Here is a 72,089-nt window from a genome sequence, read left to right as displayed (position 1 = left end):
TATGTCTTGTTCACTTTCTTCTCCCTCTGTTACACCTATGATGCGGATGTTGTTACATTTTCTGTTGTCCCAATGTTCCCTTATACTATCCTCTTGCTTTTTAATTACGTTTTTTTAATTTTTTTCTTTGATTGATTTTTTCTACCTTATCTTCTAATTCATTGATTTTATCTTCCCCTTTCTCTAACCTACTGTTTATTTTTTCCATTATATTCTTTTTTTTCCTCCAGCTATGTTATTCTGTTTATTGGATAGGACTGCTATGACTTCCAGTCTGGGTAGGGGGGCCTTCTGTAGTGGGTGTCTTGTGGGGCCCAGTGGTGTAGTCTCCTTAATCTTTTGATCTGGGTACTCTAGAAATGTTTCTTGTGTGGGTTGCGGGGGCCCTCCTGTTGTATTTGGGTCTTGATTGTTGTTGACCTATTCATGGATTGGATCAGCCTTCAAGCTGGCTGAGTGTGGGTCTCAACCCACACTACATGATTCCAACTGTTATACAGGTGCTGACAGAACAAAACAAGACAAAAATTCATACCAACAAATACACAAAAAACAAACCAACCACAAGAACAACAATAACAAAAACTATGAAAACCACAAAGAAGAATTTAAAAAAAAAGAATACTAAAAGACAAGAGACCAAAAGAATTAGAGATGCTAAAAATAAAATAAAAGATATACTATAAAAGAAGAAAGAATAAAAAAGCAAACAAAATCATAAATGAAATAATAATAATAATTTAATAATAATGAATAAAACAAAATATAGAATAAGAAAAGAAAAATGAAAAGAAAAAATATAAAAACATAAAATAAAGCGAAAGAGAAGAATAGAATAGAAGAAAGAGAAATAATATATAGGATAGAAAAAAGAGAAGAAAAAAACATTAAAAAACGAAATTCAAAAGAAAAAATAGAAAAAAATTAATAAAAATAAGTGGAGTTCACCTCCACAGTTGTTGATACCGGCTGTGGTTCACATTTTGAGTTGCTATTTATGGAGCTTACTGGGTTTTACTCCAATACTGTCCAACTCTTGCCTGTTGGTGTGCTGGTTCCAGGATCCCCATGAGCTTCTCTGGTGCAAGCCAATGTCATTTGCTGTCCCTGACTGACCATCAGCAACCCGACAGAAACAGAGCAAGGCAAAGGCCAAAGTAGTACAATGGTCAGGGCCTCTGTAGACCAGAGGCTTGGTCTGCCTTGGGTCTCCCACATTGAATGTCTCAGCTCATAGCTGCTCTCCCTATTCCCTTGGAACTGGACTGTGAGGGGTTATCTAGGACCTGGCCAGGGTGCTTTAAACAGACTCATGTTGGAGGTAGTGCCTGTAGCTTGTAAGAAGAGAAGGTGTGTGCACTTTCTCTCCTTCCTAAGGCTGTGATGGTTGAACTCACAGGGAAGCTGGGCTCTGGTTCCCTGTAATGAAGCCAAAAAGCTCAGGACATGCCTTATGTCCCCTGATCTGAAGCCCACCCTGGAGACACAGTTGCAGTGCCTCAGCTCATCCTGGCTCCCTGGTACCCACTCGTCACCACAGCAAGAAAGACAAGATAAAGTATATAAAATAAAAACAGCCCTGCTTAGTATTCCAATCTTTCAGTACATCCAGTCCCTGTTGGGCAGGGCCTCCACCCAGGTTGTGCCTAGGCCATATGTCCCAGTCCTCTGTCCCATCAGACTTAGATGCATGTGTGCAGATTTCCTACCCCTTTGCCTCAGGTTGCAGAAGGACAGGAAAGACCAAGCTGTTCTGCAAGGGAGAGAGTCACTGCCCATGTGCTTGAGTTGGGCAGAACTGATCCTTTTTCACAAGTCACACTGTCCAGTCCCCTTCTAGCTCTCTGTACAATATCATGTCATCTTAGAATAATGACATTTGCAAATTAAAATGGCAATGAGGTATCACCTCACACCTGTCAGAATGGCTACCATCAACAAATGGCAAGTGCTGGTGAGGATGTGGAGAAAAGTAAACCTTAGTGTACTGCTGGTGGGAATGCAGACTGCTGCAGCCACTGTGGAAAACAGTGTGGAATTTCCACAAAAAATGAAATATGGAACTGCCATTTGACCCAGTGATCCTACTTCTAGGAATATATCCTAAGAAACTGAAATCAATCAGAAAGAATCTATGCTCCCCTGTAATCATAGCAGAACATTTTACAATAGCTAAGATCTGGAAACAGCCCAAGTGATCATCAGTAAATGAGTGGATAAAATAGTTGTGGTACATTTACAGAATGGAATAGTATGCAGCTGTAAAAAATAAGACCTCTTACCCTTTGAGGCAGCATGGAGGACCTGGAGAGTATTCTAAGCAAAATAAGCCAGTCAGAGAAAGAAAAGTATCACATGATCTCACTCATATGTGGAATCTAATGAACAAAATAAACTGATGAACAAAATAGATCCACAGATATAGAAGCATGGGACAGACTAAAGAATATCAGAGGGAAGGGGGGTAGAGAGGTTAACTAAAGAATTTATATGCATATATGCATAACTCATAGGCAGAGACAATAGTGTAGTGAAGGCCTGAGGGAGGGGGCAGTGGGAGTGATATGGAGAAGATAAATGCAGAAAAAGAAAGGGACTTGTGTAAGACTTTTAAAAATAAAGATGAAGGTAAAAAAAAATCATACAAAATGACCAAGTAGAATTTATTCTGGGGATGCTAGAATAGTATAATATTCACAAATCAATTAATATTATACATCACATTAACAAATTGAATGAGCCCGGCCGGGCATGGCTCAGCGGTTGAGCATTGACCTGGGATCCAGGCAATCAGGGTTCTATTCCCGGTCAGGGCACATGCCCAGGTTGTGGGCTCGATCAATGACTCTCTCATCATTGATGTTTCTATCTTTCTCTCCTTCTTCTTTCCTCTCTCTGAAATCAATAAAGATATAAAAAAAAAAAAACAAAAAAAAACACACAAATTGAATGATAAAAATCACTTGATCATATCAATAAAGCTACAAAAACATTTGACAAAATCCAGCACCCATTTTTGATAAAAACTCTCAGCAAAGTTGGAATGGAAGGACCATATATCAAAATAATAAAAGCCATATAGGACAAACTAAAGCCAACATCATATTCAATGTGAAAAAGCTAAAAGCCATTCCCTTGAGTACAGGAAAAAGACAGGAACATCTGCTTTCACCACTCTTATTCAAAATCATAATGGATTTCCTAGCCACAGTGATCAGACCAGAAAGAAGGCATCTTATTTGTAAAGGAGGAAGTAACACTATCATTATTCACAGGTAACATGTTATTGTACATAGAAGACCCTAAAGACTCCACCAAAAATCTACTAGATTTAATAAATGAATTTGGCAGTGTAGCTGGATACAAAACTAACACCCAGAAAATGATGGAATTTTTATACACCAATAATGATCTCTCTGAAAGAAACTAAAAAACCAATCTCTTTTACTATTGCAACAAAAAAATTAAGAAACTTAGGAATAAACTTAACCAAAGAGGTAAAAGACCTGTACTTGGAAAACTACAGGACATTGCAAAAAAAGATAGAGGAAGATATAAACAACTGGAAGAATATAATGTGTTCATGGATTGGTAGAATTAACATCATTAAAATGTCCATATTACCCAAAGAAATTTATAGATTCAATGTATAATATTTTAAATATATTGTTGGATCCTATTTGCTAATATTTTCTTGAAAATTTTAGCATCTATGTTCAACAGGAATACTGGCCCATGATTTTCTTTCTTTGTAATGTCATTATCTGGTTTTGGAATCAGGATAATGCTGGCCTTGTATAAAGAGCTTGGGATTCTTCTTCCTCTTGACATTTTTGGAATAGTTTGAGGAAGATAGGTGTTAGTTCTTCTTTGAATATTTGGTAGAACTCCCATGTAAGGCCATGTGGTCCAAGCATTTTCTGTGCTGATTTTTTTTTTTTTTTAATTACTGCTTCAATTTCATTTGTTGTTATTGCTCCATTCAGGTTTTCTTATTCTTCCTGAATGAGTTTTGGAAGATTTTATGTTTCCAGGAATTTGTCCATTCCTCCCAGTTGTCCATTTTTTTGGCATATAGCTGTTTATAATATGTATTTTTTACATTCTTTGTATTGTGTGGTGTCAGTTGTTACTTCATCTCTTTTCTTTCTGATTTTACTTATTTAGGTCCTCTTTTTTTGTTTCTTGATGAGTCTGGCTAAAGGTTCATCAATCTTGTTTATCTTTTCAAAGAACCAACTCTTAGTGTCATTGATATTTTGTTTTATTTCTTTATTCTCTGTCATTTATTTCTGCACTGAATTTTATTATTTCATTCCTTCTAATTACTCTAGGCTTTTCTTGTTCTTCTTTTTCTAATTATTTTAGTTGTAAGGTTACATAGTTTATTAATGATTTTTCTTGTTTTTTGAGGTAGACCTGGAATGCTCTGAACTTCCCTCTCAGGACTGCTTTTGCTGTGTCCCATAGATTTTGGGTTGTTGTGTGTTCATTTTCATTTGTTTCCAGGAAGTTTTTTATTTTTTTCTTGACTTCACTGGTAATCCAATATTTGTTAAATAACATGTTATTTATCCTACATGTGTTTGAATGTTGTTGAGTGTTTTTATTGTATTTGATTTCTAGTTTCATGCCATTATGATCAGGAAGATGCTTAATATGATTTCCATCTTCTTGAAAATACAGAGACTTATTTTTTGTCCTAATACGTGATCTATGTTTAAGAATGTCCTATGTGCACTTGAGAAGAATGTATATTCTGCTGCTTTGGGGTGAAATGTTCTGTAAATGTCAATTAAGTCCATCTGATCTAGTGTGTAATTTAAGGTTCCTGTTTCCTTGTTGATTTTTTTGTCTGGAAGAGCTATTCAGTGCTAATAGTTGGGTGCTAAAGTCCCCTAGTATGTTTGTATTGCTATTGATCTCTTCCTTAAAGTCTTCCAATAACTTTTTTATGTATTTAGGTGTTCCAATACTGTGTGCATATATGTTTACCAAGGTTATACACTCTTGTTTGATCAATCCCTTTAGTATTATGTAGTGGCCCTCTCGCTCTAGTTATGGCCTTTTAAAAAAATATATGTTTTTATTGATTTTAGAGAGAGAGGAAGGGAGAAGGATAAGAAAAATAGAAACATCGATGAGATAGAAACATTGATCAGCTGCCTCCTGCTTGCCCCTAATGGAGATCAAGCCCACAGGCTGGGCATGTACCCTGACTGGGAATCTAACCCAGGACCTCATGGTTCATGGGTCAGTGCTCAACCACTGAGCCATGTGGGCAAGGCTCTTGTTATAGCCTTTGCTTTGAAGCCTGTTTTGGCATGTATAAGTATTGCTACACCTGTGGGGGTTTTTTATTTGTATTTACACGGGGAAAAATTTTTCATTCCTTCACTTTCATCCTATGTGAGTCTTTTGTTCTGAGGTGGGTCTCCCTTACACAGCATATATATGGGTCATGTTTTCTTATCCAATCAGCTACCATATATCTTTAATTGGAGCACTTAATTGATTTACATTTAAGGTTATTTTTGATAAGTACTTATTTTTTGCCATTTCAATTCTTTAGGGTTATGTTCCTATCTCTATTTCTTCTTCTTACAACAGTCCTTTCACATTTCTTGCATTGCAGTTTTTGTGGTCATAAAGTCCTTCAGATTTGTGTGTTTGTGTGTGTCAGGGAAACTCTTTATTTCATCTTCCATTTTGAATCATAATGATGCTGGATAGAGTGGTCTTGGTTTTAGATGCTTGCTTTTCATTAATTTAAAAATTTCATGCCATTTCCTTCTGGCCTGTAGTATATCTGTTGAGAAATCTGCTGATGGAAACTCCTTTGTAGGTAACTGAGTGTCTCTCTTTTGCTGCCCTTAAGATTCTCTCTTTGTCTTTAATGTTTGCCATTTTAATTATGACTTTCTTGGTACCTGTCTTTTTGGGTTTATCTTGATTGGTACCCTCTGAACTTGTGTGGTTTTTGCTTCACCAGCTTAGGACAGTTTTCTGTCAATATTGATTCAAACAGGTTGTCTACCCTTGTATACTTTCTTCTCCATCTGGGTTCCCTATGATGTGGATGTTGTTATGTTTCCTGTTGTCCCAAAGTTCCCTTAAACTGTCCTCACGATTTAAAAAAAAAGTTATAATTATTTTAAAATAAGTAATCATTACTGTTGAAAGTATTACAAATGTTCCCCCTTTTCCTCATTGATGCCCTCCACCCTGCAACACCCCCTTCCAGGTCTTTACCACACTATTGTCTGTGTCCATGTGTTATGCATATAGTCATATAAGTTCTTAAGTTAATCTCTCCCCATCCACACACCTACAAGGATTTTTTTCTTTTGTTGCTCCGATTAAGTTGCTTTTTCTACCTTGTCTTCTACTTTACTAATTTTGTCCTCTGCTTCATCAAGCCCGCTTTTAATAGCTTCCCGTGTATTCTTGGCATAAAATATATTATTCTACATTTCTGCCTGGTTCTTATTCATAATTTCTATGTATTTTTTTCATGCAAGTGTAGTTCCCACTAAGTTTTCTGTAAGTCCCATTAAGTTCCTTGTAGTTCTCATTATGTTCCTTGAGCATCTTTATAATCATTACTGTGAACTCTATGCCTGATAACTTGCTTACCTCCATTCTTTTAAGGCCTTTTTCTGGCAATTCTTCCTTTTTTTATATTTTGGTGTTGTTTCTTTGTGTTCCTATTTTAGTTGTCTTTTTGTGTTTGTATCTATGTATTAGATATACTTGCTGTGAGTCCCAGTCTTCAAGGGGTGGGCTTTTGTAACAAATTTCCTGTGGAACCTAGTGGTGTGGTTTCTGTGTACTACTAAGCTGTATGGTCTAGAAGTGACCTTTTGTGGGTTATTTGAGCTCTCCTGTTATAATTGAATCTTGACTGTTGTTCTCCCTCTCATGGGTAGATTCTCCTCTCAGTTTGGCTAACTGTAATGTCAATCCATAGCCACATACTGTGAGCTGTTGTAGTAGTATTGACAGGGCAAAACAAAACAAAAGAAAACAAATAGTAAAGAAACAGGAATATGCAAAAGTTCCTTACAACAGCAAAAACAACCACAAAAGAAAAGAGAATTAGGAAAGAGAAAAGAGAACAAGAATAATAAACAAAAGAGAAAAAGATAATATTACTAGTAGTTAAATAAAAGTATAGAGCATACTAGAAGAGAATAGGGGGTTAAAAATATTCTATAAGAAAAGAAGGGAGAGCAAAAAGTAAAAGTAGAGGGTAAGAAATGGAAGATGGTAAAAAAATAGACAGGGAGACAGGAAAAGAAGAAAAAAGGTACGCAAAGGTGAAAAGAATAGAGAGAAAGGTAAAGTAGAAGAAAGAATGGAAAGGAAAAAAAAGAGAAAAGCAGGAAAGAGTGCAATAAGGGATATGAAAGAAACAAAGGAGAAAAGAACAAAAATATTAACATACTAATAATAATACCATAGTAATATAGAATTAAATATTGAAAATGTCAAGGACAAAGAGAAAATATTAAGGGCTGCAAGAGAGAGACAAGCAGTGACTTACAAGGGAACCCCCATAAGGCTAACAGCTGATTTCTCAACAGAAACTCTTCAGGCCAGAAGGGAGTGGCATGAAGTTCTCAAAGTAATGAAAAGCAGGAACATGCAACCAAGATTGCTTTATCCAGCAAAGCTATCATTTAAAATTGAAGGTGAAATAAAGAGCTTTCCAGACAAAAACAAAGGCTAAAGAAGTTCAGTACCACAAAACCAGCATTGCAAAAAATGCTAAAAGGACTGCTCTAAGAAAAGAAGGAATAATGAGAGAAAGGTACATCACCATAAAGGGGGGAAATGGCATTAAATAAGTTTATATCAATAATAACTTAAATGTAAATGTAATAAATGGTGCAATCAAGAGATATAGAGTAGCTGAATAGACAAGAAAACAGGACCCAAACATATGCTGCCTACAAGAGACCCACCTCAGAGCAAAACATTCACACAAGCTAAAAGAGAAGGGATGGAAAAAAATATTCCATGCAAATGGAAAGGAAAAGAAAGCTGGAGTAGCAATTCTTCTTTCTGACAAAATAGACTTCAAAATAAGGACCATAACAAGAGACAAAGATGGTCACTACATAATACTAAAGGGATCAATCCAACAGGAGGAAATAACCCTTATGAACAATTATGCACCGAATTTAGGAGCACTTAAATATATAAAAAAATTCTTGGTGTACTTTAAGGGGGAGATTGACAGCAACACAATCATAGTGGAAGACCAACACCTCACTCTCAGCATTGGAAAGATCAAGACAAAAAATCAACAGAGAAACACAGACCTTAAATGACTAACTAAACCTAATAGATTTAATTGACATTTACAGAATATTTCATCCCAAAGCAGAAGAATACACATTCTTCTCAGGTGCACGTGGAACATTTTTCAAAAATAGATCACATGTTAGGACACAAGGCAAGTCTCTACAAATACAAAAAGACTGAAATCAAGCATCTTCTCAAATCACAATGACATGAAACTAGAAATAAACCACTACAAAACACCTCAAAAATATTCAAACACATGGAAGCTAAATAGCATGCTATTAAACAATGAATGGGTTACCAATGAGATCAAGGAAAAAATCAAATACTTCATGGAAAAAAATGAAAATGAACAGACAAGAAACCAAAATCTATGGGAAACGGCAAAAGCAATCCTGAGAGGAAAATTCATAACATTAACGGCCTATCTCAAGAAACAAGAAAAAGCTCAAATGAACCATCTAACAAAACAACTGAAAGAACTAGAAGCAGAACAGCAAGAGAAGCCCCAAAGAAGTAGAAGGAAGGAAATAATAAACATCAGAGCAGAAACTAATGTCATAGAGACTAAGAAACAATACAAAAAATCAATGAAATGAAGATCTGGTTCTTTGAAAAGATAAGTAAGATTGATGCACCTTTAGCCAGACTCACCAAGAAACAAAGAGAGAGGACCCAAATAAATAAAATCAGAAATGAAAGAGGTGATATAACAACTGACCTAACACAAATACAAAGGATTGTAAGAAAATACTATAAGCAAGTATATGCCAACAAGTTGGACAACATGGGTGAAATGGACAAATTCCTAGAAGCATACAACATTCCAAAGCTGAATCAGGAAGAGGGAGAAAACCTGAATAGGCCAATAACAACTAATGAAGTTGAAGCAGTAATCTAAAAACTCCCAGCAAACAAAAGTCCTGGACCAGATGGATTTACAGGCGAGTTTCACCAAACATTCAAAAAAGAATTGTCACCGACTCTATTTAAACTAGTCCAGAAAACTCAAGAGGAGGAAAAACTCTCAAACTCTTTTTATGAGGCCAGCATCATCTTAATCCCAAAACCAGATAAAGACACCACAAAGAAAGAAAATTACAGGCCAATATCACTGAAGAACATAGATGCTAAAATCTTCACTAACATACTGGCAAGCTGGATCTAGAAATACATTAAAAAGATCATATACCACGACCAAGTGAGATTTATTCTGGGGTGTAAGGCTGGAATAACATCAGCAAATCAATAAATGTGATACATCACATAAACAAAATGAAGAAAAAATTATATGATCATATCAATAAATGCAGAAAAAGCATTTGACAAAATCCAGCACCCATTTCTGATAAGAACTCTCAGCAAAGTGAGAATAGAGGGGTCATACCTCAACATAATAAAGACCATATATGACAAACCTATAGCTAACATCATACTCAATGGTCAAAAACCAAAACTATTTCTCTTAAAAACAGGAACAAGACAGGGATGTCCACTTTCACCTCTCTTATTCAACATAGCACTGGAAGTCCTTGCCACAGCCATCAGACAGGTAGAAAACATAAAAGGTATCCAAAAGGGAAAGGAAGAAGTAAAACTGTCATTATTTACAGATGACATGATATTGTACATAGAAATCCCTAAAGACTCCATCAAAGTACTACTAGATTTGATAAACGATTTGGGAAGGTAGCTGGATACAAAATCAAAATCTGGAAATCAATGGAACTCTTATACACCAACAATGAACTTTCAGAGAGAGCAACTAAGAAAACAATAACATTTACCATTGGGACTAAAAACAAAATACCTAGGAATAAACTTAACAAAGCATGTTAAAGACCTGTACTCGGAAAACTACATGACACTGAAAAAAGAAATAGAGAAAGATTTAAACAAGTGGAAGAATATACCATGCTCATGGATTGGAAGAATTAATATCATTAAAATGCCCATACTACCCAAAGCAATATATAAATTCAATGCAATTTCTATTAAAATACCAACAACATTTCACATATCCAGAAAAAAACATTTCAAAAGTTTCTATGGAACCAAAAAAGACCTTGAATAGCTTCAGCCATTTTGAGAAAAAGAACAGAGTGGGAAGGATCACATTACCAGACATCAAACTGTAGTACAAAGCCATTGTAATCAAAACTGCCTGATATTGGTACAACAACAGACATATAGATCAATGGAACAGAACAGAGACCCCAGAAATAGACCCACGCCATTATGGTTAGTTAATATTTGACAAAGGAGGCAAGAGTATCCAGTGGAGTAAGGACAATCTCTTCAATAAGTGGTGCTGGGAAAATTGGACAGATACATGCAAAAGAATGAAACTAGACCACCAGCTTCCACCATACACAAAAATAAACTCAAAATGGATAAACTTAAATGTAAGTCACAAAACAATAAAAATCTTGGAAGAAAACATAGGAGTAAAGTCACAGACATCCCACGCAGTGGAATTTTCACTGATACATCTCCTAGGGCAAGAGAAACAAAAGAAAAATAAACATATTGGACTATATCAAACTAAAAAGCTGCTGCACAGCTGTTGCTGAACATAATAAATTGATGAACAGAATAGATTCAATGACGTGGAAGCACAGCAAAAGAAAACAGCCTCAAAATACAAAGGAACCCTACGGTCTGGGAAAACATATTTGCCAAGGATGTATCTGAGAAGTGGCTAATTTCCAAAGTGTACAAAGAACTCATACAACTCAGCAAGAGGAAGACAACCCAATTAAGAAATGGGCAAAGGAACTGAACAGACACGTCTCCAAAGAGGACATACAGATGGCCAAGAGACATATGAAAAGATGTTCAACATTGCTAATCATCAGAGGGATGCAAGTTAAAACCACAATGAGGCATCACTTCACACCTGTAAGAATGGCTACCATCAACAAATCAATAAGTGACATGTGCTGGCAAGGGTGTGAAGAAAGGGGAATCCTAGTATACTACTGGTGGGAATGCGGACTGATGCACCCACTATGGAAAATAGTATGGAGTTTCCTTAAAAAATTAAAAATGGAGCTGCCTTTTGACCCAGTGATCCCATTTCTTTGAATATATCCTAAGCGTCCTGAAACAGTAACCAAAAAGAATATATGCACTCCTATATATAGCATATATATAGCAGCGCAATTTACAATAGCTAAGATCTGGAAATTTCCCAAGTGGCCATCAGCAGATGAGTGGATAAAAAAGCTGTGGGACATATACAATATGGAATACTACACAGCTGTAAAGAAGAAAGATCTCGTACCCTTTGGGACAGTATGGATCGAACTGCAGAATATTATGTTAATTGAAATAAATCAGGTAGAGAAAGACAAACATCACATGATCTCACTTATATGTGGAATCTAAAAAACATAATAAATTGATGAACAGAATAGATTCAATGACGTGGAAGCATATATCAGACTGACAAATGTCAGAGGGATGGAGAAGGGGGAGGGGGATGGCTTGGTGGAGGGGGAGAGTTTAACCAAAAAATTTATATGCATATATGCACAACCCAAGGACATGGACAATGGTGGGAAGAGGGACTGGAGAGGGGGATGGGATGGGGTGGAACGGGTCATTGGGGAGAAAAAGGGACATCTGTACTATTTTCAATAAAAATAAACAAAACAAAACAAAAAACCAACCAAACAAAATATTGCAAAAAAACCCAAAAAGAACCACCAAAAAAAACACCAGCTGAAAGAAGTTCATTTAGGAAGATTATGTTGTCTGAGGCTCACTGATTTGTATGCTGATTTCAGGCCTCCTGGAGTGACCTTTGTGTCAACCAATGTAAGGAGCTCCAAGTTTGGTTTTCAGTGTCCTGTTGTAACTGTGGTTGGTCTGAGTCTCTCTGAGTACTGCCTCAACCTGTCAGCTACTCTGCCTCCCCACTGAGATTGCCTGGTCTTCCTCCAGTGCTTTCCATAGAGAGTCTCTACGGTTGAGCCAGGCTAGCATAACTAGGGATAGTGCCACCCCATGCTTAGAGAATATGCCATCATGCACTCAATAAGGGGAAATTAATATCTGCTTCAAAGCCAAACTCCACGGTCTCTACCACATCCTCCAACTCTAATTCCTTTTAAGGTGATTTTTGTGGAGGTTCAGGTTGGATACAGCCTGCTGCCTTTTCTGTATGGGCAGTTTCACCTGCTTTGGGCTCAGTGGGATTGACCAAAAGAGTCTCTGGTTGAGAAGGTTGCCTGCCCAGCCCACAAGGTGGGGCTAAACATTTTCTCCTGGTCTCAGACAATAGTCTCTGAAGGTCTTACTCTTGGAATATCCTGCTCTGAGCTGTTCTCCTAATCCCAACAAACTGTGCCCAGCGTAGGTGTCTGGGACGTCAGAGAGCTGATCCAAACCCTTTCTTGTTGGGGGTAGTGTTCCCAGCCTGCAGGAGGGGAAGATGTGTTCCACCCTTCCTTCTTTGGACTGGCTGGCTTATCTCACAGGGACCTCAGATCAACCTTCCCACAATGCAGACATGAAGCCCAGCTCTTGCTCATCTGTCTTCCTAATATAAGCCTTCCCAAGAGATGCCATTAGATGTTGTCCAAAAAAATCCCTGCTCTGCAAGGACCCCAGACCCTACCACAGATTCAAACAGAAGGTGTTACAAAATCAGACCACGTAGGACTCTGATCTCTACACACAGTTGGTCTCAGTTAATCTAGGGCCAACTATCCCAGTTCCACTCACACTCCAACTCTCCTAAGTGCTAGTCAAAACTCCCTAGTCTTCCTTGTCATCAACTCTGAAGTCTGTGCTGCTTCATATGTGGTGGGAAGGGTTCCAACCCCACACTCAAGGTGGGAAAATCCTCTCCCCCTTCCCATGCCACACAGTTTAATCATTATCTGGGACTCTGCATGATGCCTTTCAGGAAAGCAAAAAGTCACTCAAAGTCACTGCTGGGTGCAGCCCTCAGGTACCATTTTTGTTTTGGAGCTGAACACCGCAGTGCAGCCTTTCCAGCAGTCAGGGCCCAAGTGAACATCTCCTGCTGGAGCTTCCAAAAATAGGTGTGCTGTTTCACTGGGAAGGTGCAGTCCCAGCTATCCAGGCATACAGAGTTCCCCTGGATCCCTCTACCCAATGCTACGTGGGCTCTCCTTTCAGTCTCTGCTGTTCCAGGTTTGGGATCCTGCTTGGGGATGTGATCCCACACTCCCAAGAGTGGGGAGCTTTGCAACAGTTGTCACTTGGGCCTCTCAGCTGATCACCAGCTCCAGGGGGCTCCGCCTTTTCTTGACTCCCCCTCTTACCAGTCTCTACATTGTATTTACACTGCTCCATAGACAAAATATGTCCAATCAGCTACACTTATCTTGTTTTTTTGAAGCTGATGACACAGTATTTTAGCTGTAAATACATTCCATGGCTGGGGGCAAGGATATGCAGCCTCCTATTACTTAAATCAGTGATTTAGAAGATAAGTGTTCCATTGTGTCTATGTGCTACATCTTTATCCAATCCTATATTGCAGGACAAAATAAGAAAGGATGAAATATTACCATTTGCAACAACATGGATGGACCTTGAGAATATTATGCTAAGTGAAATTAGGCAGAAAAAGCTAAGAACCATATGATTTCACTCATATGTGGGATACCAAACTGAAACTTGTGAACACAAACAGCAGTGTGGTGGTTGCCAGAGGGAAGGGAGTGGCTGTGTGGAGAGTGAAGGAGGACTAATATATGGTGATGGGAGATGATTTGACTTTGGGTGGTGAGCACACAGTGCAATATACAAATTTTGTAACATAGAACCCACACCTGAAACCTATATGATCGTACTAGCTAATGTCACCCCAATAAATTTAAGAAAAAGGGAAAAGAAAAAGCAAGGTTCTGTGATATATGCAGAAATACACAGCTGTGTTCACAACTGAATGAGATTAGTGGTGACAGTTTAGTGAACCTGATAACTCAAGATTATTTTTTCAACTTTTATCTGTGAGACAGATAGGTTAATTGGTGATTCGTAGTGAAATAATAAATAAAAAACTTGCTTTGTCTTCTTGCAAGATTTTATTTTAAAAACTTAATTCTGCAATTAAATAGGAAGAATATGTTTTATTTTAGCATAATAGAGTATATAACTCTTAAAAATAAAGTTGTATCTAATTTTAAAAAATAGATGAGGTAGCAGAAATCACCCGCTCAGAAAAACTAAAAAGAAATTTTAAAAATAGGACTAGTTTGAGGGACCTCTGAAACAAAATCAAGTGTAACAACATTCACATAATAGGTGTACCAGAGGAGAAGAGAGAGATCAAAGGCTTGAGAACCTATTTCAAGAAATAATGACTGAAAATTTCCCTAATCTAGCCAAGGAAATATATATACAAGTCCAGGAAGTGCAGAAGAGTCCCAAACAAGATGAACCTAAAGAAACCCACAGCAAGACACATCACAATAAAAATGGCAAAGGTTAAAGACAAAGAGAACATTTAAAAAGCAGCAATAGAAAGACAGTTAGTTACGTATGAGGGAGCTCCCATAAGACTATCAGTTGATTTCTCAACAGAAACTTTGAAGGCCAGAGTGATTAAGCATGATATATTTAAAAAGATCAAAAGCAAGGGTCTAAAACAAAGACTCCTCTACCTAGTAAGACTATAATTTAAAATTGAAGAAGAATTCATGTTTGGGGTTTTTTTTTAAAATATCTACCCATAATAGGAATCACAGGGTCATAAGGAACTGCCAATTTTTTTTTTATTTTTTGAGGACCCTCCCTACTGTTTTCCATAGTGGCTGCAACAATCTGCATTTGCACCAACAGTGCATGACACTTCCACTTTCTACACATCCTGGTCAGCACTTGTTGTTTGAGAATTTATTGATGATTGCCATCTGACAGGTGTGAGATGATTATCACTGTGGTTTTAATTTGCATTTCTCTGATGAATAGCGACATTGAGCATTTTTTATATGTCTGTTGGCCATCTGTATGACCTCTTTTGAGAAGTGTCTACTCTGGATCTTTGCACATTTTTTAAATGGACTGTGTTTTTTGGTGTTGAGAAGTATGAATTTTTTAATAAACTTTGGATATTAGCCTTTTATTGAATGTATGATTGGTGACTATATTCTCCCATTCAGTAGGTTGTCTTCATTTTGATGATGGTCTCCTTTGCTGTGCAAAAACTTTTTAGTGTGATATAGCCTTATTTGTTTATTTTTTTGTTTCCCTTGACACAGGGCAAAAAAATAAGAAAAAATATTGTTAAGAAAAATGTCCAAGATTTTACTGCCTGTTTTCTTTTAGGAGCTATATGGTTTTGAGTTTTACACATGATTATGTTCATTGTAGCATTATTTACAATAGCCAAGACATGGAAGCAAACCTAGTGCCTAACAGCAGACATGGGAATAAAATGTTGTGAGATATATAAAATGGAATATTACTTGACCAAAAAAAAGAATGAAATATTGTAGTCTTTGTGACTGCATGGATAAACCTAGAGCTTTATTGTGCTAAGTGAAATAAATCTGTCAAGCAAGACAAATATATGATTTCACTTATATGTGAAAACTAAAGAACAAAATAATCAAACAAGTAAAACTGAAACAGACTCATAGGCAGAGAGAGTAAACTGATGGTCACTAGAGGAGAGGGGTATTGGGGGACTGAGTTAAAGAAGTGAAGGGATTAAGAAGTACAAATTGATTGTTATAAAATAGTCGCAGGGATGTAAAGTACAACATAAGGAATATAGTCAATAATATTGTGGTAACTATGTATGGTGCCAGGTGGGTACTGAAATATCTAGAGGAACACTTTATAAAGTATATGATTGTCTAACCACTATGCTGTACTCAGAAACCAATACAAAATAATATTGAAAGTAAACTGTAATTAAAAGTTATAAAATAATAAAAGATATAATACTTGAATAAACATTTTTCCAAATAAGGCATACAAATGGCCAATAGGCATATAAATAGATGTTAAACATCACTATGTATTACAGAAATGGCAAATCAAACCCAAAATGAAATATCAACTCACGATTTTTAAGATGGCCATTAGAAAAAAGATAATATGAGAAAATCTGAATAAATTGGAATTCTTGTACACTAACTTCAATGACTCCTTAGAGTTCAAACTTTACATTAAGAATATATATCTTTCTATTAATAAATAAAGCACAAAAAATAAAAATATATAACTGAAGGAGAGATAAAGAGCTTCCAAAACAAGAAAATCTAAAGGAGTTCATCAGCATTATCCAGTAAAGACACTTCTTTAAGAAGAAGAGGGGGTGGCTGCCCTAGCTGGTTTTGCTCCATTATTAGAGCACCAACCCACAGACTGAAGGATCCTGGGTTCAGTTCCAGCCAAGGGCACCTACCTCAGTTGCAGGCTTGACCTCATTTGGGGTGCATGCAGGAGGCAATCAATTGGTGTATCTCACACAGATGTCTCTCTCTCCCTTCCACTCTGTAAAGCAATGAAAAATACATTCTTGGGTGAAGATTTAAAAAGAAGAAAAGAAGAAGAAGAAGAAGAAGAAGAAGAAGAAGAAGAAGAAGAAGAAGAAGAAGAAGGAGGAGGAGGAGGAGGAGGAGGAGGAGGAGGAGGAGGAGGAGGAGGAGGAGGAGGAGGAGGGGGAGGAGGAGGAGGAGGGGGAGGAGAGGGGGAGGGGGGGAGGAGGAGGAGGGGAGGAGGAGGAGGAGGAGAAGGGGAGGAGAAGGAGGAGGAGGAAGAGGGGACATAAATATCAATAATAAAACAGCAATAACTACATACCTACCAATAATTATACTAAATGTATATGGATTAAATACTACAATCCAAAGATATATGGTAGCTAAGTAGATAAGAAAACAAACCAATACATATGCTGCATACAAGAGATTCAGTTCAGATAGAAAGACACACACAGACTGAAAGTGAAGTCTTAAATTTAAGACTCAAAAATATAAAACTTTTAGAAGAAAACATGGGCACTAAACTCTCTGACATTACTCTTAGTAATATTTTTTCTGGTGTCTCATTGGGCAAGAAAAACAAAAGAAAAAAATAAACAAATGCAACTACATCAATCTAAAAAGCTTCTCATAGCAAAGGAAACCATCAACAAAATAAAGATACCAGTTTGGTAACCAAGTCAGGCTCAGTCCAACTCTGGCTAGGTTTCTGAAAACAGTGTGAAAAAGAAATGCTCAAAGTCTAAAAGCTCATAATGGATAAGCCTTGGAGCTGTGATCCAAGAGTAACATACCCACAACCTCCAGAGGCCTCAAGAAAGCAGAAAGCACAAGGAGCTCAACATGAAAGTCATTTGGGTGTACCATGGAGTATTCAGGTGTACTGGGGCAGAGTGAGTCAAGCTTCAAGGCTTGAACAGCTACTGCTTGCAATCCCTGTGTAATATGATGACAGTCTGCCAAAGTGAAGAGAAGTGGATGGATTTGAGAGGATTCGTGAATAAGAGTTGTTTTAAAAAGGTAAAGAAATGCCTGGCTGGTATAGCTCAGTGGTTGGGCATTGACCTAGAAACTTGGAGGTCCCAGTTCAATTCTCAGTCAGGGCACATGCCTGGGTTATGGGCTCCATCTCTAGTAGAGGCTGTGCAGGAGGCAGCTGACCATGCTGGCAACCTGATCTCAGACTTCCAACCTTCAGAACTGTGAGAAATAAATTTTTGTTGTGAGATTTTCCACTTTTCTAAATAAGAAAATCAGCAGTTACTTAGGAGATCCTGGAATCAACCTCAGTTTTCTCACTCTGAGGGGATTTCAAAATAATGGCAAAGAAGGTGGAATCTACATTCACCTCTTCCCAGGACCAAACTGGAAATACAACTAAATTAAAGAACAATCATCCTGAATAACCAACTGAAGACTAGTTGTAGAAGAGTCTTATAATTAAGATTTACAGAAAGTCACATCAAGATTGATAGGAAGGGCAGAGCCATGAAAAGGGCTGGCCCTGCTCCCACAAGCAACTGCTGAGGTTCCAGAAGAAACCTCAACTACAGGGGGTTGTCCCTGAGTACAGTGTGATCTACACCCCAAGCCAGGCTCCTTAGCCCAGAGCACTAGAGCTGGGAATAGGTCCCCACATAACACTGGGCTTTGAAAATCAGCAGAGTTTCTGTCTGCCAGGAAGAGATGAAGTCTGATGGAGATACAGGCACCCTTTTTAAGGGTCGATGCACTTTTTAAAAAATCCTTACCCAAGGGCATTCTTAGAGAGATGAAGGAAGAGAGAGAGAGAGAGAGAGAGAGAGAGAAACATTGATGTAAGAGGAAAACATCTATTTGTTCCCTTCTGTTGTACCAAGGGTTGAATCCACAATTCAGATGTGTCACCTGACTGGGAATTGAACCAACAATCTTTTGGTGCACAGGATGATACTCAACCAATTAAGTCATTCTGGTCAGGCATCACACAAAATTTTTTTGGCAGCTATGTTCCCTGGGCTCTAGCAGAGGGAAGGCAATGCAAACTACAATTGCCTGGGGAGACTCTGGTATTTGTGGCTCTGGGGAGGGACCTGGGGGAAGAGCCACCAGTACACCTGTGCTGAGTCATTCTTCCATACTGCAGATGCCATCTTTCTTAGGTATAGCACTTCCCACTATGTGACATCAGCCTGGGGGAAAGCAATAACCCCACCCTCTGGATTTCCACTCATCCCACCATGTGGAGCATAGGCACCTCTGAGAAGTCAACTGCCTTGGCCAGGGCATAGTGGTCTGGGAAGACTCAAGGCATGTCAATGACTAAATTGCCTGGCTTCTGGGCACAGACCATTTTCCCACTTTCCTGTTACCCTGACTGGTGCTTCTTCTTCATGAGAGATCCAATAAAACCACAATCCCAGCTTCCAGCAGCTCCAGGCCCACCTGCTTGACTACTAGTGGCTCCATACTGCTGAGATTGAGAAAATAATCCAAGACAGATTGAGTCATGTGGATCTGGGGAAAGGGCCACACCCAACACCATCCCTGAAGTCTGACCATCACCTCACCCTCAAGAGAGAGTCACTAGCCCCATCCTCCAGACAGTGCCAGAACCTCTTTCAGTGACAGAGTGTAACAGGCAGCCAGCATGTAAGGGCAAAGAAGAGCAAATCTTGGGTGGCCTTGAGACTTTTGCTGACCTGCCCCTGGGCCCAGTGCTGGAAAAAGCTGGGTTTGGTGCACAGAGTGATACTTCCTCCACAAACTCAAGCCAGCAGTGGAAAACTCAAGCTGTAGATATCTTGTAGGTTCAAACAGGTTGCTGAGGACAAAGCATAGACAACATATAATATTGGCTTGCACTAAAGTCCCTCCCAAAAGGCCTAGAACCAACACACCAAATGGCCAGCATCAGAAAACAGCAGAGCAGAATCCAATAATCTTCACAAGCAGCATATCCAAAGGAAGATCTTAGCAGACACCAAAACCTTCTGAGGCAAATTTCACTTCAGGTGGCAACCACCTGCACAGCAGCTCACACAGTGGTCAGGGTAGAACATCACAGTAAGTCAGCCTGAGGGTCAATTTATGCACAAATGGGAAAATAGCAATGAAGACTCAATTACAACAGGAAGGTCCACATAACACACACAAAGCACATTCCTAGAGCAGCAAGCTCAAGTGATCAAGGAGACTGCATAACTAGGTCTTACAGAACAACTACTACATAAGGCTACCCCGCAAAGACTGGGAGTCATAGCAGATTTGTCTAATAAATAAAAACAAACACAAAGAGGCAGCCAAAATGGGCATACAAAGAAACAGGACCCAAGTGATAGAATAGAACTCTCCAGACAAAGAGCTAAATAAAATGGAGGCAAGCAATTTATCAGATATAGTTCAAAGTAATGGTTATAAGAATGCTGAAGGAACTTAGTGAGCACAACAACAGCATGAAAAAAGACATAGAAAACATAAAAAAGTACCAGTCAGAAATGAAAAGTATAATATCTGACATCAAGAATACACTGGAGCCCTAGCTGGTTTGGCTCAGTGGTTAGAGCATTGGACTGTGGATCCAAGGGTCTTGGGTTTCTGGCCAAGGGCATGTACCTCAGTTGCAGCCTCGATCCTCAGGCCTGGTCTGGGCTCATGTAGGAGACATCCAATAGATGTGTGTCTCTCACATCTGTTTCTCTCTCTTTCTCTCTCTCCTTTCTACTCTCTGTCTGAAAAGCAATGGAAAAAGTATCCTCTGGTGAGGATTAAAAAAAAAAGAATACACTGGAGGTGTGGTTAAAGATGATGGTGGAATAGGTGAAAGCAATATAAACCTGCTCCCAGCACCAAACCAGAGATACTACAGCTAAAACTTAGAGCAATTAACCTGAATTAACAACAGAAAGACACCTAAAAAGGAGTATTATATCCAAGGATTAAAAACCAGAAGCTACACAGAGACTGGTAAGAGGGGAGGAGGTGCAAAAAGGGCTGGTCCCTGCACCCAGGGGCAGAAGCTTGAGCCAGAGAAATATTGTGGCTGCAAAAGTCCCCCAGAGGAAAGAGAGGTCTCAATTCCATGCCAGGATCCCCAACCCAGAGCACCAAGGCCTGAAAGAAGAGTCTGCATAACATTTGAAAGTAAAAAGCCAGTGGGGAATAGGCCCACTGGAAAGGGGAGGGAGTCTGCCTGAATCCAGGGCATTCTCCCTAAAGATCACCACAGAAGGACTTGCTCTAAGGCACTCACCTGGGGCTCTGGTGGAGGGAAGGAGACTCAGGGAATACAGACAACAAAAGGAGAAAACCAGGCTAGCATAGCACTGGAGATCAGGAAGGAAGGCTTCTGTGGTCCCAGTCTAAAACCAACATCCTTCACTGTTCCCAGACACCATCTCCCAGAGTCCAGCAGTTCTACTCTTACAGCATCAGATGAAGAAAGTGCACTAACCCTGTCCTCCAAATATTGGTGACACCACACTGCCAAGCTTGAGTCTGGCATAAAGAACTGTAGGCTGTACCCAAAAGAGGCCTGAACAGTGCTTTCTCCTCCAGAGAAACTATAGACAGCCTTAGATGAACATTAAACTCAGTGGCTGAGGAATAAGAACCAATCTTCCTCCAGTCCTACAGGGTAGGCAAGTACAGTCCCCAAAGTAAAGCACCCTGGGCAGCGCCTCAGGCTACAGGCAGCTGTGGAATAAGAGGGAGGTGTGCCCTTGCAAACCTCATTTCAGCATCTTTGGCCAGGCCCTGCCGAGCTAGAAAGCTAGCAGCTAACTAACCTGCTAAGGTCCTGTACCACCCCCAACAGGGGGAGATCTGAATTTGCATTCTAAAGCCTGGATTTGCATTCCAAAACCTACCTGCACCACAAGCCAAGTGCAGATCAATAGCTGGAGCAAAGTGCAAACCAGAATGGGGACTTTGGAGCCTTCCTCCTCAGAGGCCTTCACCAGGTCCTCTGGCAGTGAGCTGCAGGGACAGAGGTCAGTGACAAGCTCTCTACCTCTTCACACACACAGGAGCTGGTGCAACACCAAGCAGAAGGGGTATATTTGTGCTGTGACTCCAAATCTCACCTGCACAGTTCTGTAGGGACACACTCGCTGGAAAAGGGGGCCACAAATCAGAACTGTGAAACCTGGTGTGTCCCCTAGGAGCTTCACTTCAAGAGCTCTGGTGGGGTGCCCTTGAGCTGTAGAGCAATTCCCTAGCTCTCTTCTTGAGGGCCAAGCACCTGCATCACCTCCAACAAGAGGCCACTTGAATTTGCATTCCCAAAGCCTGATTTGCATTCCAAAACCTGCCTGCACCACAAGCCAAGGGCAGATCCACAGCCCTTGTGCCAACCAGAACTGGGACTTTGCCCCCCCCCCCCCCCCCCCCCCCCCCCCCCGTATACCTTCACCAGGGCCCCTGACAGTGAACTGCAGGGTGAGAAGCGCTCTACTACCCCTACAAGAATCGGTGCAACCCCAAGCAGAGGGGGAAGCCTTGTGCTATCACTCCGAACCCCACCTGCACCATCCTGCAGGAGCACACTCACTGGGAATAAAGGCCACAAATCAGAACTGTGAAACCTGGTGCGTTCCTTAGGAGGCTGCCTTCAAGAGCTCTGGTGGGGTGCCCCTGAGCTGTAGGGCAAGTGTCTAGCTCCTTTCTTGAGGGCCAAGCACCTGCACCACCCCCAAGAGGCCACCTGAATTTGCATTACAAAACCTGCCTGCACCACAAGGCAAGAGGGGGATCCATAGCCCTTGTGCAAATCAGAACTAGATCTTTGGAACACCCCTCAGAGGCCTTCACTAAGGCATTCTCCTCCATTGGGCCTGACTTTATTCTCCTGGACAAATAGCTCCTCTGCATGAAGGCCTCCTGGTAGCCCTGACATGATGGACCTGGACACACAGATGTGCCTCTGCAACCAGGTCCTGACCCAGTGCACCTAGAAAACTGGACCCACTGCAACCCTATGAACCCTTCCTGACACATGAACCTGCCACAGTGACCCCCAGCACCTAGCCTGGTGCAACCACATTGGACTCACTGTGGAGACCAGATGTGACCAGTAACCTCTGGATGATCAGACCTGCCCACATGATCATGCCCACCTCACTCTGCACCCTGGACTACTGAAATGCTAAAATTGGGAGTCAAGCTGGCAAGGCTCAGCAGTTGAGCATAAACCTAGGATCCAGGAGATCATGGTTCAATTCCTGGTCAGGGCACATGCTCAGGTTTTGGGCTTGATCCCCAGTGGGGGGCATACAGGAGACAACCTGATGTTTATATCTTTCCATTCCTCTCATCTCTCTGAAATCAATAAAAATATATTTTAAAAAAGATTGTCTTTAAAATGGGGAAACAAAGAAACAAACCCCAAATGAAAGTAAAGGAGAAATAACCAGAAAAGGAACTAAATGAAGTCAAAGCAAACAATTCATCAAGGAATTCAAAGTAATGGTTATAGGAATGCTCAAACAACTTAGTGAAAACTACAAGTAAATTAATGAGAATTGTAAGGTCCTGAATGAGAACTACACCAGCATGAAAAATGAGGTAAAAACATTGAATAAGAATCAATCAGAAATGAATGACAAAGCTGAAATAAAACATACACAGAAAGGATTCAACAGTAGACTAGAAGAATTTGAACACCGAATCAGCAAATTAGAAGACAAGGTAGGAAAAAACACCCATTCAGAGCAGCAAATGGAAAAAAATTAAAAAGCAGCAGTTGAGTTTCAGAGAGCTTTGGGACATGATACGTAACAACATCTGCATCATAGGGGGGGTTCAGAAGAAGAATCTGAGCAAGGAATAGAGAACCTGTTTGAAGAAATAATGACAGAAAACTTTCCAGATCTGGTGAAGAAAAAGTCACACAAGTCCAGGAAATAAGATGAACCCTTATAAGATGAACCCAAAAAGACCCACAATAAGACACATCATAATTAAAATTGCAAACACTAAAGACTAAGAAATAATCTTAAAGGCTGCAAGAGGGAGACAGAAAGAGACCTACAAGGGAGCTCCCACTAGACTGCCACCTGATTTCTCAATAGAAATCTTCAGGCCACAAAGGAATAGCATGAAGTATACAAAGTAATGAAAAGCAAGGGGTTGAATCCAAGATTATCTGATCCTGTAAGACTATTGTTCATAATTGAAAGTGAAATTGGGAGCTTCACAGACAATAAAGGCTAAAGGAGTTTATTACCACCAAACAAGCACTGCAGAAATGCTAAAGTGACTCTTGTAAGGAAGAGATATACAGAGAAAGAGAGGAACACAGATGTAAAGAATAAAAATAGCAATAAGTAAGTATTTATCAATAATAACCTTAAATGTAAATGGCTTAAATGCTTGAATCAAAAGACATAGTGTAGCTGAATGGATAAAAAAATATGATCCACATATATGCTGTCTCCAATAGACCCGCCTCTGAACAGAAGGCTCACACAGGATTAAAGTGAAGGGATGAAAAATATTTTTCCATGCAAATGGAAATGAAAAAAACTCATACCTGACAAAATAGACTTCAAGATGAAGGCTATAACAAGAGACAAGAAACATCACTACATACTACTAAAGGGATCAATACAACAAGAGGATATAAGCCTTGTAAACATTATATGCAACCAATATAGGAGCACCCAATTATATAATAAACAACTTCTGGAGGACTTAAATGGGGAGAAAGATAACAATACAATCATAGTAGGGAACTTTAACTCCCCACTGACATCATTGGATAGGTCTAGACAAAAAAATCAAAAAGGAAAGAGCTAGCCTAAAAGACACACTAGGTCAAATGGATTTAATTGATATTTACAGAACATTTCACCCCAAAGTTGCATAATACACATTCTTTTCAAGTGCACATGGGACATTCTCAAAGATAGACCACATGTTAGGATGCAAAACAAATCTCTAAAATTCAAGAGGATTGAAATCACATTAAGGATATTCGTGGACCAAAATAGCATAAAACTAGAGATAAACTACAAGAAAAACACCAAAAAACATTCAAACACATGGAAGCTAAATAATATGTTATTAAACAATGAAGAGGTTATCAATGAAATCAAGGAAGAAATCAAAAACTTCCTAGGAACAAATGAAAATGAAAATACAACAACCCCAAATCTATGGGACACAGCAAAAGGAGTCCTGAGAAGAAAGTTCATAGCACTACAGGTCTACCTCAAGAAACAAGAAAAACTTCTAATTATCTAACCCTATAACTTAAAGACTTAAAAGAGAACAGCAAGAAAAGCCCAGAGTAAGTAGAAGGAAGGAAATAATAAAGATCAGAGCAGAAATAAAAGACATAGAAACTAAAAAAAAAAGCGAAAGACTAATGAAACCAAGAGCTTGTTCTTTGAAAAGATAAAAAGATTTATGAACCTTTAACCAGACTCATCAAGAAAGAAAGAGAGAGGAACCAAATAAATAAATCAGAAACAAAAGAAGTGAAGTAACAACTGACACCACAGAAATACAAAGGATTGTAAGAAAATACTATGAAAAACCATATGCCAACAAGCTGGACAACATGGATGAAAGAGACAAATTCCTAGAAAAATAAGACTTTCCAGAAAGAGTAGGAAGATTCAGATGTGAATCCGCTGATAACAACTGATAAAATTGAATCAGTAATCAAAGAACACCCAGCAAACAAAAAACCCTGGCCCACACAGCTTCACTAGGGAGTTTTGTCAAATATTCAAAGACGAACTAACACTTATCCTCCTCAAACTATTCCAGAAAATCCAAGAGGAAGGAACACTTCCAGGCTCTTTTCATGAGGCCAGCATTATCCTAATTCCAAAACCAGAAAAAGACACTACAAAAAAGGAAATTAGAGATTCTAAGATGACTTTGGATTAAGTGGAAACTACACTGACACTGACACTCTTCCAGGACCAAACTGGAATTACAGCTAAAATACAGAAAAACCATCCTGAATAATCAACCGAAGGCAAACTGGAGAGCACCCTCATAATAACCAAGGATGAAAATTGGAGACCATATATAGACTGAAAGGAAGTGTGGATGCATGAGGGCTGGCTGGGCTCCCACAGACAGCAGCTAAAGGTCCAGAGGAATATCTCAGCGGGGGGGTGCTTCCCACTGAGAACTCTTGGGTCTGAACCCCAAGTTGAGCTCCCCAGAGAAGAGCATCAGAACTGGGAAAGGTTACCATATAACATCTAGTTGTGAAAGGCAGTGGAGTTTTCTCTCTGCCAGAAAGAGATGCTGGAAATGTAGGCACTCTCTTAAAGGGCCAACACACAAAATCTCATGTGCAGCCACTCACCCTGGGCTCCAGCAGAAGGAGGGAAGAGTGAACTAGTGCTGTGTGGGGAGAATCCAGGGTTGGAGGCTCTTGGGATAAAGCTCTGATTCCTGTGTTGAGTCATTAACACAGACTCAAGAGTACATCTTTCTCAGGCTGACCTTTCCAATCCAGGCAGCTCTTGCATGAGGAGGGAGAATTTCCCCACCCTGTTGGAAAATCTCTCACCCTACCCTGTGGAGTTTGCACCTTGTTGTGGCCTACAGCCTGAGGCTCATTAAGAGACTGAGAATATCAATCAAACTACAGGCAAAGGCATTTCTCTGGATGCCTTGAGTCTTTGCCTGATATGCTTCTGGATCTAGGGCTCTGAAAAGCAGACTTTGGTGCACAATTTGGTCCTTCCCAAATGCACCCAGCCTCAGCAGTGGGAGCCAAAAGCAGTGGATCACTGAAAGCCCCAAAGAGAGTATGCAAAACTAGTCACAAACAGCATCTGACATTGACCTGCACCAGAGACCATTCAAAAAGAGTGGGAGTCCTAGCAGATCTACCTAATACATAGAAACAGACCCAAAAAGGCAGCTAAAATAGGGACACAAAGCCCAAAATGAAAGAACAAGAGAAGTCTCCAGAAGAAGAGAGAAGCAAAATAGAGATAAACAATCTATCAGATATAGATTTCAGAATAATGACTGTAAGGATGCTCAACAGCATGAAAATGATATGGAAACTGAGAATGACATAGCAGAAATAAAGAATACATTGGAAGGAATAAACAGCAGGTTACAAGAAGCTGAGGACTGGAACAGCGAATCAGAAGACAGGGTAGAAAAAAATCACTCAATCAGAGAACCAAAAAGAAAAAAAAAAAACAATTAAAAAACAGGATGACAACCTAAGGGAGCTGTGGGACAACATGAAACAGAAAGATATTCACATCATAGCAGTAAGAGAAGGTGAAGGAAGTGAGCAAGGGATAGAGAAACTGTTTGAATAAATAATGGCAAAAAATTTCTCTAACCTTGTCAAGGAAAAAGTCACACATTTACAGAGGCACAGAGAGTCCCAAACACAAAGAATTTAAAGCAGCTAATGCCCAGACACATCATAATTAAAATGTCATATATTCAAGAAAAAGAGAATCTTAAAGGCAGCAAGAGAAAAGCAATCTGTTACCTACAAAGGAGCTCCCATAATGCTGTCACTTGATTTCTCATCAGAAACTATTCAGGCTAGAAGGAAGTGACATGAAGTATCAAAGAAATGAAAAGCAAGGATCTGAAACCAAGGTTACTCTATCCAGCTACTCTATCTATCATTCAAAATAGATGGTGAAATAAAGAGCTTCCCAGAGGGGAAAAAAAATGGTAGAGTTTATCACCATCAAACCAGCATTGTAAGAAATGTCAAAGGGACTGCTGCAATAATGAGAAGAATTCTATAGAGAAAAACATAAGCATAAAGAATTAAAATGGCTATAAATAAGTACTTATCAATAATAACCTTAAATGAAATTGAATTAAATGCTACAATTAAAAGACAAAGGGTGACTGAATAGATAAGAAAATATGACCCAAATATATGCTGTGTACAAGAGACCCACCTCAGAACAAAAGACTCACACAGGATGCGAGTGAAGGCATGTAAAAATTTTTTCCATGAAAGGAAAAGAAAAAAATGCTGGGGTAGCCCAGCTGAGCGTGGCTCAGAGGTTGAGCGTTTACCTAGGATCCAGGCGATCGGGGTTCAATTCCCAGTCAGGGCACATGCCTGGGTTGCAAGCTTGATCAATGACTCTCTCATCATTGATGTTTCTATCTCTCTCTCTCCCTCTCCTTTCCTCTCTCTGAAATCAATAAAGATATATTTAAAAAAAAAATGCTGGGGTAGCAATACTCATATCAGACAAAATAGACTTCAAAATAAAGAGACAAGAAAGGTAACTACACAAAAATAAAGGGATCAATCTAACAAAAGGATGTAACCCTAGTAAACATATATGCACCCAATATAGGAGCATCTGAATATAGAAAAATACTTCTGGAGGACTTTAAAGGAGAGATAGAGAGGAATTCAGTCATATTAGTGGACTTTAACACCACATTGACTTTACTGGATAGATTTTCCAGACAAAAAATTAATAAAACAGTGACTCTAAATGACACACTAGATCAGATGGATTTAATTGACATTTGCAGAACATTTTACCCCTAAGTTGCAGAATATACATTCTCAAGTTCACATTGGTCATTCTCAAAAACAGATGACATGTTAGGACACAAAACAAGTCTACAATTTCAAGAAGATTGAAATCATATCAAGTATCTTCTCAAATCATAATGGCATGAAATTAGAACATTAAAAACTCTAGAGGGGATGGTATGAAGTATTCAAAGAAATGAAAAGCAAGGATCTGAAACCGAGACTACTCTATCCAGCAAGACTATCATTCAAAGTAGATGGTGAAATAAAGAGTCTCCCAGGGAAAGAAATGATAAGGGAGTTTATCACCACTAAACCAGCATTGTAAGACATGTTAAAGGGACTGCTCTAATAAGAAGTAGAATACTTGGTAAAGTTTTCCTGTAAGGCTGTCTGGACTGGGGCTTTTGAGTGTTGGGTGTTTTTTTATTGCTGCTTCAATGTCATCAGTTGTTGTTTTCCTATTCAGGTTTTCTGATTCTTCCTGAATGAGATGGGTTTTTAAAATTTGTACATTAACTCATTTATCTATTTGTTGTTTTTTAATCCTCACACTAAGAGTGAGAATATTTTTCCCATTGATTTTCGAGAGAGTGGAAGGCATGGGAGAGGGGAGAGGGATAGTGGGGAGAGACAAAGAGAAACAGCAATGTGACAGAGACATTAATTGATTGCCTCCCACATGTACCTCAACCAGGGGCAGGAATCAGACATGCAAACCAGGTATGTACACTTGATAGGGAATTGAACATGTGACACACTGGTTTGCAGGCCAACGTTCTAACTACTGAGACACACTGGCCATGGCCTGAATGAGTTTTAGAGAATGTCACTCATAGGTGGGATCTAATGAACAAAATAAACTGATAAAGAAAATAGATCCAGAGAAATAGAAGCATGGAACATACTGACAAATCTCAGAATGAATGCAGGACTTGGGGAATGGAAGAAAGAGATTAATCAAAGAACTTATATGAATATATACAGAACCCATGGACACAGACAATAGTGCGGAGAAAGCCTGGAAGCTATTGATATCGGGGGTAGGGAATCAATGGAAAGAAATAGGGGATTCTATAATACTTTCAACAATAAAGATAAATCTAAATTGTTCAACAAAAGCCTCTTTAGCCTAGCCAGGCATAGCTCAGTGGTTGAGCATCTACCTAAGATCTAGAAGATCACAGTTTGATTCAGGTCAGGGCACATGCCTGGGTTGGGGGCTCAACCCCAGTTGGGGGCTTGCAAGAGTAGCCAACAAATGATGACTCTCTCATCATTGATGTTTTTATCTCTCTCTTTCCCTTCTTCTCTCTGAAATCAATAAAGATATATTTAAAAAGGAACAAAAAAAAACACCCTCTTTAAATAAAAAAAGTAAGAAAGTGAATTACAAGTCAATTTCCGTGATGAACATAGATGCTAAAATTCTAAACAAAAGATTAGCAAGTCAGATCCAGTGATATATAGAAAGTTTATATATTATACCCAAGAGGGATATTTTTCAGACATGCAAGGCTGGTACAATATTCCAAATCAATAAATGTTATATATCACATAAACAAACTAAAAGACAAAAATCATATGATCATATCAATAAATGCAAAAAAAAAAATCAAGAAAATCCAACACTCATGTTTTAAAAATGTCTCTTTATTGCTAATGTCCCCCTTTTCTCCCCCCATTGACCCTTTCTACCCTGCACCCATGCCTGCCCCAGACCTTCACCACACTATTTTTTATGTCCATGGGTTATGCATATATGCATATAAGTTTTTGGTTAATCTCTCCCCACCCACACATCCCCACCTTCCCTCTGAGATTCATCAGTCAGTTCCATGCTTCTGTGTTAGTGGAATGATTTTGATGAAAACTCTCTGCAAAGAAGGAATAGAGGGATTATACCTCAAAATAATGAAGGCCATATATGACAAACCTACAGCCAACATCATAATCAATAGAGAAAAATTAAAAGCATTTCCCCTAAGAACAGGAACAAGACAGTGATGTCCGCTTTCACCACCCTTATTCAACATAGTACTGGAAGGCCTAGCCACAGCAATCAGACAAGAAGAAAACATAAAAGGCATCCAAATTGGAAAAGAAGTAAAGCTTTCATTTTTCACAGATTACATGATATTGTACAGAGAAAACCCTAAAGATTCCACCAAAAATCCACTAGATTTAATAAATGAATTCTACAATGTAGAAGAATACAAAATTAACACCCAGAAATCAATTGCATTTTTATGCACCAACAATGAACTCTCAGAAAGAGAAACTAAGAAAACAGTCCCATTTACCATTGCAAAAAAAATTAAGATACTTAGGAATAAACTTAACCAAGGAGGTAAAAGACCTGTACTTGGAAAACTACAAGATTATGAAAAAAGTGATAGAGGAAAATATAAGTGGAAGAATATAGCGTGTTCATGGATTGGTAGAATTAACATCATTATAATGTCCATACTACACTAAGCAATCTATAGATGCAATACAATGCCTTTAAATTACCAATGGTGTATTTCACAGATCTAGAGAAAATAGTCCAAAAATTTATATGGAACCAAAAATGACCCTGAACAACCACAGTAATCTTGGGAAAGAAAAATAAAATCAAAGGGATCACAGTACTAGACATTAAGTTATACTACAAAGCCACTGTAATCAAAACAGGCTGGTAGTGGCACAAGAATAGGAATATAGACCAATGGAACAGAATGGAAAACCCAGAAATTGATCCAAGTCATTACACTCAATTAATATTTGACAGAGGAGACAAGAGCATACAATGGAGTAAAGACAGTCTCTTCAATAAATGGTGTTGGGAAAATTGGACAGGTACATGCAAAAAACTGAAATTAGACCACTAACTTATTCACTACACAGGAATAAATTCAAAATGGATAAAAGACTTAAATGTAAGTCACTAAACCATAAAAATTTTAGAAGAAACCATAGGCAGCAAAATTCCTGACATCTCTCCTAGCAATATGTTTGCTGATACACCTCCAAGGGCAAGGGAAGCAAATCAGAAAATGAACAAATGGAACTACGTCAAAATTAAAAGCTTTTGCCCAGCAAAAGAAACTATCATAAAAATGGAAAAGGAACCCACTATATGGGAGCACATATTTGCCAATGACGTATCTGATAAGGTGTTAATATCCAAAATATATAAGGAACTCATACAACTCAACAAAAGGAACACAAACAATCCAATTAAAAAATGGGCAAAGGACCTGAATAGGCTCTTCTCCAAAGAGGACATACAGATGGCTAAGAGACATATGAAAAAATGCTCAAAGTCACTAATCACCAGAAAGATGCAAAGTAAAACAATAATGAGTTATCACCTCACACCTGTCAGAATGGCTACCATCAACAAATCAACAAATGACAAGTGCTGGTGAGGATGTGGAGAAAGGGAACCCTAGTACACTGCTCGTAGGAATTCAGACTGGTGCAGCCACTATGGAACACAGTATGGGAGTTTCTCAAAAAATTAAAAATGGAACTGCCTTTTGACCCCATGATCCCACTTCTAGGAATATATTGTAAGAATTCTGAAACACCAGTCAGAAAGAAATATACATGCCTATGTTCATAGCAGCACAATTTACAATAGCTAAGATCTGAAAACAGCTCATGTGCCCAGCAGTAGGTGAGTGGATAAAAAAGCTGTTGGACATTTACACCATGGAATACTATGCAGCTGTTAAAATGAAGGACCCCTTACTCTTTGAGACAGCATGGATTGACCTGGAGAGTATTAAACTAAGTGAAATAAGCAAGTCAGATAAAGACAAGTAATATATGATCTCACTCATATTTGGAATCTAATGAACAAAATAAACTGATGAACAAAATAGATCCAGAGACATAGAATCATGGAACAGACGGACAATTCTCAGAGGGTAGGGGGGATGGGTGGGTGGGTGTAAAGAGATTAATCAAATAACTTAAATGCATATATGCATAAACCATGAACACAGACAATAGTATGGTGTAGGCCTGTGGTGGGGGGTTGGTGTAGGATAGAAGGGGTCAATGGAGGGAGGGGGAAGGACATCTGTAATACTTTCAGCAATAAAGATAAATTTAAAAAAAAGAATAAAGCTCCAAAATAAACCCATGCCTTTATTGTCAATTAATATTTGACAACAGAGGCAAGCACATACAATGGGGTAAAGATAGTCTATTCATTGAATGGTTTGGGGTATATTGGACAGATATGTGCAAAAAAAATGATACTAAAGCACCTTCATACACCATACTCAAAAGTATACTCAAAATGGATTAAAGACTTAAATGCTCAACTCAAAACCATAAAAATCATAGGAGAAAAGATAGGCAGTTATATCTTGAACCTTTCTCATAGCGATATTTTTTCTTATATGTCTCTTCAGGCAAGGAAAACAAAAAATAAAAATAAATAAAAAGGGCTACACCAAACTAAAAAGGGTTTGCACAGCAAAGGAAACCATCAACAAAATGAAAAGACAACCCAGTGAATGAGAGAACATATTCACCAAGGATGTACCTGATAAGCCGTTAAATACAAAATTTATAAAGAACTTATAAAACCCAACACCAAAAAACAAATCCAAAAACAAACAATTCAATTGAAAAATGGCAAAAGACCTGAATAGACACTTCTCAAAAGAGGGCATACTGATGTCCAATAGACATATGAAAAAATGCTCAGTGTCACTAATCATCAGAGAAATGCAAATTAAAACCACAGTGAGATGTCACCTCACACCTGTTAGAATGGCTATCATGAATAGATGAAAAAACAAGTGCTGGTAAAGATGTGAATAAAAGGGATACCTCATTCACTATTGATGCGAATGCAGATTGGTGCAGCCAATGTGGAAAGCAGTATGGAGTTATATGAAAAAATTAAAAATGAAACTGCCTTATGACCCAGCGATTCCTCTTCTGGAAATTTTTCAGAAGAAACCCAAATTATTAATTCAAAGGAATATATGCACCCCTGTATTTATTTCATCGTCATTTACAATAGCCAATATTTGGAAGCAGCCCAAGTGTCCAATAGTAAATGAGTGGATATAAAAAAGCAGTGGTATATTTATGCAGTGGAATACTACTCAGCCATAAAAATGAGAAATCTTACCTTTTGCAACAGCATGAATGGATTTAAAGAGCATTATGCTAAGGAAAATAAAAACCAGTCAGAGAAAGACAAGTGCCATATAATTACACTCATATGGAATCTAATGAACTAACAAGCAAAATAGAGACAGGCTCATGAATAGAGAGCAGGCTGACAGTTGTTGAGGGTGTATTTAGAGTGGGGGTTGAGGGATTGAGCAAAAAAGAAAAAGAAGAACTCATAGACACTGACAACAATGTGATAGTTGCTTGGGGTAGGGAAGGTGGGGAGAGTTGTAGGAAGATATAGAAGGGATAAATGGTGATGAATGGCGACTTGACCTGGGGTGGTGATCACACAGTACAATGTACAAATGATGTGTTATCAAATTGCACACCTGAAACCTGTACAATTTTGTTCATCTGTGTCACCCCAATAAATTAAATAAAAAGGAGAAAAAAAATCTTGGAGGAAAAACATACAAAATTGCTTATATTTTGTTTACTAAAATGGGAATTTTATATAAATCAATCTAATTACTATATATTTTATGAGTACATTTATGTGTCTAAATTCATTGAAAAAACTGAAAAGTACATATTAGTGATCATAGACAGAGAGAACTTTAGTCTTTATGTGATACTTTAAACTTTCTACAGGGAGAATATATTAATATATTATTTTATAGTTAGTTTTAAAACATATATTAGCTTTTTACATCCATTGAGTGACTATTATATGTAAATCACATTGTAGCAAAGTTTTGATATACTTTTACATTGCTCTATTTTCCTCCTCCCAGCAATGAAGAACTTTTAAGACTTTAAATAATTTGATCTAAGAGTGGTACTTCCAATGTGTCTTTGATCTGTCCTTCCAATTGTAACCACACACAAACTATTATCATAGCTTGGATGACATTTATTAGGTAAGTACAATATTTTAAAATAAAAGTTATTGGGTATTAATCAAGTCCCTTTCCTTCAAAGTTGCTGTAATACTTCATACATTTTTAAAAAAATCTCAACACTAGTGGAGAAAGTATGCTTTCAATGAAGCCTCATTTTCCCAAGTCAAGAAAAAAATTAGCACCTATCCCAAATTTCTGCTGGGGTGAGAAGGAAGTGAACTGCAGAGTGAGCTGTCAGCAGCTCCCCAGGATGTGATGGAGCACAACACATGCTCCCCACATTCTGACCTGTGCTCTCAATCACCATTTACCAATAGGTCATTCTTCTCATACAATTATCATCTGTTCCCCAGATGTCAGCATTTTGATACAATTTGGGAGGATATCATTTATCATTTTTTTGAGAATAGAGACAGTAAAGCATTCTTTAGAGTGGATATTTCTCCTGCATATCATATAATCTGGGCTTAAAAAGGAGAAAGTTGCTCCCTTTTTATATCTAAGTGCCCTGATTTTATCAACAGAAATAAAAAAATTCAACTCTTTTAAGGAGAAAGCCATTACTTGAAAGACTTCAGTTTACATCTCATGGAGGTTTTGATTTATAATGATGAGCCACATAAGGCACATAAGTCAGTCTGTTAGCCCAAGAAAACAATAAACAAGGAGAGCAAAAACATCACACTCTGACATTTGAGTAATTCGTTCAATTATACAGTTACATGCAAAGAAAAATTTTTCTTGCAATAAATTATAGTCATTGGCTTAATTCACATCAGCTGATGTGACAGGCCTATAAAGTGTTTTTCCCTCTTTTGAATAGATCTGCTTTTGATTTCTGAATTCTTCTGTCAAAGTGTCCAGCATGATCTCAGTTCAACTCTCTAGCCAAATTAGTTTTCTCATCCCCTTAAAGTGGGTTCTACTTTATATCTCCTACATCCTCACCATTTCAGTCTTTTACTTGGAGGAAGATGAAGACTCCCTATATTAATTTTACAAAGAACCTTTTTTATTTGAGATAATGGTCTAAAGGATTAAAAATGATAGGGAAGTTTTCTAAATAATCCAATTTCTTCTGTATGTAGCTGTGCTCATAGTAAAATATGCTTTTATATTACCACTAATGATCTTGTCATTTTTCCTTGCTCCGCAACTATACTACTATATTTATTTATACAGCATTTTCTTCTTCAAATATCTCCAAATATTTTCCAGACATTAGCTCATGTATAGAAGGTAGAGATATGAAATTGGGGTTGTTATTGTATTTATATAGCTGGAGAAGAAGCATGAAGATCTCTTACCCTTTGAGACAACATGGAGGAACCTGGAGAGTATTATGCTAAGTGAAATAAGCAAATCAAAGAAAGACAAGTATCACATGATCTCACTTATATGTGGAATTTAGTGAACAAAATAAGCTGACGAATAAAATAGATCCAGAGACATAGAAGCATGGACCAATTGAGGAATCTCAGAGGGAAGGGGGAGGGGAGAGATTAACCAAAGAATTTATATGCATATCTACATAACCCATAGACACAGAAAATAGTGTGGTGAAGGCCTTGGGGGGAGGAGTGGGATGGAGGTGGTCAATGGAGGAAAAAAGGGTGACATTTGTAACACTTTCAACAATGAAGATAATTTTTTAAAAAAGAGATGGAAGGAACCTCAGAAATTACTTCCTACCATATTTTATAGATAAAAAATCTGAAATTTAGAGAAGGTGAGCTGTTTAACATCACATAGCAAGTTGGTGATAAAGCTGAGGCTAGAACTCGGATCTTCAAACTCCAACACTAGTGTTATTTTCACAACAGCATGGTGAGCAAAGGTGTGTAGGATAAAATAAAGGGAAAGAAGAGACATAAAGGAGTTTGTTCTCTTGCATTTGAGGACACACTATCAACATGAACTCAAAGGCAGTTTGTCTCAGAAATACTACAAAGATGATGTGGCAATTCAGCTTTGCACATATTGAGGGCTGCACCACAGGAGAAAGGGAGGGAATCTATGATCTAAGAAGCTGTAGTCACCAAAAACAGTTAGAAGGCATAAGTTATTTAGATAAAGCTGCCATAGTTGGGTGTCACATGTAGCTCAGTAGTATCTCACAGTCTTATATATCTTAAACCATGCATTTAGATTAATTTTCAGGGGGCAATATCACATTTTCCTACTGTTTGCAGAGAGACTACTGCAATGTTTAGAGGAATGACTAGAATGAAGATGATTGTAACTTCTGACATCTTGCATCTTAGATGAACTATGGAGGGATAGCATGGTAATAATCCTTTGGGATCATATATAAGGAGTTATTCTTCAAGACCAGATTAGATAGGAAAAAGTAGGTTACCAGAGTTAGTGCATGGCAGCAGAATAAGGGCTCCCTAACTGTTGAAGAGTTCACAGGTTACTTATAGTTTTAGTTTCCAAACTGTGTAATGAGACACTATAACATATCAAAAAATTAAAAGGGGTGCCACAGATTATTTTAAAATTTTGAACCACCAGCTTCTAGGAAATTTGGAATTAGGGAATCTGGAATCTGGGAATTAGGGAACTACCAGCTTCTGGGAAATAGAAATTAGGTTATTTCCCATTCTTTTTATTATGACATTTATATTCTTTATTGTTATTTAAAATTTTAAGTTATTTTATTTTCTCTATCACCATTTATCGCTTCCATGCCCTCTTCCACCTCCACCCATCCCCATAACCCCCGAGAAATAGCCCCATTGTTGTCTATGTCCATGAGTAATTACTCCCTTTTTTTCCCTTTTTGCTAAATCCCTCCACCCCCCACAACACTCCCCCCCCAACAGAGATGTCTGCCTGCGCTTTATCTATGAGTCTCTATTTTGCTTGGTAGTTCAATTTTTTTCATTAAATTCACCATTTGAGTGAAATCATATGCTACTTGTCTTTCTCTGAGTAGTTTCGCTTAGCATACTGTTCTCCAGGTCCATCCACACTGTCGCAGAGGGAAAAATTTTCTTCCTGTTTCTGGCAGAATAGTATTTGATTACGCAAATGTCCCACAGCTATTTTATCCACCCATCTACTGATGGGCACTTGAGCTGTGTCCAAATCTTGACTAGTGTAAATAATGCTGCAATGAACATAGGGGTACATATATTCTTTCAAATTAGTGTTTGGGCTTTCTTTGGATAAATTCCCAGAAGTGAAATTACTGAGTTATACAGCAGTTCCATTTTGAACTTTTTGATGAAACTCCATGCTTTCCACAGTGGCTGTACCGATCTGCATTCCCACCAAAGTGAACAAGGGTTCTTATTTGTCAACATCTTTGCCAGCACTTGTTGTTTGTTGAGTTATTGATGATAGCCATTCTGACGGGTGCAGGGTGATATCTTCTTGTGGTTTTAATTTGCATTTCCCTGGTGATTAGTGACTTGAACAACTTTTTTATATGTCTATTGGCCATCTGTATGTCCTCTTTGGAGAAGTGTCTATTCAGGTCTTTTGCCCAATTTTTAATTGGAATGTTTGTGTGTGCTTTTTTATTTTTTATTTATCTTTATTGTTGAAAGAAGTACAGATATCCCTCCTTTTTTCCCCATTGATCCCCTCCACTCTACATATGCCACCACCACCCCCAGGCCTTCATCACGCTATTGTCTGTGTCCATGGGTTATGCACATATGCATATAAGTTCTTTGATTAATATCTTCCCACCCACTCCCCCACCCCTGCCTTCCCATTGAGAATCATCAGTCTGTTCCATGCTTCTGTGTCTCTGGATCTATTTTGTTCCTTAGTCTATTTTGTTTATTAGATTCCACATATGAGTGAGAACATGTAAAACTGGTTTAGGAAGAATCAGAAAACCTGAATAGGCTAATAACAACTAATGAAATTGAAACAGTAATAAAAAAATCCTCCCAGCAAACATAGGCTCTGGTCCAGATGACTTCACAGGGGAGTTTTCTAATTCTTTAAGTTGTAGGGTTAGTTTACTCAAAATTTTTCTTGCTTTTGGAGATAGGCCTGTAGTGCTAGGAACTTTCCTCTTAGGACTACTTTTGCTGTGTTCCATAGATTTTGGCTGTTGTGTATTCATTTTCATTTGTTTCCAGGAAGTTTTTTATTTCTCTTGATCTTATTAGTAACCCATTAATTATTTAATAAATGTTATTTAGCCTGTTTGAATGTTTTTGAGTGTTATTACTGTAGTTGATCTCTAATTTCATGCCACTGTGATCTGAGATGGTTGACATGATTTCAATCTTTTTGAACTTGTAGAGACTTGCTTTACATTTAAGGTTATTATTGATAGATACTTATCTTTTGCCCTTTTAATTCTTTATGCCTATGTTTTTCTTTATTTCTACTTCTAATTACAGCAGTTCCTTTAACATTTCCTGCAATGCTGGTTTGGTGGTGATAAACTCTTTTAGCCTTTTTTTGTCTGGGAAGCTCTTTATTTCACCAACTATCATGAATGATAATCTTGCTGGATAGAGTAGTCTTGGTTTCAGACCCTTGTTTTGCATTGCCTTGAATAGTTCATGCCATTCCCTTTTGGCTTGTAGAGTTTTCTGATGAGAACTCAGCTGACAGTTTTATGGGAACTCCTTTGTAGGTAACAGATTTCTTTTCCCTAGCTGCCTTTAATATCCTCTGTTTGTCTTGAATTCTTGGCAGTTTATAATGTGTCTGGGCCTGGGCCTCTTTTGATTCTTCTTGCTTAGGACTCTCTGTGCCTCCTGAACGTGTGTGACTTTTTCCCTCACCAGGTTAGGAAAGTTTTCTGCCACTATTTCTTCAAACAGGTTTGCTAACCCTTGCTTACTTACGGCCTCTTTTGGCACTCCTATAATGTGAATATTGTTATGTTCCATGTTGTCCCAAAGCTCCCTTAAACTGTCCTCCTGTTTTTTACTGTTTTTTTCTTTTTGGATCTCTGATTGAGTGATTTTTTTCTACCCATCTTCTAATTGTCTGATCCAATTATCCACTCCCTCTAATCTGCTGTTTATTCCTTCCAATCTATTTTTTATTTCTGCTATGTCATTCTTCATTTCCTTCATAGTTTCCATATCTTTCTTCATGCTGTTGAGCATCCTACAATCAGTATTCTGAACTCTATATCTGACAGATTGCTTATCTCCATTTCATTGAGCTCTTTTTCTGGAGACGTCTCTTGTTCTTTCATTTGGGGCTTGTTTTTTTGTCTCCCCATTTTGGCTGCCTGTTTGGGTTTGTCTGTATGTATTAGGTAGATCTGATAGGGCTCTCAATCTATTTGGAGAGTCTCTGGTGCAGGCCAATGTCAGATAAAGTTTCTGACTTCCCTGAGTACCCTGTTTGGAGCTATCAACAACCCTCGGCATGCGGTCTCTTCTGCTGGGGCTGGGTGTGATTAGACAGTACCAACATGCATGTCAAAGTCTGCTTTTCCAAGGCCCTGGTCCAGAAGCAGATAAGGCAAAGACTCAAAGCACTCTGAGGTCTGCCTCTGCCTGCAAGCTGATTTATCTGATTCTCTTAATGAGCCTCAGGCTGTAGAAACTCCACAGGGTGGGGCAGCTGATTGTTATCAGTCTCTTAATGAGGCTTAAGCTGTAGAAACTCAAAGGGTTAGGGCGAGAAGTTTTCCAGCAGGGTGGGGCAGTTGCTTCCTCCCCAGGCAAAAGAAGCGAAATGTCTGCCTAAGAAAGATGTCCTCTGCAGTATGGGGGAATGCCTTGGCACAGGAATCCAGAGGGGTGCCCTCTGAGCTCTATCTCCAGTGCCCACAACCTTAGATTCTCCTCACACAGCTTCAGTCCACTCTTTCCTCCCTCTTCTGGAGCCCAAGGTGAGTAGCTGCACACAAAACTTTGTGCATTGGCTCCTTATGAGGGTGTCTGAATCTCCAGTCATCTCTCCCTGGCAGACAGAAACTTGGCAGCTTTTCACAGCCGGATGATATGTGAGCTCCTTTCTCAGTTCTCGTACTGTTGGCTGAGAAGCCCAGCCTGGGGTTTAGGCCCAAGAGTCCTCAGTGGGAACCCTCCACAGCTAAGATATCCCTTGGGACCTTCAGCTGCTGCCTGTGGGAACTCAGCCAGCCTATCATGCCTCTACATTTCCTACCAGTCTCTATTTGGTCTCTACTTTTCTTCCTTGGTTATGAGGGTGCTCTCCAGCTCATCTTCAGTTGATTATTTAGGAGGGATTTTCTATATTTTAGTTTTAATTCCAGTTTTGTCCTGGGAGAGTGTCAATGGAGCTTCCACTCAGTCCACCGCCATCTTTAATCTGATATGTGATTGGTTTTTTGGTATGGAGTTTTATAATTTCTTTATAAATTTTGGATATTCACCCCTATCAGATATGTCATTGGTGAATATGTCTCCCGTTCAGTGGGTTGTATTTTCATTTCGTTGATGCTTTCCTTTGCTGTGCAAACACTCTTTAGTTTTGTGTATTCCCGTGTTAATTTTTTCTTGTTTTCCTTGCCCTAGGAGATATATCATCAAAAATATTGCTATGAGAAATGTCTGAGATTTTACTTTCTGTTTTCTTCTAGGATTATTTTGTGTTCAAGTCTAACATTTAAGTCTTTAATCTGTTTCAAGTTTATTCTCGTGTGCAGTGTGAAAATGTGGTAGAGTTGGGTTTTTTTGCAAGTATTTGCCCAATTTTTTCAACACCATTTATTGAATAGACTATCTTTAGTACATTGTATGTTTTTTCCTCCGTTGTCAAATATTAATTGACTATAAAGGTGCCCGTTTATTTTCGGGCTCTCTATTCTGTTCCATTGATTTATATGTCTGTTTTTATGCCAGTACCATGCTGTTTTTCATTACTATAGCCTTGAAGTATAGTTTGACATCTATTAGCTTGATTCCTCCCATTTTTTCTTCTATCTCAAGATCATTGTTGCTATTTGGGGTATTTTGTGGCTCCATATAAATTTTTGGAATATTTATTCTAGATCTCTACAACATGTCATTGGTATCTTGATAGGAATTGCATTGAATCTGTAGATTGCTTTTGGTAGTATAGATATTTCCATGATATTAATTCTTCCTACCCATGAACATGGTATATGTGTCCATTATTTGTATCTTCTTAATTTCTTTCTTTGGTGTCTTATAATTTTCCGAGTACAGTTCTTTTACATCCTTCGTTAAATTTATCCCTAGCTTTTTTATTCTTTTTGAAGCAATTGTGAATTGGACTGTTTTGTGTTTTTTTGTTTCGGTTTTTTTCTTTTGGTTGGTTTTGTTTTTAATTTCCCATTCTGATAGTTCATTATTGGTGTATAAAAATGCAATTGAACCCTGGCCAGTTTAGCTCAGTGGTAGAGTGTTGTGCCAAGGACCAAAGAAGGGTCATGTGTTCAATAACCAGTCAAGGGCATGTACGTGGCTTGCAGGTTCTCCCCTTTCCAGTCAGAGCACATGCAGGAGGCAACCAATCAATGTGTCTCTCTCACATCAATGTTTCTCTCTCTCTCTCAGTCTGAAAAACAATGGAAAAATATCCTGGGATGTGGATTTTAAAAAAATTAAAATATAAATGCAACTGATTTTTAAATATTTCTTTTGTATCCTGCTATTTTACTGAATTCATTTATCAGTTACTAGTTTTTTGGTGGAATCGTTAGTGTTGTCTACGTACAATATCATGTCTTCTGCAATTAATGACTGTTTTATTTCTTCCTTTCCAATTTTGATGCCTTTTATCTTCTTCTTGTCTGATTGCTATGGCTAGAATTTCTAGTACTATGTTGAATAAGAGTGGTGAAAGAAGACCCGCAAGTATGGTTCAGTGGTTGAATGTCCACCCATGAACCAGGAGGTCAGGGCACATGCCTGAGTTGCTGGCTCAATCCCCAGTAGCAAGTGTACAGAAGACAGCGAACTGATGATTCTCTCATCATTGATGTTTCTATCTCTCCTTCTCGCTTCCTCCCTCTGAAGTGAATAAAAACATTTTCAAAACGGAGTGTTGAAAGTGGACATCCCTGTCTTATATCTGATCTTAAGGGGAATGCTTGTTGTTTCTGCCCATTGAGTATGATGTTGGCTGTAGGTTTGTCATATATGACCTTTATTATATTCAGGTATGTTCCTTCTATTCCCACTATGCTGAGAGTTTTTATCATAAATGGGTGTTGTATTTTATCAAATGCCTTTTCTGCATCTATTGATGCGATTATGTCATTTTTATCCTTCAATATGTTTATGTGGTGTATCACATTTATTGTTTTATGGATATTGTACCAACTTTGAATCCCTGGATCAAATCCCACTTGATCATGGTGTATATTTTTAATATATTCCTGGATTCAGTTTGCTAAAATTGTGTTGAAGATTTTGGCATCTATGTTTTTCAGGGATATTGGCCTATATTTTTCTTTCTTTGTTGTGCCTTTATCTAGTTTGGGAATTAGTTTAATGCTGTCCTCATAAAATGAGGTTGGGAGTCATCCCTTCTCTTGAAATTTTTGGAATAGTTTGAGAAGTATGTGTTAGGTCTTCTTTGAATGTTAGGGAAAATTTCACCTCTAAAGGTACCCTGTCAACGGCTTTTGTTTTTTGGGAGTTTTTTAATTTATTTATTTTATTTTTATTTTTATTACTGCTTCAATCTGTCTATTCAGATTCTATGATTCTTCCTAATTTACTTTTGAAGGTAGTATGCTTCTAGGAATTTATCCGTTTCTTCCAGATTGTCCAATTTTTTGGCATATAGTTGTTCATAATATTTTCTTACAATCCTTTTTATTTCTTGGATGCCAGTTGTTACTTATCCTCTATAATTTATAATTTTATTTTTCTGTGTGCTCTTTTTTCCTTTATGAGTATGGTTAAAGGTTTCTCAATCCTGTTTAGCCTCTCAAGGAACCGGCTCTTGGTTTCATTGATCTTTTGCATGGTTTTTTAAACTCTATTTCATTTATTTCTGTTCTGATCTTTATTTTTTCCTTCCTGCTACTCACTCTGAGCTTTGTTTGTTTTTCTTCTTCAAGTTCCTTTAAGTGTAAAGTTAGATTGTATATTTGAGCTTTATTTTGTTTCTTGAGATAGGCCTGTAATGCTGTGGATTTAGCTCTTATGACTGCTTTTGCTGTGTCCCATAAATTTTTGGTTGTTTTGTTCTCATTTTTATGTGTTTCAAAGTACATTGTTATTTATTCCTTAATCTCATTGTTAACCCATTAATTGTTTAGTAACATGTTAATTTGCCCCCATGTCTTTATGTGTCTTTCAGTTTCTATCTTGTGATTGATTTCATGTTTCATAGCATTATGGTCAAAAGTGCTGGATATGATTTCAGTCTTCTTAAATTTACTGACACTTGGTTTGTGTCCTAACATATGGTCTATTCTAAAAAACAGTCAATCTGCACTTGAAAAGAATGTATATTCTGCTGCTTTGTGGTGAAATGCTCTGAAAATATCAATTCAATCCATTTGATCTAGTGGGTCTTTTAAGGCCACCTCTCCTTGTTGATTTTTTTTTTTTCCTGGAAGATTTATCTATTGATGTCAAATATGTGTTAAAAACCCCTCCTATAACTGTATTACTGTCAGTCTTTCCTTTTATGTCCATCAAGATTTGCTTTACATATTTAGGTGCTCCTATATTGTGTGCATAAATGTTTACAAGGGCTATATCCTCTTGTTGAATTGATCCTTTTATAATTATGTAGTGTCCTTCTTTATCTCTTCTTATAGCCTTGATTTTAAGTCCTATTTTGTCATATTTAAGTATTGCTACCCAAGATTTTTTTTCTTTCCATTTGCATGAAATATCTTTTTCCACCTCTTTATTTTTAGTCTGTGTGTATCTTTTGTGCTAAGGTGGGTCTCTTTCAGATAGCATATACATGGGTCTTGTTTTCTGATCCATTAATTTACCTTATGTTTTTTTTATTGGAGCATTTAAGTTATTTAAACTTAAAGTGGTTATTTATAAGTACGCATTTATTGTCATTTTATTTTTTAAACTATCTTCCTTTGTTTCTTCTCTTCCTCCTCCTCCTCCTCTTCCCCCTCCTCCTTCTTAAAGCAAGCCCTTTAACATTTTTTATAATAGTGTTTTGGTGGTAACAACTCCTTTAGCTTTTTCTTGTCTGGGAAGCTCTTTATTTCTCCTTCAATTTTAAATGTTAACCTTGATGGGTAAAGTAGCCTTTGTTTTAGACCCTTGTTTTTAATCCCTTTGAATATTTCATGGCAATCCCTTCTGTCCTGAAATGTTTCTTTTGAAAAATCAGCTGACAGCCTTATGGGAACTCTCTTGTAGGTACTGGCTGCTTTCTCTTGTACCCTTTACAACTCCCTCTTTGTCTTTAACTTTTGGCATTTTAATTATGATGTGTCTTCCTGTGGGCCTCTTTGGGTCCATCAGGCTTGGGACTCTCTGCACTTCTTAGACTTGTACATATTTTTCCTTCACCAGGTTAGGGATATTTTCAGACATTACTTCTTCAAATAAGCTCTCTATCCCTTGCTCTCTCTTTTCTCCTTCTGGTTCCCCTATGATGCAGATGTTATGCTTCATACTTTCCCAAAGGTGCATTAAACTATCTTCATTTTTAAGTCTTTTTTATTTTTGCTGCTCTGATTGTGTGTGTGTGTGTGTGTGTGTGTGTGTGTGTGTGTATGTGTGTGTGTTTTAACTTGTGTTCCAAATCACTGATTCAGCCCTTTGCTTCACTGAGCCTGCTGTTTATTCCTTCTAGTGTATTCTTTATTTCAGGTATGGCGTACTTAATTTCTGACTGGTCCTTTTTGCAGTTTCTGTATTCTTTTTCATGCTGTTGAGCATCCTTAGAATCATTACTTTGAACTTTCTATCTGCTAAATTGCTTACTTCCACTTCATTTAGTTATTCTTCTGGAAAATTCTCTTGTTCCTTCATTTGTGGCCTGTTTCTTTGTCTTCCTATTTTGGTTGCCTATTTGTGTTTGTTTCTATGTATTATGTAGATCTGCTATGATCCCCAGTCTTGGCTGGGTGGCCTTATATAGTAGGTGACCTGTGGAACCCAGAGGTGGTCTCCTTGATCACCAGAACTTCATGCTCTGAGAATGCCCCTTGTGTATGCTGTGTGGGCCCTCTTGTTGGAATTGTATCTTGATTTCTATTGGTCTATTCTTTCATGGGATTGACCCTCAGGCTGGATGAGAGTGAGGCTCAGTGACCAACACAGTATGCAGCCTGCTGTGCAGTTGATGATCATGTGAAGTGGAATTTACCTCAGGAGTGTTTGGTGTCTGCCAATATCTCCCTATGGATATGATGCTTGTGAAGTTTATTGGAGCCTGCTCTGTTGTTGTCTGAAGCTGGCCACTGGGTGTATTGATTCTGGGCCTCTTCTGAGGGACTCAGGTGCAGGACAGTGTCAGATGCTGTCCTTAACTGGCACTGAGCAACCTGTTTGGAGCTATCAGCAATCCACAGATTATGGCTCCCTCTGCTGGACCTGGGTGAGTGCAGAAAGGACCAAACTGTGCACCAAGATCTGCTTTTACAGGTGTCCTGCCCTGGAGCAGGACAGGCAAAAACTCAAAGCTCCTAGAGATCTGCCTCTGTCTGCAGGCTGTCTGTTAGTCTCAGTAACTTAAAGGGCCTCCACCTGTAGTCTTCAGCAGGGCATAAGCTCCACAAGGTGGGGCAAGAGGGCTTTCAATAGATGGTGATATTTCTCCCCTACCCCAGGTTAATGTTGCATGGATGGGAAAACTCTGCCTAAGAAAGATGTCCTCTGCAGCACGGGGGAATGGCTCCGCACAGGGATCCTGGCAGCTGTCCTCTCAGCTCTCTCCTCAGAGCCACCAAACACAGACTCTTTATGCAGCTCTAGTCCACTCTACCCTTCCTCTGCAAGAGCCCAAGGTGAGTGGCTGCAAACAAAAATTTGTGCTTTGGCCCTTTAAGAGGATGCCTGCATTTCTAGCCATCTCTCCCTGGCAGATAAAAAACCCACTGCTTTTCAAAGCCAGATGTTATATGGGCACCTTTCCCAGGTCTGGTGCTCTGGGCTGGGGAGCCCATCTTAGTGTTTAGACCCAACACTTCTAAGAGGCACTCCTTCTGTTGAGATATCCCTCTGGAATTTAAGCTCCTGCCTGTGGGAGCCTGACCAGGCACCTCGTGTGTCCGCACTTCTACCAATCTTGATGTGGCCTGCTCTTTAAGTCCTTTGTTATAAGTTTTCTCTCCATTTAGTCTTCAGTTGTTTATTCGGGGTGATTTTTCTTATTTTAGATGTATTCCCGTTTGGTCCTGGGATAAGGTCAATGTAGCCTCCACCTAATCTACCACCATCTTGGAAACCATCCCTATGTCATTTATTTTCAAGGCTAGGCTTTCTGCTGTTGATGTGACAAAAACAAGTATTTCTGGGGATAGGAAAAGGATTGGGGATAGCACAAGAGGGTTCCTCTGTGATGATTAAACCATTGTGTGTTTAATTGTGGTGTCAGTTACATAAACCCATATGAGTGACAAAATTGCACATACATAACTACAAATATGTACACTAATGAATACACTTAAAAACTGGTGAACTCTACTTAAGGTATGTATATTGTACCAATATAAATTTCTTGGTACTGTTATTGTATTATACTATACAATATTATACATATCATATCATTACATATATTAAAAATATCATATAATATAGCAGATATTATCTTTGCACAAAACAAGGTAAAGTGTTAATAAAACTTTTCTGTAATATTTAAAATTATATTTATTTGAGATATATTTGCATAGCATATATTTTGCCCTTTTAAAATGTACGATATAATACTTTGTGCTACCTAGAGTTGTGCAACCATTAATACAATCAATTCTCAAAACATTTTATCTCCCCAAAATGAAACCATGTACCCTTTAGCCATCACCTATCAATGTCTAATTTTCCCCACCTAGCCAATCATTAATTTACTGTCTATCTCTATTGATTTTCCTGTTATAGAAATTTCACATGAATAAAATAATACCATAATATATGGGCTATTGTGACTGGCTTTTTTCACTTAGCATAATGTTTTCAAGGTTCATCTTTGTTATAATATGTATAAGTACTTCATGCTTTTATCGATGGAAATTATTCCATTTAATGAATATGCATTTTGTATATCTATTTATTAATTTGAGGGCATTTGCATTTTTTCTACTTTTTGTCAATTAAGAATAATGCCCTATATACATTTATGTACAAGTTTTTGTACTGATATATGCTTTTCTTAACTTTATTTTTATCGTTTACACTATTATAGTTGTCCTGCTCCCCTGCTCCCCACTTTGTCCACCTTCACTTAGCCACTGCCCTCCCCTTGCCTCTGGCCATCAAAACACTGTGGCCTGTGTCTATGTGTCATGCATGTATGTTCCTTGGCTAATCTCTTCACCTTTTATCATCAACACCTCCCCGCCCCGTTCCATGTACCCATGCCTCTGTTTTTATTTTCTTCATCAGATTATTTGTTCATTAGGTTTCACATTTAAGTGAGATCATATGGTATTTGTCTTTCTCTGACAGGCTTATTTCACTTAGCATAATAATCGCCAGTTCCATCCATGCTGTCGCAAAAGGTAAGAGTTCCTTCTTTTTTATTAGTATTTTATTGTGTAAATACACCACAACTTTTTTATCTATTCATCTACTGATGGGCATTTAGGATGTTTCCAGATCTTGGCTATTGTAAATAATGCTGCTATGAGCATAGGGGTTCATATATTCTTCCTGATTGGTGTTTGAGGATTCTTAGGATATATTTTCAGAAGTGGGATCACTGGGTCAAGAGGTAGTTCCATTTCTAAATTTTGGAAGAAACCCTATACTGTTTTTCACAGTGACTGCACCAGTCTGAATCCCCACCAACAGGGAAGGAGGATTCCCTTTTCCCCAAATCCTCACCAGGACTTCTTGCTTGTCGACATATTGATGGTAGGCATTTGGGTACATGTGAGGTAATATCTAATTGAGATTTTAATTTGCATCTGTCTGATGATTAATATGTTGAGCATTTTTTCATATGTCTATTGGCGATTTGTATGTCCACTTTGGAGAAGTGTATATTCATGTTCTTTGCCCTTTTTAAATTTAGATTGCTAGTCTTCCCAATGTTGAGTTATATAAGTTTTATGTATATATTTGAAATTCACCCCTTATCATATGTCTTATTGGCAAATATGTTCTCCCATACAGTGTGCCCCCTTTTCATTCTGTTGATCATTTCTCTTTCTGAGCAGAAGCTTTTTAGTTAAATGTAGTCCCATTTATTTTTTTGTTTGTTTCCCTTGCCATAGGAGATATATAGGCAAAAATATTGCTATGAGACATGTCTGAGATTTTACTGCTTATTTTTTCCCCCAGGATTTTTATGGCTTTGTGACTTATAGTTAAATTTTTTATTCATTTTGAGCTGATTCTTTTGTATGGTGTAAGTTGGTGGTGTAGTTTTATTTATTTATTTTTTCGCATGTACCTGTCCAATTTTCCCAGCACCATTTATAGAAGGGACTGTGTTTACCTCTCTTGCCTCCTTTGTCAAATATTAATTGCCCATAGGTGAATGGGTTTATTTTGGGGCTCTCTATTCTGTTCCATTGCTTTATATGCTTGTTCTTATGCCTGTACCAGGCTGTTTTCATTACAATGGCCTTGTAGTATAGTTTGATATCAGGAATTGTGACAACCCCAACTTTGTTCTTTTTCCTCAAGATTGCTGAGGCTATTCAGAGTCTTTTTTTGGTTCCATATAAGTTTTTGGAATATTAGTTCTAGATTTGTGAAATATGCCACTGGCACTTTAATAGGCATTAGATTGAATCTAAAGATTGATTGGGGAAGATCCAAGATGGCGGAGGACTGAGTGGAAGCTACACTGACACTCTCCCAGGACCAATCTGGATTTACAACTAAAACATAGAAAAACCATCCTGAAAACCAACTGAAGACTGGCTGGAGAGCACCCTCATAGCCAAGGAGGAAAAGTGGAGACTGCATAGAGACTCGTAGGAAGTATGGACACAAGAGGGCTAGCTGGGCTCCCACAGGCAGCAGATGAACTTGCTGAGGTATATCTCAGCTGTGGGGGGTTCCCACTGAGGACTCTAGGGTCTAAATTCCAGGCTGGGCTTCCCAGCCAATAGCACCAGAATGAGAAAGGTTCCTATATGACATCTAGCCATGAAAAGCAACTGGGTTTCTGTCTGCCAGGGAGAGGCAGCTGGAACTGCATGCACCCTCTTAAAGAGTCAACATAAAGTTTCCTGTGCAGCCACTTACCTTGGGTTCCAACAAAGGGAGAGTGGCATGGACTGGAGTTGTATAGGGAGAGTCTGGGGTTGTGGGCTCTGGAGGGTAAGATTAGGGGATGCCTGTCTGCATTCCTGTGCTGAGTCATTCTGCCAGATTGTGGAGGACAACTTTCTTGGGTGGCCAATTTTTGACTTTTACCTGAGAGGAGAAGCAATCGCCCCACACTGCTGGAAAGCCTGTCACCCTACCCAGAGGAGTTTTTACTGCCTGAGGTTTGTTAAGAGACTGATAACAACCAGCTGCCCCACCCTGTGGAGCTAATACAGCCTGAAGTTCATTAAAAGAATCAATCAGTCTGCAGGTAGAGGCAGACTTCAGAGTGCTTTGAGTCTTTAGCTGATCTCCTTTGGGACCCAGGCCTTAGAAAAGCAGACTTTGCTGTGCATCTTAGTTCTATCCAAAAGCATCCAGCCCCATCAGAGGAGACCTCAAATGGAGGGTTGTTGATAGCTCCAAACAAGGTAATCATGGCCAGTCACAAACTGCAACTGACATTGGCCTGTACCAGAGACCCACCAAAAAGACTGAGAGTCCTAACAGTTCTACCTAATAATTAGAAACAAACCCAAAAAGGTAGCCAAAATGGGGAGACCAAAAAACAATCCCTAAATGAAAGAATGAGAGAAGTCTCCAGAAAAAAGTTCAATGAAAAGGAGATAAGCAATCTCTCAGATGTAGAGTTCAGAATACTGATTTTATGGATGCCTAACAGTATGAAAAAAGATATGGAAACTATGAAAAATGACCAGTTATAAGTGAAGAATGACATAGAAGAAATAAAGAATACACTGGAAGAAATAAACAGCAGATTAGAGAAAGCTGAGGGTTGGATCAGTGAATTAGAAGAAAGGGTAGAAAAAATGACTCAATCAGATTCCCTAAAACAAAAAAACAATTTAAAAAAAGGTGGATAGTCTAAGGAAGCTGTGGGACAACATGAAATGTAACAGTATTTATTGTATAGGAGTGCCAGAGGAGGTCAAATGTAAGCAGGGGTCAGAGAACATGTTTGATGAAATAATAGCAGAAAACTTCCTTAACCTGGTGAAAGAAAATGTCACACAAGTTCAGGAGGCACAGAGAGTCCCAAGCAAGAAGAAACTAAAGAGGTCCAGGCCCAGACACATAATAATTAAAATGCCAAGAATTCAAGACAAAAAGAGAATCTTAAAGGAAGCTAGAGGAAAGCAATCTGTTACATACAAAGGAGCCTCCATAAGACTGTCATCTGACTTCTCATCAGAAACTCTACAGGCCAGAAGGGAATGGCATGAATTACTCAAAGTAATGCAAAACAAGGATCTGAAACCAAGACTACTCTATCCAGCAGGATTATCAATCAAGATAGAGGGTGAAATAAAGAGCTTCCCAGACCAAAAAAAAAGGCTAAAGGAGTTTATCAGTACAAAACCAGCATTACAGGAAATGTTAAAGGGACTGCTATAATTAGAAGTAGAAATGATGGGAATGAGAAACATAAGAATAAAGAAAAAAAGTGGCAGTAGATAACTATCTTTCAGTAATAACCTTAAATGTAAATGGATTAAATGCCTCAATAAAAAGATGCAGGGTGGCTGAATGGATAAGAAAATATGACCCAAATATTTGCTGTCTACAAGATACCCACCTCAGAACAAAAGACTCATACAGGATGAGAGTGAAGGAATGGAAAAAAATTGTCCATGCAAATGGAAATGAAAAAAAAAGCTGGGGTAGCAATACTCATATCGGACAAAATAAACTTCAAAATGAAGACCATAATGAGAGACAAGAAAATTTATTACATAATACTAAAGGGATCAATCCAACAAGAGGATATAACCCTGATAAACATATATGCACCCAATATAGGAACACCTAAATTTATTTAAAAACTTCTAGAGGACTTTAAGGGAAAGAATGACAGCAATACAGTCATACTAAGGTATTTTAACACCCCACTACCTTCACTGGATAGTCCTTCCAAACAAAAAATTAACAAGGAAAGAGTGACCCTAAATGACACACTAGATCAGATGGATTTAACTGACATTTACAAAACATTCTACCCCAAAGATGCATGGAACATTCTCAAGTGCCCATGGAACATTCTCAAAGATAGACCTCAAGTTAGGAAACAAAATAAGTCTCTAGAAGTTCAAGAAGATTGAAATCATATCAAGAATCTCCTCAGATCACAGTGGCATGAAATTATAAATCAACACAATAAACACACTAAAAACATTCAATCACATGGAGGCTAAAAATCAAGTTTTTTAACAATGAATGGGTTACCAAAGAGATCAAAAAGAAATCAAAAACTTCCTGGAAACAAATGAAAATGGACATAAAACAACTCCAAATCTATGGGACACAACGAAAGCAGTCCTGAGAGGGAAGTTCATAGCACTATAAGGAGAAATCAAAAACAAGAAAAGCTTATAATATACTTTCTAACCCTAGATCTTAAAAACTTAGAAAGGGAACAACAAGAAAAGCCCAGATTAAATAGAAGGAAAATAATAAAGATCAGAGTGGAAATAAATGACATAAAGACTAAAAAAACAGTACAAAAGATCAATAAAACCAAGAGCTGGTTCTTTGAAAAGATAAAAAAGATTGATGAACCTTTAGCCAGACTCATCAAGAAACAAAGAGAGAGGCCCCAAATAAACAAAATCAGAAACAAAAGAGGTGAAATAACAACTGATTCAACAGAAGAAAAAAAAAGGATTGTAAGAAAATGCTATGATCAACTATATGCCACCAAGCTGGACAACCTGGATGAAATGGGTAAATTCCTAGAAAAATACAACCTTCCAGAACTCAATCAGGAAGAGTCAGAAAGCCTGAACAGGGCAATAACTGCTGATGGAGTTGATGCAGTAATCAAAGGGTTCTGAGCACACAAAAGCCCTGGCCAATATAGCTTCACAGAGGAGTTTTTCCAAACATTCAAAGAAGAATTAACACCTATCATTCTCAAACTATTTCAAAAAATCCAAGAGGAAGGAACACTTCCAAACTCTTTTTACGAGGCCAACATTAGTCTAATTCCAAAGCCAGATAAAGACACTACAAAGAAATAGAATTACAGGCCAATATCCCTGATGAACATAGATGCTAAAATCTTCAAGAATACATTAGCAAATCGGATCCAGCAATATATTAAAATGATCATACACCATGACCAAGTGGGATTTATGCCCAGGATGCAAGGCTGGTACAATATTCCCAGATTAATAAATGTGATACATCACATAGACAAATTGAAAGACAAAAATCACATGATCATATCAATAGATGCAGGAAAAGCATTCAATAAAATCCAACACCCATTTTTGCTAAAAACTCTCAGCAAAGTGCGAGTAGAGGGATCATACCTCAACATAATAAAGACCATATATGACAAACCTACAGCCAATATCATACTCAATGGGCAAAAATTAAAAGCATTTCCCCTAAGAACAAGAACAAGACAAGGGTGTCCACTTTCACCACTCTCATTCAACATAGTACTGGAAGTCCTAGCCACAGCAATCAGACAAGAAGAAGACATAAAAGGCATACAAGTTGGACAGGAGGAAGTAAAATTGTCATTATTTGCAAATAACATGATATTATACATAGAAAATCCTAAAGACCCCACAAAAAAATTCTACATTTAATAAATGAGTTTAGCAAGGTAGCAGGATACAAAATTAATACCCAGAAATCGATGACATTTTTATACACCAATAATGAACTCTCAGAAAAATAAACTTAAAAAAACAGTACCATTTACCATTGCAACTAAAAAAATAATCTTAGTTTTTATAAACTTAACCAAAGATGTAAAAGACCTGTACTCGGAAAACTGCAGGACACTGAAAAAAGAAATAGAGGAAGATATAAACAAATGGAAAAATATACCATGTTCATGAATTGGAAGAATTAACATCATAAAAATGTCCATACTACTAAAACAATCTATAGACTCAATGCAGTTCATGTCAAAATACCAACAGCATATTTCACAGATCTAGAACAAACACTGCAGAAATTTATATGGAACAAAAAAACACCCCGAAGAGCCACATCAATCTTTAAAAAGAAAAACAAAGTTGGAGGGATCACAATACCAGATATCAAGTTATACCACAAAGCCAAGGTAACCAAAATAGCCTGGCACTGGCACAAGAACAGACATATAGATCAGTGGAACAGAACAGAGAACCCAGAAATTGACCCATGCCATTATGGTCAATTAATATTTGACAAAGGAGGCAAGAACATGCAATGGAGTAAAGACAATCTCTTTAATAAATGGTGTTGGGAAAATTGGACAGGTATGTGCAAAAAAATGAAACTAGACCACCAACTTACACCATACACAAAAGTGAATTCAAAATGGATAAAAGACTTAAATGTAAGACATGAAACCATAAATATGCTAGAGGAAAACATAGGCAGCAAAATCTCAGGCATCTCTTGTGGCAATGTTTGCTGATACATCTCCTAGGGCAAGAGAAACTAAGGAGAAAGTAAACAAATGGGCCTGCATCAAAATAAAAAGTTTCTGCACAGTAAAAGAAACCATCAATAAAATGAAAAGGGAGCCCACTATGTGGGAGAACATATTTGCCAATGACACATCTGATAAAGGGTTAATAACCAAAATATATAAGGAACTCATACAACTTAACAAAAAAAGACAATCCAATTTAAAAATGGGGAAATGACCTAAATAGACACTTCTCCAAAGAGGACATACAAATGGTTAAGAGACATATGAAAAAATGCTCAACATTGCTAATTATCAGAGAGATGCAAATTAAAACCACAATGAGGTATCACTTCACACCTGTCAGAATGGCTACCATCAACAAACAACAAGTGCTGTCAAGGGTGTGGAGAAAAGGGAACCCTAGTACACTGCTGGTGGGAATGCAGACTGGTGCAGCCACTAATGGAAAGCAGTATGGATTTTCCTCGAAAGTTTAAAAATTGACCTGCCATTTGACCCAGTGATCTCACTTTTAAGAATATATCCTAAGAAACCTGAAACACCAACCACAAAGAACTTATGCACCTCTATGTTCATAGCAGCACAAGATCAAGAAACAGCCCAAATGCCCAACAGTAGATGAGTGGATAAAAAAGCTGTTGGGACATTCACACCATGCTATGCAGGTGTAAAAAAGAAGGATCTTTTATCCTTTGAGACAACATGGAGGGAACTAGAAAGTATTATGTTCTGTGAAATAAGCCACTCAGACAAAGACAAGTACCACATGATTGCACTTATATGTGGAATATAACAAACAAAATACAATAAACTGATGAACAAAATGGATCCGGAGACATAGAAGCATGGAAAAGACTGAGGAATCTCAGAAGGAAGGTGGTGAGGGGGGAGTGGGTGGGGAGAGATTAATCAAAGAACTTATATGTTTATAAGAATAACTCATGGACACATTCACTGGCCTGGGGAAGGCTTCTGGGTGGGATGGATGCGGAGTGGAGGAGATCAATGGGAGGTAAAAAGGGGACATCTGTAATATTTTCAACAGTAAAGATAAAGAAACTTAAAAAAAAGTCATGAGACTTTTATCTAGTGTCTGAAGCCTGTGAGCAGCATTTAATTCTATTCCTGAATATGGGGCTTAAAACCATTTTATTTCTCTTTCTAAAAATAGTTCAATGCTTGGCAGGCATGGCTCAGTGGTTGAGGGTCAACCTATGAACCAGAAGGTCATGGTTTGATTTCTATCAGGGCACATGCCTGTGTTATAGGCCCTATCCCCAGTTGGGGGTGAGCAGGAGGCAGCCAATCAATGATTCTCTCTCATCATTGATATTTCTATCTCTCCCTCTCCCTTTTTCTCTCTGAAATCAATAAAAACATGGTTAAAAAATAATTCAATGTTATGACAGGTGAGTACTTGTTGATATAAGTATTTGTTGACTTAACATGTATAACTACCCTCAGAATGCTGCATCAAAATATATTTGTAATCAGTTAAGTGCTTACCTGCCCACCTTACATGTTTTGAGGCACCATATAAGATGCTCTCCTATGGGGGAAGAAGAACATTGGTCTCCTTGGGTGCGCTCATGTTAATGGGATCTCTGAACCACACTTTGCATATGCCTGTCTGTGTAAGCAGTGCTGGTGTGTATCTAGGATTGAGCCTACCTACGTGGTAGGAAGAATGAAATCAACATTCTGAGTACAGAGAGACAGTGGGGTGGGTGCTTTTCTCCCTTAACACTTGGTCTTGCTCCTGAAAAGAAGGTATTGAGTTTAGTGTAAACAAAGTATCTTTGATTCTGGTGTAAGGCTTAGCAAGTCAGTCCTTGTATTGAATTGCTTATCTTCATTTGCTAAAGTTTGGAGAATGCACCATTCTTGTGGACTTTAGGGGACAAGACTGAAATTTGAGATGCTATTTGGTCATTCCTCTGTCCCCAGGCAGAATGGTACCCAACTTGGAGAGTGAATTTTCTTCAACTGCCCAACAGATTCCACACTCTCTTCGGCAGTTCATGCCATAATTTTATTTCTTTTTTTTTCTTTTTTTTAATTTTTATTTTTGTTTAAAATATTACAGATGTCCCTTTTTCTCCCCAATGACCCATTCCACCCCGTCCCTTCCCCCTCCCCAGTCTCTCTCCCCACCATTGTCCGTGTCCTTGGGTTGTGCATATATGCATATAAATTCTTTGGTTACCTCTCCCCCTCCACCCACCTGCCCTCCTCCATCCCTCTGACATTTGTCAGTCTCATCTATGCTTCCATGTCATTGAATCTATTCTGTTCATCAGTTTATTAAGTTTTTTAGATTCCACGTATAAGTGAGATCATGTGATATTTGTCTTTCGCTGCCTGGCTTATTTCACTTAGCATAATATTCTCCAGGTCCATCCATACTGTCCCAAAGGGTATGAGATTCTTCTTCTTTACAGTTGTGTAGTATTCTATTTTATTTCTTAATGATCCAAAGAACTGCCTCCTTGGGCCCTTGTGTTCTGTCTTTCAGGTCTAACTTCAAACTTGTGGCTGTTAATTCAAAACTCTGCCATTGGTGGGCAGGTTGTTTCCAATGTTGAGTGTTACAATCCTGAGCACGATGTGTGGAATTTTGTGGCACCCTTACCAAATCCTCTGGCTGAGTTCTCTGCATGTGACTGTAAGGTGAATATTTATGTCATTGGAGGATACACGACCAAAGACTGGAACAGGAACATTTTTCAGTACTGCCCCTCGTCCAACATCTGGACCCGCTTTGAAACACGTGACATCGCAAGCAGCAGGTGGTATCAGTTGAGGAGATCATCTATATCATTGGGGGTGTCTCCACAAACTGGGGCCTAATCGGAGGAGCTGCCAGAGTGAGGACATGCTCACCACGCAGTCCTACAACACTGTAACACGACAGTGGCTCTACCTCAAGGTGAACATGTCTAAAAGGGGCCTTGCCCGGCCGGGCGTGGCTCAGCCGTTGAGCATCAACCTAAGATCCAGGCGATCAGGGTTTGATTCCCATTCAGGGCACATGCCCAGGTTGTGGGCTCGATCAATGACTCTCTCATCATTGATGCTTCTATCTCTCTCTCTTCCTCTCCTTCCTTCTCTCTGAAATCAATAAAAATATATTTTTTAAAAATAAATAAAAAATAAATAAAAGGGGCTTTAACTTGACTTGTGCACTTCCTAACGATGGCATCTACGTCATGAGCCAAGATGCGACCCTGTCGACCAACTTGGAGCGTCGTGTTTTCCTCAAGTACAACATCTCTGCAGATAGTTGGGAAGCATTTAGGTGTTTTCCAGCCTTTGGACATAATTTGCTCATTTCCTCTATCTGCCCAATAAAAGGGAAACATGAGTGAAAAAAATAAATAAAAATAAAGATTGATTGGGGGTAGTATGGACTTTTTAATGATGTTAATTCTTCCAATCCATGAACACAGTATATGCTTCCACTTGTATCTTCCTCTATTTTCTTTTTCAATGTACTATAGTTTTCCCAGTACAGATTTTTACTACCTTGGTTAAACTTATTCCTGGGTACCTTATTTTTTTGTTTCAGTAGTAAATGGGATTGTTTTCTAAATTTCTCTTTCTGATAGTTCATTATTGGTGCATAAAAATGCCACTGATTTCTGAATATTAATTTTGAATATGGCCACTTTGCCAAATTTATTCATTAGATCTAGTAGTTTATTGGTAAAATCTTTAGGGTTTTCTATGTAAATTATCATGCCATCTGTGAATAATGACAGTTTTATTTTCACCTTTCCAAAATAGGTGCCTTTTATTTCTTTTTCTGGTCTGATCACTGTGGCGAGTGGTGAAAGCAGATATCCCTGTCTTGTTCGTGATCTTAAGGGAATCACTTGTAGTTTTTGCCCATTGAGTACAATGTTGGCTGTAAACTTTTTCACATATGCTCTTTATTATGTCGTGGTATAATCCCTCTATTAGTACTTTGCTCAGAGTTTTTATTATAAATGGATACTGGATAATATTAAATGCTTTTTTTCTGCATCTTTTATATAATTGTGATTTTTATCTTTCTTTTTGTTTATTGATTTGCAATTATTGTACCTGCTTTGCATCCCCAGTGTAAATCATGCTCAATCATGGTGTATATTTTTAATGTATTCTCGATCCGGATTGCTAATATTTTGTTGAGGATTTTAGCATCTATGTTTATCAGGGATATTGGCCTATAATTTTCTTTCTTTATAGTGTCTTTATCTGTCTCAGGAATACAGATAATGCTGGCCTTGTGAAATGAGATTGGAAGTCTTCCCTCCTCTTGTATTTTTTGGAATAATTCTAGAGTGATAGGCGTTAGTTCTTCCTTGAATGTTTGATAAAATTCTCATGTGAGGTCATCGGGTCCAGGACTTTTATTTGCTTGGGTTTGTTTTATTACTGCTTCAATTTATTAGTTGTAGTTGGTCTATTCAGATTCTTCCTGATTCAGTTATGGAAGATTGTATGTGTCCAGGAATTTATCCATTTTGTCCAGATTGTTCAATATGATAGCATATAGTTGTTTGTAATATTTTCTTACACTCCTTTGTATTTTTTTGGTGTTAGTTGTTATTTCTCCTTTATTTCTGATTTTATTTATTTGAGTTCCCTCTCTTTTTTTCTTGATGAGTCTGATTAAAAGTTCATCAATTCTCTGGTCCATTTGGCTCAATGATTAGAGTATCAGACTGTGGACCAAAGGGTCACAGGTTCAATTGCAGGTCAAGGGTGCACACCTCACTCAGTTGCAGACTTGATCCCTGGCTCTGGTTGGGGCACATGTGGGTGGCAACCAATTGATGTGTCTCTCATATCAGTCTTTGTCTTTTTCTCCCTCTTTCCTCCTTTCCTCCCTCCCTTACATTTTCTCTAGAAAAAAAATCAATGGAAAAGATATGCTTGGGTGAGGATTAAAAAACAAAAACAGTTCATTAATATTTTTATCTTTGAAAAGAACAAGCTCTTGGTGTCATTGATATTTTGTTTTATTTTTTAAATCTCTATGTCATTTATTTTAGTTGTGATCTTTATTATTTCTTTTCTTCTAATTACTCTGGGTTTTGTTTGTTGTTCTTTTTCCAGTTCTTTTAGACGTAGGGTTAGATTGTCTATTTGAGATTTTTCTTGCTTCTTAAGGTAGGTCTGTAATGCTATGAAATCCCCTCTCAGGGCTGATTTTGCTCTTTTACATAGATTTGGGGGTTTTGTGTGTTAATTTTCATTTGTTTTCAGGTAATTTTTTTATTTCCTCCTTGTTCTCATGGTTAACCCATTCATTGTTTAGTAACATGCTATTTAGCTTCCATGTGTTTAAATGTTTTTCAGTTTCTTTATTGTAGTTGATTTCTAATTTCATGCCACTGTGATCCAAGAAAATGCTTGGTATGCTTTGAGTCTTCTTGAATTTGTTAAGGCTTATTTTGTGCCTTAACATGTGGTCTGTCTTTGAGAATGTTTCATGTGCACTTGAAAAGAATGTATATTCTGTGGCTTTGAAATGAAATGTTCTGTAAATATCAATTAAATTCATCTGATCTAGTGTGTTGTTTAAGGTCGCTGTTTCCTTGTTGAGTTTTTTTGTCTGGTAGATTTATCCTTTGATGATAGCAGGGTGTTAAAATCCCCTACTATGACTGTATTGCTGTTGATCTCTCCCTTAAAATCCACCAAGATTTTTTTTATATATTTAGGTGCTCCTATATTGAGTGCATATATGTTTACAAGGCTTATATCCTCTTGTTGGATCATTCCCTTTAGTATTATGTAGTGACTGTCATTTTCTCTTGTTATGGTCTTTGATTTGAAGTCTATTTTGTCAGATATGAATATTGCTATCCTAGCTTTTTTTTGTTTCCATTTGCATGGAAATTTTTTCCCATCCCTTTACTTTCAGACAGTGTGAATCTTTTGTTCTGAGGTGGGTTTCTTGTAGACAGCATATATATGGGTCATGTTTTCTTATCCACTTAGCTACCCTATGTCTTTTAATTGGAGAATTTAGTCCATTTATATTTAAAGTTGTTATTCATAGGTATTTATTTATTGCTATGTTTCTTTCTATATATATTTCTTCCTCTTCTTATAACAGTCCCTCTAACAAAAGAATAAGAGAAATCACCCCAAAAATAATTAAGTGAAATGAAAGCAAACAAACAGTATTTCTTGTAATACTGGTTTGGTGGTAATGAACTTCTTTAGCCTTTTTTTTGTCTGGGAAGCTTTTTATTTTGCCTTCATTTTTAAATGATAGCTGTGCAGGTCCCTGGTTTTCATCACTTTGAATACGGCATGCCAATCTCTTCTGGCCTGAAGGTGTTTCTGTCAACAAATCACCCAACAGCCTTATGGAAACTCCTTTGTAACTAACTGACTCTTTCTTGCTGTCTTTAAGATTTGCTCTTTGTCTTTAAACTTTGCCATTTTAATTATAATATGTCTTGGTGTTGGTATCTTTGGGTTCTTTTGATTAGAACTCTCTGTGCTTCCTAAATTTGTGTGACTTTTTCCTTTACCACATTAGGGAAGTTTTCTGCCATTATTTCTTAAACAGGCTCTTTATCCCTTGCTCACTCTCTTCTCTTTCCCTTTCTATGATGCGTATGTTCTTACACTTGATGTTGTCCCGGAAGTCCATTGGACTTTTCTCATTTCTCTTAATTATTTTTTCTTTCTGATGATCTGCTTGGTTGATTATTAATCTTGTCTTCTAATTCAATGATTTTTTTTTTAAATAAAAAGAATGTTCTTTATTTAAAACTGATGCTTTTGGAACTTGTCTCGGCAAGGCTTTTACAAACTGTCAGACTCAAGAAAAAAAAAAGGGAGGGTAAGGGTTGTCATTTCCCCCAAAATGCAATATTTGTTTTCCTTTTTACAACAAAGTCCTGATTTCTCAGCTTGGTACTCATTAAAAACTAAGCTTAGTGAGAAAGTTTACCAAATAGTTAACCCTACCCTTGTCTTGGTAATAAAGGGGGGCTCAGATTTCAGAACAGAAGGGAAATTTAGCTGACAAGAAATCACTGTCCCAAACCAGATAAAGCAGTGCTTTCTGGGAAGGGCAGAGCAATCAAGAAGGGTGTGTTTTGGGGAACGCCCTTAGAGATATTCTGGCTGTACCTAAATTCGTATTTTTTTGTTACTTTACTTGCTTATTGAAAGATGTTTTCTGCTTCAAGATTTCCCAAGTAATTGAAACCTGACAAAAGGCACAGACAGGTTTTAGGAGACATTCTTCAGTGGGTTTTGCTTGCAGTGGGGCTTAGGACCATTTCTTCTGGACAAATTTTCAGAAACTGGGTAGGGGACCTGTAAGTTGTAGTATGTGAAGGTTGTCCCCCCTCTTCCTGGCCTTGGAGAGTATGGGAACCCTCAATTCCCACAGTGCATTTACATACATTTTTCTGTTTGTCTTAGGGCATCTCCAGGGATAGTTAAGAGGAAGAGTATTATTCTAATTTTAGAGGCCAGTAAATAGAGTGACCTCACAGAGGTTATGAGACTTGCCCAAGATCATATTGCTAGGAAGCAGTGGAACCAACACACCAAACCAGTCCTCCCAATTCCAAGGCTGGTGTGTTTGTATCTAGGTCACCGCTCTGCTCGCTTCTGCCTCTTGGAAGAGAGAGCTTAGGCCTGTGCCTATTCCTTCTTCGATTTCCTTACTCATTCCCAAATGCCCCTCCTCACTTCTTCTCTGACACCTAGTGTTCTTTCAGCTGCATCTCCTTGAGCCCCTCTAGGCAGACCCCAGGCTGAGAGGGCTCTTCCTTGTCCTTTGCCAGTGGAGCCCGATACTCACCCCACCAGGGCTCAGACCTCCTCGGTGCTTTGCTGCTTGTACAGGTTGGGGTGTAGCTGCTAGGCTGGCTCAGGGCCCTGATGAAGTGCTCGTCCACCACGGAGCTGATGTCCTCCTGGAAATACGTGAAGAGCACGCTGCGGGAGTTGATGTACTCGGCTTCTGGTGGGCGCTCCTTTTCTGGGCTGCCTTCTTCCTCCTTTATACTGGCCGGGGTTTGGCTGGAAAAAGAGGAGCTGCCGCTACCACTGCTGTCACTGGGGCTGGCGTTGCACTCTTGGGCTTCCTGCATTTTGGAGTAATAAGCTAGCTTCTGGTCCAGCCTCCTGTGGCCCCGAATGTGATCTTGGTCTTTTCCTGGACTAGTGTCCTCAGTTTTCACTACAGCTGGTGGTAGGGGGTGTAGGCGGCTGCGAAGTAAGGCTGGTGAGGACCGTAGACTTAGTACATAACATCTAGACAGCTCATGACTCCCCGCAGCGGAGACGGTTTAGTCTTCTCATCAACTCTTGGCCCACGGAGCGCTGGGATGCTGCATGGGCGGTGCTTGGATCCCACCTCTTGTGCGGTGGGCCGCGGAGCGAGGGGCCCCCGCGCTCCGCGGCTGGGGATCCCGCTCCAAAGCTCCCCTCCCACCCCTGCAACTCCAGCCCCCAGCGCGCTCCAGCACCTAATTCAATGATTTGATGCTCTGCTTCATATAGCCTGCTGTTGATTCCTTCTAGTATATTCTTCATTTCAGATATTGTATTCTTTATTTCTGATTGGTTCTTTTTTAAAGTTTCTATGTCCTTTTTAATGCTTACTATCTCTTTAACTTCTCACTGAGAACTCATCTATCCTCCTCTCAAGGTCCTTGAGCATCCTTATAACTATTGTTTTTAACTCCGCATCTGGTATTTTGTTTGCTTTCATTTCATTTAATTATTTTTTCTGGGGATTTCTCTTATTCTTTTGTTTAGGACATTTTTCTTTGTCTCCCCATTTTGTCTCTGTGTATTAGGTGGATCTGCTATGACTCCCAAACTTGTTTTGATGGCTTTATGATGAAAGTTTCTTGTTGGGCTCAGTGGCACAATCTTCCAGATCACCTGAGTACCATGCTCCACGAAAGATTCTTGTGGTTAATGTGCACCCCTGTTGTAATTGAGTCTTGCATGCTCTTTGACCTTTTGTGGTTGGAGTTAACCCTTCAGGCTGGGTGACCATAAGGGTAAACCTTGATCACCATGTTTGAGATGCTATACATGGGATGCCCACCAAAGTTGGGTTGTTCCCAGCAGGGTCTGAGGACTAACAGAATCCCCTTTTGTGTATGCTTCTTTTGTGGCTAGTAGGGTTGAGCTCTGGTAGGTCTGAAACCCACCCTGGTTGTGTTGGTTCTGAGTCCTCTTGGGTGGGGTTCAGGTATAGGTCACTGCCTGGTGTTGTGTGTTAACCGCCTTGGGCTACTTGTCTGTAGCTTCCATGCTGTTCACTGTTTGTGTCTGTGTCCACTGGACTTGTGTGTACATGGGAGGGGCCCTCTGTGTATAAAGGTCAGATTCTTCCAGCTTAGAACTCAGGGATAATGTATAAAAGAAGCCAGGCTCCCTAAGGTCTGCCTCCACCTCCCCCTGAGGTTGCCACGTCTTCTTCCATAGTCTTCCAAAGGAAGACTATAGGGTGAGCCAAGGCTAGCCAAGATCCACAGCTCATTCCTCAGGTTGAGAGCTTTGTAAGTCAGAACAACCAGGTTTGGAGGGTAAGGCTAGTGGTTCCCTTATTTGGGGATCAGGCAATCAGGCACTCAGTGAGGGGAAAGTAGTCCCTGCTTCAATGGCAAACTACTCAGTCTCTGCCAGAGTCTCCAACACTTGTTCTCCCTAGGGGCACTTGCTGCAGGTTCAGATTGAGTACAGCAGCCACCCTCTCTGAACTTGCAGGAGCAAGTTCAGCAGTCCTGGGCTCAGGGGGATTGATAAAAAAAAGTTTACCATTGAGTATAATGCTGGCCCAGCTCACTGGAGGGATCTAAGCACTCTGTCCCACTCCCAGACAACAGCCTTAAGGGTTTCACAATTTGAATGTCCCTGCCCTGAGCCACTCTCCCTTTCAGCCATGTAACTGTGCCAAGCAAGGGTATCCTGGACTTGGTAGGAATGATCTAAACAGTCTCTTTTGGGGAGTGGTGCCTGCAAGCCTGTAAAAGGGTGCAGGCACTCCCCTTTCCTAGGATAGTGGGAGCTGAACTCACAGGGGCAATTGGATTTGTCTCCCTGTCATATAGCTACACAGCCCAGCATTCACCCATCTGTCTGCCAGACAGAAGCCTCCCCAAGAGATAGTTTAAAAATTCCAGTTCTTAACACCCTGGTCCCCACACACCACTAAACCAAGTAGGACAGGGCTGAAGGTCCCAGCCCTGCACTGCATTCTGATTTCTCCATGTGACTGGTCTCAGCAAGGCAGGGGCAAAAGTCCCACCTCAGTGCAGCTTCCTTGCACCACTGAACCAGCAAGATGGGGCTGAAAGTCCCAGCTCAGTGAAGCTTACCTGTGCCCTTGAACCAAGATGGACAGGGCCAAAAGTCTCAGCTCAGTGCCACTGAACTCAGCAGGATGGGGCAGACAGGTGGGAGGAGGGGCACCGGCTATGAGGTCAAAGAGAGGGAGACCTGTCCTCTTTCGCAGGCCACATAGTTTTGTCACTGTCTGGGTCTGTGACAAAAGCTTCCCCTCCAAAATAGAGAGCCTGTTAAAGTCACTGCTGGCTAAAGCTAGCAGACTTCTCTGCAGGACCCAAGTATGGCAGCATAGCCTCATCAGCGGTCAAAATCTGAACTGTGAACTTTCAAAACTGGTGCTATAACAATAGAAGTGCTCTTACTTGGGAGGGTGCACTCTGAGTCTCCCAGGCAGACTGATTTTCACTGCCAGATGGTATGCAGGTTCCTCTTCCTTTCTTTATTGCTCTGGGTTGAGGATCCCTCTGTGGGGTGGGTACCCCGCCCTCCTAGGGGGAAGGAGCTCTGCAGCCACAATATTCATTCAGCTTCTCAGCTGCCACCGTACCTTAGTGTAGGGGGCTATCCCTTTATTTGTCTCCACCTTCTTACCAGTCTCTATATGGCCTCTTCTGTAATCCTTGGTTATAATATTTTAGTTCAGCTAGCCTCAGTTGGTTTTTCTGGTTGATCTGTAATTTAGCTGTAAATCTGGTTTGGGGCTGGGAGCATGTGGGCAGCCATCTTGGAATTTCTCAACATATGCTTTCAATTCTCTTGGATACAGGCATACCTCAGAGATGTTGCAGATTCTGTGCCAGACTTCTACAATAAAGTGAATATTCCAGTAAAGCAAACCACAAATTGTTTTGGTATCCAAGTGCATATAAAAGTTATGTTTACACTATACTGAGCCTTCAGTGAGTGGTAATATTTTTGTTGGTGGAAGGTCTTGCTTCAGTGTTGATGGCTGCTGACCAGGATGTTGGTTGCTAAAGTTGAGGTGGCTGTGGCAATTTTTAAAATAAGGCAACAATAAAGTTTGCCACAGCAATTAACTCTTTTTATCACGACCTCCTCTGTAGAATGTGATGCTGTTTGATGCCATTTTATCCACAATGGAACTTCTTTCAAAATTGGGGCCAATACTCTCAAATACTTCTGCTGCTTTATCAACTAAGTATAAAAAATATTATACATCCTTTGTTGTCATTTCATAATCTTTACATTGTCATAACCTTCACAGCTTCTTCACCAAGAGTAGATTCCATCTTAAGAAACCAATTTATTCGCTCATCCATATGAAGTAATTCCTCATTCATTAAAGTTTTACCATATTATAATAATTCAGTCACATCTTAAAGACCCACTCCTAATTCTAGTTCTCTTCCTATTTCCATCACATCTGCAGTCACTTCTTCCAATGAATGATTGAACCCCTCAAAGTCATCCATGAGGGTTGAAATCAACTTTCAAACTCCTGACAATGTTGATATTTTGACCTCTTCCCATGAATAATTAATGTTCTTAATAGATTCTAGAATGGTGAGTCCTTTCCAGAATGGTTTCAGTTTACTTTGCCCAGATCCATCAAAGGAATCACTAAAACATGTATAGCCTTACAAATTGTATTTATTAAATAATAACATTTGAAAGTCAAAATTACACCTTGATTCATGGGCTGCAGAATGAATGCTGTGTTCACAAGCATGAAGACAGTATTAACCTTGTATATCTTCATCAGAGCTCTTAGGTGACCAGGTGCATTTTCAATGAGCAGTAATATTTTTAAATAATCTTTTTCACCAGGCCAGGCATGGCTCAGTGGTTGAGCATTGACCTAGGATCCAGGAGATTAGGGTTTGATTCCTGATCAGGGCACACACCCTGGTTGCAGGCTCAATCCCCAGTCGGGGATGTGCAAGAGGCAGCCGATCAATGATGACTCTCTCATCACTGATGTTTCTATCACTCTCCCTCTCCCTTCCTCTCTCTGAAATCAATAAAGATATGAAAATAATAATAATAATATTTTTTCTGTGAAGTAGGTCTCAACTGTGGGCTTAAAATATTCAGTAAACCATGTTGTAAACAGATGTGCTATCATCTAGGCTTTGTTTTTCCATTTATAGAGCGCAGGTAAAGTAGATTTAGCATAATTGTTAAAAGCCCTAAGATTTTTGGAATGATAGCTGAGAATTTGCTTCAATTTAATATCACCACCTACGAAACAGTCAGCTGGTCTTTTGGAGCTTTGAAGCCAGGCACTGACCTCTCTAGCTATGAAAATCCTAGATGGCATCTACTTTCAAAATAAAGCTATTTAGTCTACATTGAAAATGTGTTGGTTAGAATAACCACCTTCATTAATTATCTTAGCTAGATCTTCTGCAGCTTCTCTATCAGCACTTGCACATTTATGTTGTGCAGACAACTTCTTTCATTAAACCTCATGAACCAACCTCTGCTAGCTTCAAAGTTTTTTTCTTCAGCTTCCTCACCTCTGCCTTCAAAGATCAAAGAGAGTTAGGCCTTGCTCTGGATTAGGCTTTGACTTCAGGGAATGCTGTGGCTGGTTTGGTCTTCTATCCAGCTCACTAAATCTTCTCCATATCAGCAATAAGGCTGTTCTGCTTGTTTTATTTGTGTGTTCACTGGAGTAGCACTTTTAATTTCCTTTAAGGACTTTTCCTTTGTATTCACAACTTGACTAACTGGCACAAGAGGCCTGGCTTTCAGCCTGTCTCGGCTTTTGACATGCCATCCTGACTAAGCTTAACCATTACTAGCTTTTGATTTAAAGTGAGAAGTATGTGACTCATTCACTTGAATACTTAGAGGCCATAATAGTGAAATTAATTGACCTAATTTAAATATTGTGTCTCAGGAAATAGGGAAGCTAAAAGAGAGGGAGAGAGACTAGAGAACAGCTCATCAGTGGAGCAGTCAGAACACCCACAACTTTATTAAGTTTGCTCTCTTATATGGGTGCAGTTCATAGCATCCCAAAACAATTACAACATAACATCAAAGATCACTGATCAGAGATCACCATAATAAATATAATAACTATGAAAAAGTTAGAAATATTATGAAGATTGCTGAAATGTGAGAGAGACATGAATATGAGCAAATGCTGCTGGGGGAAAAAAATGGTGCTGATAGACATGCTTGATGTGAGGTTGCCACAGACCATCAATTTATTTTTAAAAATCTCAGAAGTGCAATAAGGCACTTTGCAATAAATGAGGTATACCTGTATATTTCTAGGTGGGAGTTGTTGGCTCATATGATAAATCTGTTTAACCTGTTGAGGAGTCAAACTATTTTTCAGTAACTATCATTTTATATTCTTTCAAGCAGTGTATGAGGATTTTAATTTATCCACATCCTTTCCAAAACCTGTAATTACCTGTTTTTATAATTATATACAACCCCAAAGGTGTAAAGTGTTATCTCATTGTGGTTTTTCTTTGCATTTCACCAATGACTAATGTTGCTGAGTGACCTTTCATGTGTCTATTTGCCATTAGTATACATTTTTGTATATATGACTATTTATATGCTTTGCCCATCTTAATTGCATTATTTGTCTTTTATTATACAGTTGAAATACTTCTTTATTTATTCTAAATACATGTCCCTTTTCAGATATTTGATTGTGAATATTTCTTCCCATTCAGTGAATTGTCTTTTCACTTTCCTGATGTTATCCTTTGAAATAAAAATTATTTAAATTTTGCTAACTTCCATTTCTCTATTTTTTCCTTCAGTTATTATGCTTTTAGTGTCATAATCTCTCTGTTTCTTCTTTAATCTAGCTAACATTTTTGTCAATTCTGTTTACCTCTTCTGAGATAATCCATCTTCACAAAGATGTTACCCAAGTTTTCTTGAGACAAAAACATACAATGGACTAGAGATAATCTATTTCATAAGTGTGTTAGGAAAATTGGACAGATACATGCAAAAAACTGAAGCTAGACCACCTTCTTACACCACAAACAAGAATAAACTCAAAATGGATTAAAGACTTAAATGTTAGACTCAAAAACATAAAAATCCTAGAAGAAAACATAAGTAGTAAAATCTCATATTCCTTGTAGCAATATTTTTTCTGATATATCTCTCTCTTAAGGCAAGGGAAACAAAAGGAAGAAAATAAACAAATGAGACTACATAAAACTAAGAGTTTTGCATAGCAAAAGAAACTATCAACAAAGTGAAAATACAAGCCACTGAATGGGACAACATATTTACCAATGATATATCTAATAAGGGGTTAATATCCAAACTTTATAAAGAACTTACAAAACTCAAAATCAAAAGAACAATCCAATTAAAAAAATGGACAAAGTACCCGAATGGACACTTCTCCAAAGAGGACATACAGATAACCAATAGACATATGAAAGGAGGCACAATGTCATTAATCATCAGAGAAATGCAAATTGAAACCACAGTGAGAGATTCAAAGATGATGGCAGATTGAGCAGAAGCTCCACTGACACTCTCCCAGGACCAAACTTGAATTACACCTAAAATATAGAAAAACCACCCTGAATAATTAACTGCTGAAGACTATCTGGAGAGCACCCTCATAACCAAGAATGTAAGGTGGAGACCACATAGAAATTGGTAAGGAGTTCAGAGGTGTAAGAGGGCTGGATGGGCTCCCACAAGCAGCAGCTGAAGTTCTGGAGGGATATCTCAGCTGTGGGGGGATCTCATTGAAACTCTGGGGTATAAACCCTAAGCTGGGCTGCCATCCTAGAGCATGGGAACTGTGAAAACCAGCAAGGTTTTTGTCTGCCAGGGAGAGAGAGCTGGAAATGCAGTAACCTTATTAAAGGGCCCCCCCCCCAAAAAAAAAGTTTCATGTACAGCCAGTCACATTGAGCTCCAGCAGAGGAAGGGCATAGGGGACTAGAGCTATGTGAGGAGAATCCAAGGTTGTGGCCTCTGGAGATAGACCTCAGAGGGCAGCCATCTGGATTCCTGTGCTGAGTCTCTCCTCCATAAGGGAGAGGATATCCTTCTCAGACAGACATTTACCTTCCAAGCAGCTTTTGCCTTGGGGGGGGGAAGCAATTGCCCCACCCCGCTAGAAAAACTCCACCCTGTGAAGTTTCTACTGCCTGAGGCTCATTAAGAGACTAAATAACAGCCTCTGGGTGCTTTGAGTCTGCCTGATTTGCTTATGGAACCAGGGCTTGGAAAAGCAGACCTTGGTGCTCATCTGGGTCCGGTCCAAACACACCCAGCCACAGCAGAGGAAACCAGAAGCTGTTGAGTTCAGGAAACTTCAAACAGGGTACTCAAGGACAGTCACAAACAGCATCTGACATTGGCCTGCACCAGAAACCATCCAAAATACTAGGAGTCGTAGCAGATCTAAATAATACCTAGAAACAAATCCAAACAGGCAGCCAAAATGGGGACACAAAAAAACAAGCCCCAAATGAAAGAACAAAATTATTCTCCAGAAAAAGAGCTAAATGAAATGGAGATAAGTAATCTATCAGATACAAAGTTCAGAATACTGATTGTAAGGATGCTCAATAGCATGAAAAATGATATGGAAACTATGAAGAAAATTAAGAATGGCATAGCAGAAATAAAAAAAAAAAAACACCACTACATTGTAAGGAATAAACAACAGATTAGGAGAAGCTGAGGATCGTATCAGCAAATTAGAAGACAGGGTAAAAAAAAAAAAAAAAAGGAAAATCACTCAATCAGAGAACCAAAAAGAAACAATTTAAAAACAGGAAGACAGTCTATGGGAGCTGTGGAACAACATGAAGTGTAACAATATTCACATCACAGGATTGCCATAAGAGGTCAAAAGTAAGCAAGGGTTAGAAAAGAGACCCACCTCAGAACAAGACTCACACAGGCTGAAAAAAAAACAACACAAAAACCTTCTAGAGGACTTTAAAAAAAAAAAACCAGAACAATACAGTCACAGTAGGACTTTAGCACCCCGACTTTACTGGATAGATCTTCCAGACAAAAAAATCAACAAGGAAACGGTGACTCCAAATGACACACTAGATCAGATGGATTTAATTGACCTTTACAGAACATTTCACCCCAAAGCTGCAGAATATGCATTCTCCTCAGGTGCACTTGGGACATTCTCAAAGATAGGCCACATATTAGGACACAAAACAAGTCGCTACAAGTTCAAGAATATTGAAATTATATCAGGCATCTTCTCCGATATTTACACCATGCATTACTATGCAGCTGTAAAAATGAAGGACCCCTTTCCCTTTGAGGCAGCATGGTGGGTCCTGTAGAGTATTATGTTAAGAGAAGTGAGCCAGTCAGAGAGGGACAGGTATTACATGATCTTACTCATATGTGGAAACTAATGAATAAAATAAAACAATAAACAAAATAGATCCAGAGACATAGAAGCATGGAACAGACTGACAAATCTCAGAGGGAAGGCTGAGGGATGTGGAGAGATTGATCTAAAAACTTATATACATATATGTATAACCCATGGAAACAGGCAATGGTATAGTGAAGGTCTGATGGGAGGGGTTGCCACCTATTCCTAGTTTTCTCAATATTTTTTTTTTATCACACAGGAGCTTTTGATTTTGTCAAATACCTTTTATCTGTAGATTGAAATAATTATGTGTTTTTTGTCTGTTAGTCTATTGATATGGTGTATTATTTTAATTGCTTTGGATGTTAAAACAACCTTATATTATTGGAATAGATCTCGATTGAGCATTGTATCTAAAACTTTTTACATATTTCTATATTCAGTTTCTTAGTATTTTGTTAAGTATTTGTTTGCTTATATTCATTAGAGGTATTGGTTTGTAGTTTACTTTTTGGTGATGACTTTTACTGGTTTTATTATCAGGAAAAGCTGGCCTTATAAAACAAATTATAAAAGGTTTTGCACTCTTCTAGTTTTCAAAGAGTTTGTTAAGGAATTGAATTTAGTTCTTTGAATATTTGGTAGAACCCAACAACGGAATCAACTGACCTAGGACTTTTATTTGCAGGTAGTCTTATTTTTTAATTATTAATTTTATCTTTCATTATGGGTCTATTCAGATTTTCTGCTTTTTCTTGAGTCAGTTTTAGTAGTCTGCATTTTTCTATGAATTTGTCAATTTCACTTAAGGTATGTAATTTTTTAGCATACAACTTTCATAGTATCCCCTTATAATCTGCTTTTTCATTTCCATAAGTTTGGTAGTAATATTTCAATTTTATTCCTAATTTTAGTAATTTGAATTTTCTATGTTTCTTGACCAAACTAGCTATATTATTTCCAATTTTGTCTAACTTTTCCAAGAACCGACTTTTGGCTTTATTTGTTTTATATGTAGTTTTCCTAGTATCCTTTTCACTAATTTCCACTCTAATCATTTTTTCCTTGTTATGCTTTAATTATATTGAGTATGATCTTCTTTTCCAATGTCTTAAGGTCAAAGGCTAGGCTATTGATTTAAGATCTCCATTTTTAATATGTGTGTTTATGGCTAAAATTTGTGAGTAATTACTGATTTAACCACATACTATAAGTATTGTGATGCTGTGCTTATTTACATTCACCTCAAAATATTTTCTAACTGCCCTTCTAATTTCTTCTTTAACTCATTGGTTATTTTTGAAATATGTTGTTTAATTTTTAAATACTTGTGATTT

General features: G+C 38.4%; 1 pseudogene across 1 annotated transcript; it reads left to right on the top strand.

Annotated features, from left to right (window-relative positions):
• The first annotated feature begins 46,007 nt into the window (after window positions 1-46,007).
• LOC308550946 (kelch-like protein 42 pseudogene) lies at window positions 46,008-57,465 on the top strand (annotated as a pseudogene). Its single transcript has 3 exons — window positions 46,008-46,173; window positions 56,617-57,077; window positions 57,265-57,465. The product of its transcript is annotated as a kelch-like protein 42 pseudogene (transcript).
• Window positions 57,466-72,089: the final 14,624 nt, after the last annotated feature.

The sequence above is a fragment of the Miniopterus schreibersii genome (assembly GCF_964146895.1).
Source record: "Miniopterus schreibersii genome assembly, chromosome: X".
Lineage (NCBI taxonomy): Eukaryota > Metazoa > Chordata > Mammalia > Chiroptera > Miniopteridae > Miniopterus > Miniopterus schreibersii.
Note: the sequence above shows the minus strand (reverse complement) of the source record. Positions and strands in the feature narration are given on the sequence as shown.